Source organism: Camelus ferus, chromosome 14, assembly GCF_009834535.1.
Source record: "Camelus ferus isolate YT-003-E chromosome 14, BCGSAC_Cfer_1.0, whole genome shotgun sequence".
NCBI lineage: Eukaryota > Metazoa > Chordata > Mammalia > Artiodactyla > Camelidae > Camelus > Camelus ferus.
Window position 1 is genome coordinate 16,215,485 of NC_045709.1, and position 72,089 is coordinate 16,287,573.

At 36.9% G+C, this 72,089-nt stretch overlaps 1 protein-coding gene and 1 pseudogene across 2 annotated transcripts; one reads left to right on the plus strand and one right to left on the minus strand.

The window, feature by feature from the left end:
- Nucleotides 1–4,825: 4,825 nt before the first annotated feature.
- Nucleotides 4,826–34,501, minus strand: RFC3 (replication factor C subunit 3). Of its 2 annotated transcripts, XR_004325706.1 has the most exons (11): nt 34,306–34,501; nt 30,576–30,713; nt 27,785–27,852; nt 26,126–26,223; nt 24,512–24,693; nt 23,378–23,514; nt 23,190–23,288; nt 19,194–19,263; nt 17,753–18,017; nt 6,771–6,930; nt 4,826–4,908 (listed from the first exon to the last, which is right to left on the minus strand). XR_004325706.1 is itself a non-coding variant. In XM_006194613.2 (9 exons), the coding sequence occupies exons 1-9, from the start codon at nt 34,390–34,392 to the stop codon at nt 17,826–17,828; spliced, it is 1,071 nt and encodes a 356-aa protein (XP_006194675.1). In that variant the 5' UTR covers nt 34,393–34,501; the 3' UTR covers nt 17,729–17,825. The 2 variants fall into 2 exon arrangements, 1 of the variants encoding a protein (XP_006194675.1); XM_006194613.2 differs by lacking the exons at nt 4,826–4,908; nt 6,771–6,930 and having other exon boundaries at nt 17,729–18,017.
- LOC102524248 lies at nt 32,229–33,206 on the plus strand (annotated as a pseudogene).
- Nucleotides 34,502–72,089: the final 37,588 nt, after the last annotated feature.

Sequence of the window (72,089 nt, forward strand, 5' to 3'; positions counted from 1 at the left end):
CAGTAAAAGGGAGTTTGTGATTAGAAGGAGCATGGTTCTAGACACTCCTAGATACAAAATCAAAGCCAACTAACTGACAAAACAAACCGAAGTTCTCTGTGAGAGCTATCCTTAAGGACCTCCAGGGAGTCATTTTCACAGCCTTTCTTGAAAAATTCACGTAAGAATCTATTATAAATAATAGCATCTGACAGCTTTGGGAAGCAATTTGTAAATTCCATTCTATGATAAAATTGTGAAGCTGGAAACTTGAGGAATGAATAAGATGACCTTGGAGGTGATTTTAAAACAGCAAACCTCGTTTATTTTTGGACCCTGATTTTCCTACTCCCTATCTAATTTCAGGACATTTAAATTGCCCATTGTGAGAAGAGATCAGATCAAAATATTCAGAAACTTAAGATACTATAGAAGATACATATCAAAATATGTACATCAAGATATATATATCTAAATATAGAATGTTAAAAATATGCAACTATATAATTCATACTTATATACTGTATATTTATGGGCACATTTTTAACCTTTTTGTAGTGGTGTCTTATTTTTAAAATATCTTGATATGTGTGTATGAATCAGTGGGAGACACAATGATTTACCTAAAATCATTGACAAAAGTAGCTTATTGATGTAGAAAACCAGCAGAAAATATAGGAACATGTCTAATTATAAAGGATGGAAGTTATAAATAAAAAAATTTGCATAAAGATATTGAAGCTGAGTCAAGTCAAAGGAAGTCTCTAAGCTCTTTTTTTTGAAAATAATTGTTAAATATATTTCACTGCAATTATACTTCACAATATATTAATTCTCTGTCCCTGAGGGATTCCATTTTGCATAGAACCTAAATAAACTGCCTGAAAAAACTCTGAAGAGATTGAGATTGGATTTAATTACCAGACCTAATTCTTCAGTAATGGAAATCAGCCAAACAACTGGGGGTGGGGGCAGGAATGCTGACTGTATAGAGACCCGAATGACCTAGCTAACTGGAAGGGAACATTTTTGATTGACTGAAAGGACAAGAACTTCAACTTAAAATGTCCAAAGGTGAGATGTGTAGAACTAAGCAAACCTATAACATTGTTTGACAGCACCTTTCCAGTGACCCTGTGGAGTACCTTTTCATATTATAACATGTGAAATAGCAAGAAGCACATTTTTGCAGGCATCTTTCTACACCTAAAGTAAAAGTTAATGTTTTTTAGAGCCTCCAGAATAGGCATTTCGACTACTCATAAAAACAATTTCATACATTTTCAGGGTTACTTTTACTGTGAAGGTCACCAACTGTTAATAGGTTGCAGTACTTCTGTACGGCACAGTTGGAGTTGGCAAGAGACTGTTTAGTGGAAAATCATTTTTGGAGCTTCTAAGTGGAGCTGTATTTGTCCTTACAAGATGAACTGCCTCAAGAGAAATGAACTGCAATGACTCTACGTGCTATTTCAAACATGAAAATGTCATAATTTTTCCCTGTGCAAAACCATCCTGCAATCAGCAACAATTAGCATGCTTGTTAAAAAAGAGACCACTTTACTGATATTATTAATTCAATGCCACATTAAAATCAAGTTTATTTTGACGGTTCTAACAAATCTTGAAACTAACATGCAGACTTTAACTGCTGCATTTCACTTATATGACAATATGTTTTTAAATATTAAATGATTTACTCAAATATGTTTCTTAAATAATGAGAGAAAGAAGGGATTTGGCTACTTTAAGAAGTCACTGTAGGACTTGTTTACATTTTATGAAAATGAAACATTGCTAACCAGGAGGAAGTTATTTACAGGACCATAAAATGGTTGTTGCCAAAGTAACCTCCCCTTGATTTGAGGAAAATCGTTAACAGAGGAATCATGCCCTAGACAGAAACAACACGTCTCATTTTCCTTTCTTCTCTCCTTGCTTTAGCCTAGAGGGAAAGAACAAGGAGTTTCTCTATCCTCAGAGCTGTCTGCACCACATATGGAGTCAAGTGCCACTTTAAGAAGCTAAGAGATAAGGAGACACACACACAGAGACAAGCAACCAACAGGACAAGGCATTTGGAAACCAAGTCACCAGATGATTATTTGCAGCACCTGCGAATGTCTAGTTTGGAGAGGGGAACAATTAATGAGAAATACAATAACTAATTCAAATATTTGGAGCTCCATAATATAGGTGTCTTAAAATGTTTTTATGGTGGCAGACAGCAAAACGTACTTGGATCTGAGCAAGTGTCTGATGGTAGCCCCAACCCCAACTACAAGCCATGGACTTCTGTCCTCCTCCTCCACATTACTGTCCCCCTGATTTCCTGGTGAGGGATTTGGCCACTTTAGGTTTCTCCTCTGGCTCTTTTACCTCTTCCAAAAAATATTTGTACAGATAGATGTATAAAAATATATCCAAAGATAGATACAGTCTTATTCAGCCATCATATAAGCAATGTCACTTGCCTGGCCTGTCTACAGGAAATGGTATTATTTATGTCAAACTGTAAATATATGTGTGTGTGTGTGTGTGTGTGTGTGTGTGTGTGTGTGTGTACATTTGCATATACATACATCATATATGTAATGTTTTGATTATAAACATAATTTGTGTTCCTTAGAGGGAAAAATTAAAAAAATGGAGAAAATGGGAATTATCCATAGTCCTACTATCCAATCACTGCTAAAATTATGCTCCTTTTCCTCATGACTTTTCTTTCTATTTTTATAAAGTTGTGATCTTTGTACACAATCACTTTTATATACCATTCTCTTCACTCATTAAAGCAAAGATTTTTGTGTTATTAAAAATACTTCTAAACATTAAACAATTTTATACTTTTCCATTATAACATTATTTTACTATTCTTTCATTCTGGAGTATTTAGAATGACTATCAACTGTCCCTATTATAAATATACTGGGTTACTTTGTTATTAACCCATCTATTTTTTTTCCTCAAAATTCTTGTTTTGCTCCATGACTCTCTCTTTTAGGTGTGCAGGCTTTGTCTCAGTGAAAGGATGAGAGGGCAAGTGAAAAGGGTTCATGCTCAGCTTCCAAGTTTTAAAGCAGACTTTTGAAACATGCAGCAAAGACAAAGTAAAAAGTTATTTTTGAGTCTCAAAAGCCTGACTTTTGAGTATCAAATAAAATCATGATGTATTTGTGGAATTTCATTTATATCATAAACAACAAACTTGAAAGCATGTGAAATTAGCCAAAGTAGTTTAAAAGGGATAAAAATTTACAAGGAAGAGAGAGTGTGAGATATGAGGGGGAGCCATGGAGTCAGATGGTGTAGGTCTCTGAAAACAGATCCTGCCCTCTGACCATCATCACCAAGGCCAAAACAATTGGGACAGGGTGAGGAGCAAAGAATCCCAGATGGGTTTCAGAATCTGAGTATAGAGGAGACCAGTGCTCTACTTCCACTAGAGACTAGGCAAAAGGTAAGCCTTAAAGGGGTCCCTGGATCACTCTAGCACAGTGACAGTGGCTAGAGAGAGCAGCATGAGGATGTCTACATGGAGGCATCTGAGAAAGCTCCACAGAGCATAATTTTGCCTGTGCCTCCTTGAGAGGCAAAAGGTGTCATTAAAAGAGAGCTTGCACATTCACCACATACCCTGGGTTGGGACACCCCAGTGGCCAAAGGGTGTGCCAGTGGAGAACAGTAACTGGAGACAGACCAGTGGGAATCCCAATACTCAGCTGACACCAAACTGGGACAGTTACAGAGCCCAGGTAACCGGCAGAATGATGCATCTCGCCAGATGCAGGCCTGAGCAGACAACATCCCAAGTGCACTCTCTTATACATGCCTTGAGGTAATGAAACTTCCCCACAATTGAGATGCGGTCTCCGAAGGGGAATCCTGAATGCACGGTTGCGGGGAGGGGGACCTGAATTGACTGAGAAAACCATAACTTGACTAGGTCTACCATGAATTGGCTGAGATTAAATGTCTAAGTAGAATAAGGGGCCTATTACTGATATTAATTTCATTTGTCAAAAATGATTACATTTTGCACACCCAAATTTGCCAATTCTGCATAACCCATATCATACTTTATAGTTTCACAGCAATGATAATTTGAATCACTTTTCAGCTGTGTTCAGTCATTTACCTTTTTGTCCATTTATTCCTTCAACAAATTTGTTGAGCACCTATTATTTTCTAGGCACTTTTCTAGACATTAAGGTTAGAGAAGAGAACAAAACAGATGTAGCTGCTCCCTGTCTTCACTGACTTCCAACTAGGAAGACTGACAGTGAAGAAGTTATTACAACAAACTACTGTGACAAGGGAGAGGTTAACCTACTTTAGCAAGCAAAACAACAGTGGCAGAGAACCCCACAGAATTAGTAGACAAAAGGGAGGGAAAATACCCCAGAGAAAGAAAACAGCTTATCCAAAGTGCCAGGAGTCAGAGAGAAGGATGACATGGCCACACATGGCTGAGCATGCATTCAGCATCTGAGGATGTATAATAAATAGAGTTTCAAATTCAGATGCTGTGACGCTGTAGTTTCAAGAAGAAAGTGGACTAAGAGCTAGAATCAGAAAAATTAATTCTGAAATAACACTTTCTCCATGTTTGATAGCTTACCACTTGTATTTCTACTTACATATGTAAATGGATACCTCGTTCTTCCATGACTGGAACAGAGACAGCTAATTGTCTATCCCAGTTTTCATGTCCCACTTTTTCTGATTTAAAATTTTTAAAAAAGGATTTTACTCAGTGCAGTCATACACCCAGCTTTTCTCCAACCTCAGATGTGACCAACAGAAATAAATTCGAGCCACTGAGAAGTAAAAGTATAGGAGGTACCTCTAGGAAATCTTCTTTGAAGTTTCCTTCTTTCTGCTGTCATCCTAGAACATGACCATGATGTCCAGATCTCCAGGTGTCATCTTGAAACATAAGGACAAAGTTCATACTCTAGGGTTTGCAGAATAAAGAGTAGGAAGGATTCTGGTTACCCACAACTTTGTAAAGCTACCAGACTAGTCTGCCAAATTCCTTTTACATGAGAGAGATAAACTTCTGTCATGTTTAATCCACTGGTATTATTTATTATGGGTTTTCTGTTACATGCAGCAAAATCTAATCCTACCTAATCCTAGTACAGTGTGGTAAGGAGCTGATTTAAGATAGCTGAGAAGTAAGTGTTCTACATCTATAGTAAGGCCCAGGACATAAATCATCTACTGGTAAAGCTAAAAAAAAAAAAAAAAAAAAAATGTAGAAGTCATCTGGTCCAACTGCTTCATTGTGTAAACCTGATCATATCACTCTCTGGGTTAAGGCTGTTCAATGGCTCTTCCTCTTGATAAGATAATGTCAAAGTTTAGGCTTCCTGAAGTCATAATCCAGTTCCTTCTCCCTCCTCATCCTGACTTCCTAACACAGAAATCATGTTTAGAAATTATCAAATATTTTTAGTATCCTGATACATGTCCATCATAAACCCATGTGTTTATTATGTACTGTTCTGTCAAAAATATGCTTCCCTTGCTTAGCCATTTTCCTCAAAATCTTTCTCCATGAGAGCTTCCTAAACTCCAAACCACCAGGCCGACTGATCACTTTCTCCTTTGTGCTTTCTTTATAATATATATTTTCTTCTAATATTATACTTAAACATTTAAATAAGCAGTCACCATCTAACATGATACTGTTTATTTCTGTATTCCTAGTGCCCAGCACAGTAATATATAGTAGGTGCTGAATAACTATTTGTTGAACTGACTTACACTTCAGACTAGGAAATTAAGGACTCTGAAAAAGTAATCAACTCGATATTAACAGAGCAAAAAGAACCAAAGTTTACATCAGGAGTCAAAACAGAAGAGAAAAGATGAAGCCGAAACATCATGTTTATATCTGATAAAGATCAATTTGGGAGACTTGGCTTTTATCTTGGGACTAACAATGAAGTCCAGAATTGGGCAGACTTACCCTAGGCCTGGATGCACTGGACCAGGGTAGGACTCCCCATATGGAATAATGAAGGAACATGCATGTTCATTTCCAAGAGGGGAAAGAGAGGAGCTGAGCTGAGCATGCCCTGTTATTCCTCTGAAATGGGCTAAGAGTCTCCTTAGAAGCAGGGAGATTGATGGGACAAAGGGAAGCCCAGAGCCGTAACTAACTGAGCTCCTTTCACAAGAACAAAGAATCAGGAATAGGTAAGAGGCGCATTCCCCAGCTTTTGATTCTCTTAACTCACTGGGCTTAAGCATGAGCTGTGAACACAATCAATTAAAAATCTAAAATAAGAATAGAGCTTTATTCAAGCCCAACTGAGGAGGACTCAGCCTCCTAGTAGCTCTGGGGGCACTGATCTGAAGAGGTAGGAGAGGATCCAATTTATATATGGATTTTGGGGGCTGGGAAATATACAAGCATATATCTTAGTAAAAAATCACTGTTAATCACAAAAAACAGATATCTCAAGGTAGTGGTTTTAGTATCTTCCTCTGTATAGGACAATATAAGTATCTGTGGTCACTGAAATTCTTCCTTGATATATCCCAAGCACAGAATGCTTCATTCTGTTTTTCTCATCCTGAATTCCCCTCAGGACACACTGTTGGTGGGGCGATTGCCATGCATTGTGACTTAATCCTTTGCAACAAATGGACAATGAGCAATACTCTTTTCCTTAATGGTTACAGCAGACGTACAATGTTATGTTTGACAGGCCATAAAACAGGCTGTTTTAGTTAGTGTAAAGGTCAAGTCAAATTATGTATAAATCACTTCCCCATACCTCAGTATGTGTAAATTCCTTCCATCAGAGCCTATGATCAGCAAGAGTTGTGGCGGTCTGCTCGGGAGAATTTTCATGAGACCACACTACCAGTCTCTGCTCTTTTGAGTTTCCTCCTGGGTCTAGTGGCAGGTAGCCTAAAAGTCGTCCCCACAAGAATCTGCAATGGGTCAGATGCACACATTCAATATATCAACTTTGAATCCACTCCATACCAAAAGTTGAAAATGTATCCCCTATTCTATTTTCTGCCCAAAATTATGTCCATGCATGCTGTCCAATGTAGCATGACAGAGGTTCCTCAGAGATTGAATGCTATCTTAAAGATACTTCAATAATAAAATGCCTATAAAGAGATACTTCAGATTTGAACACGATTTCCCTTCTATTATTAAATTCCAAGAAGGAAATTAAAGTTCAAAGACTAAATTCTTTTACAAGTTGGAATTCAAAGACATTGAAATCTAAGGGAACTAAAGTCTGAAATCAAATTCCTGAATGTTAAAGTTCAAAGTGCAAAGTTCAATTACAAAACAAAATCATCCCCTGACTTGCTATTCTCAGGATTGGCTAGAGAGATTTTCTGCCTGAGTGGAGTGGGGTCCCATCAGCAACTGCAATAGTCTCTCTCGGGAATGGCTTTGGAGCTTCCAAAGGCCCAGAAGTCAAAGTAATTCAATGCCTAGTCCTTCATGAGCCGCACTTCTAAACAATTCAAAGAGTTAACAGAACAGAGAGAATTATCACAGGCTTTTCCCAGATCCACCTAACATAGAAAGCCATTCTCCTGCCCTTAGATCAATTAGTATAAGCCAAAATTACACTCTCAGAACCCGGGGCTACCAAGACCCAAGAGAAATCTGATGATACCAAAGAGAAAAGGAAAATATTCTTCTGTTCAATCTCAGCAAGAAGTCTGTCATTCAAGATCAACTGTCTAGATTTCATGATCTGCTCCCTTAAGCCAAACCAGGAAAATTCTCCCAACATGAAGTTATTTTGAGACTACACATTTAGCACTTTCAATTACATTTATATTTTTGTGAGAAAATAAAATCCATCTATGCTGCCTGCATCCTCACCCAGAGTGTCATGTGAGGCATTTTTGTCTCCTTGCAAATTTAGACAACTGTAATAGGGGCAACTCCAGTCATGGGGGCTCACATCAGGTGCTTTTCTTCACCATCCAGCATACCCAGGATCTCTTAATTCCATTCGCCCATTAGGCCTTGGGCCCCTCATGCTGCCCTGAGGACAGGCTCTATCTAGTGACACAACTGCACCATCTCTCAGAAAGAGGCATTTTTCGTCCTGTGCCACCCTGGCTGTCTCACTACCTCTGGTTCTGGGATTGCTTGGGCAGTGAAACTCATCCCCTAGGGAAGAGTTCCCCCTCATTCCCAAAATGTTTTGGCTGTAAACCCTATCTTCAACAGATTCCTGCACGAAGTGCTTTTGATGCTTCTGAAGCGTGTGCCCCTGGGGAAGCCAGTTTTAAATGCCCCAGGGTCTGAGTAGCTTTTTTGTTCAGCCACATCTTTTTCTGAAGTACTGGGACAGAGCACTGGTGTTGAATTTCCCTCTGCTATTTCCCTACTCCTTTCAGGAAGGCTATTCAAGCTTCTTAACAATTTAATTGACTTCTTAAAGTGGCCAGTTTCCTTCTCTAATTTGCATGGGAGCTAATGCCACTTACTGGATCTGAAAACCCCCCTTCCATTTACATCTATGCTTTCTGACCCAGACAGGTATTTTTATAACTACTCCAGATTTATAATACTAATAATAATGCCAACAACAACAGCAATAAAAAAGGAAATCAACAAGTTCTGGGTTCCTCATTCAAATTTCATCTACTTTACTCTGGATGAGAATGGATAATCCCCTGCAGAGATAATCTTCCATCAGACAATATTTAATCAAAGCCTGGACTTGTTCTCTGATTGTCACGTCTAGATTTCATCACATCTTTGCTTTCTTTTAGGATCCTCACTCATTTCATAAATGTATTGACTAAGGTCAGTAAGTTTCCTCAGGGCAAAGGCAATGCCTGTTTCTTCAAATGCAATGATTGGATCACATGGAAATTCACCTGAAAAATGCTTTGAATATTTTACAAGGATTTCCTCCCTCAATTCTGCCCCAGCTTTTTATAACCACTTGGTATAGCTGTCCCACTCTTTAAGGAATGGTTCTCCAACAACTCCAGGTAAGGACATGTATCTTTTGGAAGTCATCCTTCAGTGATGTGGCCTTTCTTGGAGGAATCACTCAAGTTTGCTCTGTTAGGTTTGTTTGGGTCCCAGTCACCATTTCTGATCTACTAGCAAAAATATCTTTCCTTTTTTCAGAGCAGTTGGAATCTGCATACTTCTTTTCCTCCTTTTACACTGGTCTAACCTCATCTTTAGAATGCCATTTCCCTCTTTACTCTTTATTAAAATAAATAAATTTTAAAAATATCTTCCTCCAGCTTAATTGGCCTGCATTTCTTTACTTTTTTTTAATCTTTCACTGCTTCTGAGTTTGACAGTAAAGCTGAAGTACCCTTTTCAAACCACTGTAGTTTCTTCTTGTTTTCCTAAGCAAATGGGTTTACTAGAGGCCAACAGTTTCAGGCACAGAGTACTTTTGTTTCCTTCTACCTTTGGGTTTGTAATAATGTCATTCAGTTCATTTTCTATCTTAAGAGGATGGCATTTTCTTTCTAATAAGGGCTCACATCTCTTACTTGTTCATTAAATCTAACACAAGAATAAGGGTGAAGCCCACAATTTGGGTCTCAGGTATCAAGTTGGGGTTACAACTTATGATATTAACAAAGGCAGAGCGAATTTGAGATTCTATGATAGGACATTGAAATCTTAAAAGTCACAGGACATGTCACATGAAATCCAGGCTAGTCAGTCCCTGCATAGCGCCCTCCTTGATCCTGATAGAAGAATAGAACCTAGAATTTCCTATCTAGGTTACCTAACCAGGCTTGGTACTAACTGTATAAAGCTAGCGCATCTCTAGTGTTCTGCTGACATACAGAATTCATCTGTCTTGTTTAAAAGCGGCAAATATTCTTCTAATCACCAATGTGTAAAGCAGTTGTAAAACTCTTCTGCACAATGGAATCTTCGTCTCAATTGAGGAAAAGCGAGGCCTGTGCAGTAAGCTAAAGCAGTCTACCTGAAGCACCCAACACAGCAGAGGGTTGTGTCTTATTTTCTCACATAAGTTGCATAAGGCATAAATTATAGTCACCTGCCAACCTCAAAATACGTCATGACAGCTAAAGTTTCTTTCTCAGGCTACAGAAGTTCGAAGCTAAGTACAAAAGTGTAAAAACACATTTGGCCTAAAATAAGCCTCTATAAACCAGTAAGGTTTCTTCCCCAAACTAAAGTCTAAGACCCACAGCGTGGGCCCCAGGTGCGCAAAAATCTTCTCTTCAAATTTTTCTTTTCTTTTTATTTCTTAGTGTTCCTGGTTAAAAAAAAAAAAATCTGGGGATCTCTGAGAGCCCCTCCCCAATGAACAGCCCCCTTAATCTATACTCAGCTTAAAACAAGTTGAGAAGTACAACAAACAAAAAAGTAGGAGGCCAAAACATCCCCCATTCCTGATAGAGGGCAGTCTGCAGAACACAGCCTGTGCTTGGGCTTGGGGTAGGGGCAACGCTCTCGTGGACAGACCTCCCTGAATGTAGGAAGCCTCATTAGTTAAGATTTACAGCTTAGGATACACAGGCTTATTCCAAACAGGAAGAAAGCTGGAGCTAAGTTGAGCAGGTTGATTTATCATTCCCAAAGTTGACAATCAAATAAGACACTTAATCTCTCCAGTAGCTGGATGAATAAAGGATGGAGAGAGACCCCGAATTACATTAATAGATCTCACTTCACAGGATGGAAACATCAGGAATGAGGAATAATTACTTCCAGTTAACAACACTTTCAAACAAGGTTAAATTCTTTGCTTACTTGTTTTTTATAGAAGAGCAACTGTTCTCAAGATATTTGTACCATTCTGATAGTATAATATTCTCATATTTAGTTTTTAGCACCATATTGCACTGCAATTTAATAAATCCCATTCATGGAATATCACTGTTTCACAATAGCAATGTTAATTCATTTTCATAAAATTTGATATCAGAAAGTCAATATTAGAGTTCAGTATTCAACTCCACAATCTGAGGACTATATTCATAGTTAGATCTGTTATTTAAATATCTGGAAATTGATTTCCCGTAAGATTGCAGGCCAGATTATTCCCTGCCAACTAATTTCCCAATGACCCAACTTCAGTAGGAGTAAGTGCTTGGAGCATATATGTAATGGCTTAAAAATAGCCTTACACAAAAATATGCACTGTTTATATGCTCTGTATTATCAACTAAAGAATCCAATTTTGAAAGCAGGAGGTAGGGGGTGGGAAAATTTTAAGAATAAATTTTTCCCTTAGATGACATGAACAAAGCTGACTACTTTAAACAATTCAAAAATCATTTTACCTAACCTTTGTGTAAAGACAGCAGATACCTATATTACACTCAGTTTATCCAAGATATATCATTCCATTTATACATCTTCTTTAATTTCTTTTAACAATGTTTATTTTCAACATACAGGTCTTGAACATCATTTATTAAACTTACGTTAGGATTTTTGATATATTTAAATTGAATTGATTATTTAAACTTTATTTTTCAATAATTGACTTCTACTATATAAAAATACAATTGATTTCTGTATATTAAATTTATATCTTGTGAGCTTGTTGAATTCACTTATTTGTTAAAGGAATTGTTTGGGGTTTTAAAAGTAAATAATTCCATATGAATTCCAAACATTCCAAAAAGAATTTTCCTCCACTCTTTTGTTTCCTTATGCCTGTTACGTATTTTTCTTGGCTTATTAAACTGGCTAATGATGTACATGCTAACAAGCTTGGGAGAAAATGTACTGATACCTGTAACTTACTTTGAAATGCAGCAAAAACCTAAGATGACTGAAGGATGGAGGGATAGATATGTGATAAAGCAAATGCAGTTAAATGTTCACTGTGAAATACTGGTATGATCTCTTCTGTACAGCACAGAGAACTATATTCAGTATCTTGTAATAACATTTAATGAAAAAGAATGAAAACAAATATATGGACATTATGCTGTACACCAGAAACTGACACATTGTAACTGACTATACTTCAATTAAAGAAAAATACTCGTATGAATGTTTGTCATTTTTTTTTTTTTAGTTTTTTCTATGTTAGAAACTTTAATAAGATACCAGGAAAATCAAAACCAGAGCAAGAATCCAGTTTTGAGAGAGGGACTAAAAAGACAAGAAAGGGACAAAGGACGTTGTAAAGTTTTTCAGAGACAGGCTTAAGCTGATGAAATCCAAGGCACAGGTTTAAAAACAGATGAGAAGATTCTCTGTTGTAGCAAGAGAAAGTACAAATGTACACAGAGTACACAGGATAGACACAAATGAACATATAGTAATACAGGATGCATTCATATTTGGTTTTGGTAGCTGGCTGATAAGGAGGTAATGTTACCTGCTCTAAATGAAGTCTTGAAAGAGGCATTGTGAAGATCTGATCAGAGAAACCTGAGTTTGCTGAGCAGTATTGAGGGCCTAATTCTTGGTTGGTGGCTACGAATGTATTAGAGGGGAGTCTGTGCTGAGCTGTCTGCATCCAGTTTCTTCATCTACAAATAGGATAATAATGCCTAACTCAGAGATTGTTAGAAGAATTAAATGAGAGAATGCCTGCAAAGAACCTAACACAGTGCCTCACATGAAGGTCCTTAATGTTATTCTGGAAAGGCTGTGAAGTTCTTTCCATGCCTACTGCTAGTGATTATTTTGCACAGCTGCACTTCATGAAGTTGCTAAAGTTTCTTATGCTGCTATTTAAGAGACGGTAACTTCAGTAAGCAATCAGCTCATCAAATGAGCTCCAACAGGCACAGAAAGTGTCAAGCCCCATAGGTACCATATCGTGTCTGTAACCAGCAATAGGCTGTAATTTAGACATGAGTTAAGGTTTGTAGGGACCATTTTCCTTCACTGAGAGAGAAGTAATTTACTGTTAAGTCTTACACACCATGATCAAACTGATAGAAAACATCTTATAGTATGTTCCAAATTTCCACTGGAATTATATATAAGAAACTAGGAGCAAATAGCTAGTAAAATTTAGTTCATCAATTTGAAAAATATGAAATGATTATGTTTTTCTTGAGACCTAACTACAAGGAAAATTGCCGCCAAGGGTTGATTTTTTTAATTTTTAAGGAATGTGTTTCATGATTTGCCGTGCTACAATTTGGAACATTTAAAATCCTATCACTCAGTTCTTCTATAACTCAAAAGTACAAAACGGCACTTTAGTAAAAACCACAGCAAGGTTTGTGTGTGTGTGTGTGTACATTGCACAACCATGTAAAATAGTGATTCACACCCAGGAGGCAAGGCCTTCAGTTAAAATCCTAACTTTAAAACTTTCACCACCAGTTATAAAAGAGTAACTGATACAAAACTTGCCCTCCCATTGTAAACAACTAGATGACTAGACAAAATAAAGCAACACAAACCGGAGAAAGCAGTGCAAGATTGTGATGCATCAGAGAAAAGAAACCAAGGGGCTAATCTCTAAAATTAGAGATTTTAGAGATTTTTCTGCCTAGAGGCACTTTCCAGACTGCAGGGTAGGAAGGGCAAATCTAAGCAGACAACTGTGATAACAATGAGTTGTGGAGAAGGAGCAGAATTCAAAGAGACTGAGGTGGCTGAATATGCATGACAGAGATCTGCAAAGAGGAGAGTTTATACAGAAAAAGTGCGAGAGAAATCTAATAAGGGTGGCCTTGCATCTTTGATTATTAAGCTGCATATACACTGAATATGACTCCACGAAGCCAGGCAAGGAAAAAAGAAATGACTAAACTATTGGGGAAAGATCTGGAAACTAAGCTGGACAATCACGAGAGCTCACACAGGGCTAGAAGACAATGAGTTCTGGTGACTCTGGATGTAGACACCTCAATGATCCCTGGGGCATTCAACAGACACCACAAAGATCACACCTCAGTTGTAAAGCTCAACTAGAGATAAAGACTACTCTAGGCCCACCCTAAAAAAAGGTGAAAAACAAGCATGAAAAGGATCAATCTGCTAATCAAATAACTACCTGTCAAAATAAAGTTCAACAGTTTTTAAAAAAAAGATTTCACTGAATGGTCTTAAAAGCAGGTTAGACTGTGCAAAAGATAAGTGAATTTGAAGGAAACAAACTTCTGAAACTAAAGGACAGTAATAAAAAGCCTAAGGGGGAGGGGGTGGAAAGGCAGAAACCCTTGACTTATGGGGCACTATCATGAAGTCAAACAGAGATATAACCAGAGTCTCAGAGAAGGAGGCAGAAAAATACTTGAAGAAAACGAATAATTTTTCCCAAATTTGATAAAATACATAAACTCACAAATCCAAGAATTGAAGCAAATGTAAAACAGTATAAAGCAGGATGAACACAAATAAAAATCACGCTAAGACACATTTTAAACTGCTGGAAATTGGTCATAAAGAGAAGCTGCAAATCTTAAATGTAGCCACAGGAAGTAAAATAAAACAAACAAAAAAACACATAGGAAAAAAAATTACAATCCAGATCTCTCTTCAGAAACAGTGCAAACCAAAACACAAAACAATAGTTTTAAGACACAGAAAGAACAAAATTGTCTAACTATAATTTTATATCCATTAAAAATGCTTTTCAAAAAAGAATGCAAAATAGACATTTTAAGCTAAAAAAAAAAAACACAAAAACACAAAACAAAAACAAAAACCTTGAGAGAATTCACCAGTAGATCTGCCCGAAAGAAAAGCTAAAAACTGATTTTCAAAGTAAGCGAAAATGATTATCAGATTGAAATTTGGATTTACAAAAAAAGCAACGAAAAACTGAGTTAGTGGAGGGCTACTTCTACCAATTGTAACAGGAGGAGATTGACTTCCCCCTGCAGAAAAGTATAAAAGTGGACAAAACTGTCAAAAACCAATCAATCAGGACACTGAAAATTGATCAAAATCAGACAACAAATTTGAAGTGTTTATTGTTGGAAAACTAATTAGCTTTGGATAAAAATGGCAGCAACTCTATGACTTTCTATACCTGGTACTATTATCATGCACCTACCACCTCGTCAGTAAAAACTGTAGCTTTATAAGTTGAAAGTTGGTTGCAGACAGAGTAGTGGACTGAATTAATAGTTGGGAACAAGGAAAATCCATAGCTTTGCTAAACCAAGGTTGCAAGTTCAGTTCATGGCCATTGAGAAACCAATCAGTTACTGAACTGAGAGAACCTGGAAGTAAAAGCCACAGAGTGGCTAAGATAAGCTTTTGACTGACACATGCCTGACTGACTGCTAAACTGGAAAAGTGAAAACCAAGGGATACTGAGGACTGGTTGCAATCTTGAAGGTATTCCTGAACCCAGATATAGCTCAGCAGACTTACAAAGTCTCAACTTTAAGATGTCTGAGCTCACTCTCTGGCCAAATTGTTCAAAAAAAGACAGAGTGGCGATACTAATACAAGATAAAGCAGATTTAGAGCAAGAAATATTACCAGGATATTACCAAATAAAGAGGTGCATTTCATGAAGGGGACAACTAATCAGGAAGATGTAACAATCCTAAAAATGTATGCATTTAATAACAAGCTTCCAAATGCATGAAGTAAAATCCAAACGAACTGAATTAGACAAATCCATAAAAAATAGTTAGAGATTTCAATACTCCTCTTAGTAAATGATAGAAAATTAACAAGGGTAGAGAAGATTTTAAAATATATCTGGAAATTTTCAATTACTTGGAAATTAACACATTTCCAAGTAATCTTTTGGTCAAAGAAAAAAAAATTTCAAGTGAAACTGAAAAAACAGTTTGAGCTAAATGGAAATGAAAACACAAGATATCAAAATTTTTAAGAGGAATTTAGATCAGGGTAAAATTTGTAATTTTAAATGATATTATAAAAGAATGGTCTAAAATCAATTATCTAAATTTCCATCTTAAGACTGGAAAAATAAGAGCAAACTAAATCAAAAGTAGAAGGATAGGATTAATAGAGATAAAAAAGGAAATCAATAAAATATAAAACAGATAATATAGAAAATTAGTTAAACCAAGTGTTTAGAAACAACTAGAACTCTAATATATTGCTGGTAGGAACATAAAATGCTATCATATATTGCTGGTAGGAACATAAAATGCTACAATCACTTTGGGAAATTAGCAACTTCTTAAAAGCTAAACTGACACCTATCTTATGTCTAGTCATTCCATGCCTATGTATTTACCTGAGAGAAATGAAAACATTCATCCATAAAAAGACTTAATCAGAAATACTCAGAGCAATTTTATTCAGAATAAATAAATCCTGGAAACCCAAAGGTTCATCAATAAATCAATGGGTTGTAAAAGTGTATATAAACATATACTAATCAATAAAAAACAAAGAAATTAGTTAACTATGCAACAATATGGATGAATCTCAATTATAATTCTGAGAGAATGAAGACTTAACCAAAGACTATACAGTATTTGACTCTATTTAAATTCTTGAATCGGCAAAACTAATCTATAATGACAGAAAGCAGAACAATGGTCACTTGGGTCAGAGTAGAAGTGGACTGACTGCAAAAAGATATGGAAGGAACTTTTCAGTGAAGGAATTCTGTGTCATGATTGGGATGATGGTTACATTCAATACATTTGTCAAATATCAAACTGCAGACATAAATTGGGTATGTTTTATTGTATAAATTACACTTTATTTCCATAAATCTCTAGCTTCTTATTTATAGATCTGAAACATTATGTACTTCAGAGTGGTTAAGGTCATAATGAAATAACGCATGTACCCAGTGCAACGCCTAGCATATAGTAAGCAGTTCATTCTTCATCAATTCTCCACCTGAACATTTGCTGTTTATAAGGACCACTCAAGCTTCTCACACCATTAAAAGATAGCTGCTGTTAGAAAGTTCTTCATAGGGAACTAAAATGTCTCTCTCTAACCTACTGACCCTAAGTCTACATTCTCTAGAGCATTGGCTCTCATGCAAGAGCAGGTCTCCCCATTATTCTTATACAGGAAATTTAAATTATTCAAACGTAAAACTTCTTTTTTTTTTTGCCTTATTGGTTTTAACTGTTTTTGAGTCCTGCTTCCACTGCCCAAAATTTCAAAAATTGCTCAGAACCTGTCACAGAATTTTGGTCAAACTCTTTGTTCCATGAGCCAAATTTCTGAATAAAAAATGTTCCAAAGGACAGGACCAATGACACAATAGTACACTTGTTCAAAGAGTAATTTCTATGGTAATATACCTTTGCTTCAGAACTACATAATGCACATTCCTCAGGCGTCTCAAGTGAAAACTTAACGAAAACGTACTTATTTCTTAGTAGCCAACCTAACAACAAATCTGAATCATTGAAATAAAAGTTGAATTTCTGAAGTTTCAATGGCAATGGTACCTGTAATTTTCTCTATACCCATGCTATTATGTTTCAAAATTAATTCCTTATATTTCCTGCAAAAATAAATTTTGGCTGAGGGAAAATATGATTAAAGGTAATGACCTACCAAGTAAAAATTTATGTACCTGTGGCCAACAATGGTCATCTGGAGGATAGAAAACAATTTTTGCATTTTTACGTATAAAGTTCCTCCAGCAGGTAAGAGAGTGGATAGAAACAAGAGGCTCAGTATTGCATATATGAGTAAGAAATTTTTAAAGTAACTTAAAATAGTGTTCCCAGACTGTAAAGTTTCTAGCTGTGTCCTTTCAACACACTTCAATAGTTCAGGTACAATTATTTAACTCAGAGAAAAATGATTAATAATTCGGAGGAATTATTACAAAAAAGCACAAACAAGACATAATCAAGTAGAGTTATTTTATTTTACCTGCAGCTCTTCCAATATAAACTGAATGTAAATGCTGATACTGAGAAATATTAGGAAGAATTACTGATAGATGTCAGAATATCATGCCTTCCAATCCATCCTCCATGAACTTCTTATAAAGTGCCATAAATTTGGCCACAAATGCTTCCAAGTGATAAATGGCTTTGCTACCCAGTTGTAGACGATGTTCATAGTAAGCTGCCATTTGGGCCACTTCCCCTTTCAGCTGTCCATCACAATTATGCAAAAGTTCTGAAAGAAGGCCCTAAAGAAAGATAACTAGTAATTAAAAAAGTAATCACTTATAAAACTTAGCTGAACAAGCTTTATTTCTCTCATTCAAAAAGGAAGTAAAACTTAAGTTAAATGTTTCTTTCTAATTTTTGAAATCTTTTAATTCTTTTATATGGACCAGTAGACTGCACCCAGTATATCCCTCTTTAAAATTTAAAAATGTGGTAGTTATCTATCAAATTCCAAACTCCAAGCATTTAATGTACAAGGGTGCAAAGATATAAGTACAAAGATGCTTACTGTAGCATAATTAATTATAATAATCTGTAAACAACATTAAGTTCAACCAATAGGCGTCATATTTTTCAAAAAGCTGATAAAGCCATACCATGAAATCTGTACTGTCATGAAACAAAACCCATGTCACATTGCTGTATTTAAAAAAACAGTCCAGGACACTGAAGTTCTGTGAAACTACACACACACACACACACACACACACACACACACACACACACACACACAAAGGGCTTATTTTTATATGACTAGAACAGAGGACTTGTAGAAATGGAAGGATGGACCTTCACTTTTTTCTTTGTATATTTGGTATCATTTGAATTTTTTTATTTAAGTATTAACATGCAAATTTAAGAAATATAAACAAGCAAAAAATCCTGTATTCCCTAACATCTAACAATCAATCTACCTGGCTAGGGAGCTGATTAGGTTTAGACCAGACCTTAAAGCTATGCCTTACAACATCACTCTAGGTGCACTGAGCCTTGCTGTCTGAAATACTTGTTCCCTGGCTACTTACACGGTTCCCTTCTTTAAATCCTTCAATTCTCAATTTAAACATAACTTCCTCACAGAAGCCATCACTGACCTTCCACAGCCCTTCCCTCCACTGTTACGATTTCACCAAGCTACTTTCTTTGTAGCACTTAGAACATTCCGAAATCCTCTTGCTTCTTGTTTCCCATTTCTCCCCACTAAAATATAACTTCTCTGAGGGCAGGCCCTCCCTCCCCATCTCCTTCAACACACCCCTAATGGTGCCTGACACACCAAAGAAGCTCAATAAATACTTTCTGAACTAAGCTGGACAGAAAAAGGTAAAATGTTTCCTAATACAGCAAAAGCCCTTAGACCACTCGAAGTCCAAATTTTATGGTAATGAACAGTTCAAGATTTGAAATCAGGTTACCTTCATTATTATTTCAGGAGGAATACAATGAGTTAGAAGCTCATAGAGTCTTCCACGAACTTCAAGGAGCCTATATAAGACAAAATAATACTTTGTGATGAAAATAAGAGATGATATTTTCCATGTACCTACTGTGCTATCTTACTTTATGAATTAAATAATCCAATACAGACATTTTCTTAAGTGACTTATCATACTTAAGATACACATACAGAAGCTTTTCCTAATTTCAGTTCATTTTTCTAAAAGAAAAATTTCAGAATTCTTTTAAAGTTAGACAATACTATATTTAGGATTATTAGTTACACCAAAATACCATGAAAATACCAGATAAAAATTAAGACTTCATGAATAGTGAGGGTTGAGCCTATTCACAGCACAAATTTTATTACTGTATTTTTTTATTCGTTTTTTTTGTGGGGAGGAGGTAATTAGGTTTACTTATTTTTTTTAAGAGGAGGTACTAGGGATTGAACCCAGGACCTTGTGCATGCTAAGCATGCGCTACACCACTTGAGCTATGCCCTCTGCCCCACACCACAAATATTAATATGCTTTAATGATACAGCAAGTAATGTTTATTTTGTTCTCCAGATAGATGATACCTAGGACATCTAGAAAATGGTCAAGAAAAGGATTAAACAATCACTAGTCAATTACACAAGTGAGAAAAGGGAATATAAGCATGATATATAATGTAATGTTATTGTCTCAGATGCAAAGTTAAAAAACAATTATGGCAGAGAAAAGCTCTCTTGTCGTAGAAGGGGCAGTACAGGCAGGCACAAACCAGGCTGGCCAAGTGAATATGAACATTGTTGGAGGGCTCTTTGAGTCCTTAATTCTAGCCTCTTCAGAAACACTTTCAGGCAGAAAGATGGTAAAGGAGGGAAATAGATATGTGACATTTTAAAATAGCAAGAAAAAAATGACAAGTTATAAATACACATAAAACAAGAACCTTTATCTTCCTGTATATACTTACCTACTCTAAAGGGAAAATACTGTTCTGAATCTTTACTAAAATATCACAGATGTTCTATATTTCAGATCAATCAAGGAAGTGATTCATTAATTTCTTAAAAGTAGAAGCTCAGACCCTCTTCCTGAGACCACAGGAGTATGAAGCTGAGCCACAACAAAACTAAATAAAGTGGGGGGAAAAAAAAAGACTAGCATTTTTTGAGCACCTGCTATGTGCAAGACACTTAATAATAATTTAACTCAGTCCTCACAACAGCTTTGAGGAGGCATTATCTCCTTTTTTCAGATGAAAAAATTAAGGCTCAGGTGGTTTAAGTAGCCTGATAAAGCTGACCATAGCAGAGCCATGATTTAAGCACAGATCTGTCTTACTTCAAAGTCCATACATTCCCAATGCCTGCCAAAGCATTTATTTAATCTTTTACCTGTATGCTGCTCACTGCAGTACACTATTTATTCCTCACAACACCACTCTCTTTTACTGAAAAGGGCCTGAAGTTCAGAGAGGTTAAGCTTCCAACACCACTCATGCAGTTGAAGCAACATTTTAATTAAGTCTAACTCCAAGGACCCTGATCCCTCTTGGACACGGTCGTCTATTCCTAAAAATAAAACCTGATTATTAAAGCATAAAAATAGACACAAATGACAGATGGTATGAAATTATTTTAATAATTATGCATATAGCTTATTTCTGAGAAGTTGATTCACAATATATTTACCTATAAAACTATGCTGTAACAACACTGTGCGTATTTCATGCATGTTCACATGCTTCTCAGCTTAGTCTGAGTTCATTTCTAATATGATTTAGTTTCCAAAAAATGAATATATTCTACATTTACTATGTCTGTGTCATTATTTCTTGGGGGTTGCAAATGACAAAGACTACAAAGTCTTCTGTCAGAGAAACATGGTATTTTAGAACTGTCTCTGCCTCTTACTAACTGAATGTCCCTGAAAAGGCAACAATATCCCAAAATATCAGCTTTCTAATCTACAAAATAAAGATGGTAATAATACTTTCCTCATAGTACTGTTATATGAATTGAATGAAATAACACAGTGTAAAAATCAACATAATTGCTCACTAAATATTAGCTGCTATTCAAATTAGAAAATCATGACTTCTAAGATATACCAAACAAGAATCAAGACTATAAATATTACAGCAAGACTAAGGAGTCAAAAATCAGAAGTAGTCATTTGGTACTATGTGGACCAATGTTCAGAATGACACCAGCCATCCCAGTATTTCTGCACAGCTCCAAGGCTTTCTGGAATTGAGAGAAATTTTTTTATATACAGTGTAACAAATCAACTCCTAAAACTGTTACTCTACATAGGGAACGGCAGCACCTCTTCTTCAACAAGCTCATTCAGAAGCTGTAAAAACCTGCTGGAAACTGGAGGAAAGGGCAGCAGTGACTAGAAGAATTAAGTAAAGCAATAATCAACTAAAGTCTTAAAAAATACACCTAGTAATAGTCAAGTATTGCAACATCTGTACCTATATTTCTGAAGAATAGGCAAGTGGACTGCTACCACAAACTTTTCTTCTTTAAAATCAGAACAGAAACAAGAAAGTCATCTTCAGTGAGTGTAGAAATACTTTATGAAAGTAAAAGGCTCCTAAAACATGCTTCGTTTGAATTTTATTTCTTTAAAGCCTGAGACTTCTTTACTTCTTGATAATGTATTACAAAATGGAACGCACACTTTTTCCTAGACTCAAGGTTTCTTTTCTAAAGAAACCACTTACATTTGGCACTTTTCGAAAACTATTAATTTCTTCAACTGACATAACTGAATTACAGGAATTCAACTCAAACCCTGATGAAATGTCAAGTACCATTATCTATGACTATTCACCTCCACTAATCTATATGGTATCCAAAGTAGACATGTTACAATTTCCTTTGAAGAATCTCTTAAAAATAAGAACTTATCATATGTATCACACAAGAGGAGAAACATTGTATATTTCTCCCACAATTATTTTCATGTAAACCAGAGAAGCTTACGTTTCAATGGTTGCACTCAGTCTAGTCTGTTTCCTAAAATAACCGACGACCTTCTGTAAAGTCCAAAGGTGGTTTCTCATTTCTGACAGGCAAAAAAGAGTAGAGACTGTCTCAGTGAGCCTAAGGGGCTTTCACCAGGATTCCCAAAGGCAGTGAGCTTTAAGACTGTCACTCTTGATTTTTGGAGAAGAGCTGATTGCCCTTCTCAGTCAAAGTTGTCATAAGAAATCAAATAAGCAGTGGTCAAAGTATTTTCAGTACAGTCCACTACTGAATAAGAGACCCAAGAAGTAAACAGAAACAACTGCACAGCAAGTATGCACAGAACACTTCCTTAACACTGACAGCATGTACACAACACTGTTCTCAACAGAGCCTATCATCACACATGAGCACAGGGTCTTCTAGCTCTCAAACCATCATCACACAATCTCTTCTGCTCTTATAATCAAGGTACAAGTATCCTTGGCAGGGTAATAACAGTATCTGCAACATACAAATGAAAAAGCTGAAGCTCTAAGATGAAGTTACCAGCTCAAGGATACTTGCTAATTTACAGCAGGAGAAGAACGAGAAGCCTGATTCACAGCCTAGTGTCTTTCTCGCAATGACATATCAATCACAAAGTTACACACTGTTACTTTCAATATTAGAAAGCTAGATATACATCATGTTACGTATTAATATTAAATCTTCCAAGATTCTGGGTAAAAAAATTAAAACTTCCAAAATTTGTTTTAATTTATTTAAAAGTTCCACATTTACATGACAATAGCTTAATAAAAGCTGTGATATCACACACCAACTATTCTGAACTACTAAATGTCTAAAATTAAATCCTACCTTTTCTTTAAAAGTATAGTACTTAAATTTAGATTAAATTATAATTCTAAATGGAATGGTGTTAGTATAAAACAGCTAATCTAAAGCTTAGTATCTGTACCATCTCAATGATCAAACTTCTATGGTGATCTTTCACCGTGGTTACCTTTGTGGAGTCTGCTGACTGACAATAGCATTGGCAGTCTCCCTCAGATACACCTCCCAATCTGTTTCAGGGATTTCTTGATCTTCAGTAAAAGGATATCTACATAACAAAGAGAACACAATAAAGTAAATGAAAAGTAGGCTTACATCCCAAAACATTTCCTGGGGTAACTGCCCCTTCTTACTCACTGTTGCACTCTGCAGGCTTCACACATAAGCAGGGCTTTTCTGAGATTTCTGCAGGACTTCTCTGCAAGTCTACGAGCCAGCTGTGAAGGAAGATTCAGACCTTCCTTCTTACACACAGTAGATAACACATGGCAAATCTACAAATAGAACAATTAACAAATATGGGCAATCTGTCAAACAGCATACTGAGACAATTTCTGTTGGTATCTTCCTAGACCCCTCTCCACTTTTTTTTTTCATCACTACTCTACCTAACCACTGCTCCTTCAGCAGGAAACCAGGGGTCCAGTCTAGCTGTCAAGAAGAGGCAGGAGCTAGATGTACAACTGGAGGAAGATCTGGTTCCAACTCCAAGCCTGCCAGCCCTCTCAAGGCAGCAGCAAGTTGGAAACAAAGGGTCCCAGGTTGGTGGCAAAGACACTAGGGCTGCCAAGTACAGCCCACAAGCTGAACTGTACACAACTCATGCACTAAGATGTGAATGATGCCCATGGGAGTGGTATAGCCTGGTGGTCTTGCTACTTTATAAACACTTTAACTGTATCACTCCCCAAATTTTTACAAGTGAAACTTATAATGAAGTCACTTTACCACTTTGCAACTAACAAAATGTTACACGTTATCCCTACTTTGCATAAAATTGCCCCAAATGTATTAACAGCAGAAAAATTGCTTATTGTGAGAAATGTGAATTTTTATAGATAGCTATTAAGAATGATAAAGGAAAAAAATCTTGTTTAAGAATAACTTTGGTCACCTAACTAGGAACTAGATATTCCCAAGTCATCTTCTTGCAAAATCTATTTCCTGAATACTCAAGTCTCCTCCAAAGCCAATTAAGGTAGAAGCCACAAAATAACTAGCCCTTAGCTAGTTAAGTAAAATCCCTAATACCTACTTGTTTAAAGTCAAAGATGATTTAAAGAGAAGAACACTTTCTATATACTGGTATCCGGTATTCACTATGATATATATTTGTTTGTACATTTACTAATGGTTAGCATCCAGGCCTTAGCTGTTCCTGAATTACTGATACAGTTCACTATGTTTTCACAAAAACAAACATGACAGGGATGTACATACAGTACTCATGGAACCTGAACTAAATTGTTTCTGAAAAGTTTAACAACTTACATCTTCAATGCTGGGAGCAGGCACACGAACTGCCAGGCACCTACTACGAATAGGTGGTATCACTTTGGATGTAGAATTGCAGCACAAGATCAATCTGCAGGTGGACATATACTTTTCCATGGTTCTGCGCAAGGCATGTTGGGCATCTTTAGTGAGTTTGTCAACCTCCGTCAGTAACACCACTGAGTCAAGGAGGAAAAAAACAAACTTTAACCTGATAATCTATCTCTTTCTCTTCCTCCTCATTATTCAGATTGAAAGCCTAAATAATAAGCCCAATATGCTACTTTTCCCTTTGGAAAAGGGACAGCCTTTAGGACATGAGAACCCCAAAACACCCACAAGAGCACCCTGGCAGTATCACTAGCCAATTTGAGAATGGCACTCACAGGACTTAATTCATGGACGAGAGCTAAGGAACCTTGTTGCAACAAGGTCTGACAGAACAGTAGACTGAAAAAAACAAAATGAAGCTCCCTTCCAAGATAACGCTGCACAATAAGAAGAAGTTCTGGAAATAGAACCCAAATTGAACAAAATAGGAAAAATAAAGACAAGGAGATTAATCCCAAAATCTGACAAGGATAAGCACCAAACAAAATGATACAAAAATAATCATTGGTATACAGAAAATAGCAGCATTATTTTAAAAATTAGTACATAACAACCAAATGAGGTTTACTCCGAAAATGTAAAAGCAGTTTCATTAGAAGATTCAGTAATATAATACTAAGAACCAGGAAGAAAAATCATAAAACCACATTCATGGATGTAAAAGAGTATTTGAAAAAAAAAATTTCTTTTTAATTTACTTTGACATATTAGACTGAGGAAAGTTAATAAATAGGCCAGAATATGCACAGATAATTCACAAAACAGTAAAATGAACAATGAGCAAAAGATAAAATTATCACATTCACTAAAGAAAAGGCACAATTTACTTTCTCCACTCAAACCTACAAGGATTAAAAATAATTATCCACTATTGATAAATGTTAGGGAAAAACCGGCACTCCTCAACACTGCTGGTGGTAGCACAAGTCTGAATCCTCTTTCCAAAGAATAATTTGACAAAATATATCAAAAGCATTATATATTGGCATATTTATCAAAAAATCTCTTGTAAAAATGTATGTATATATATGCACATAAATAATACTGGAAATGTTAACAGTAACTGTGTCTGGATGGTGGGATTATAGCTGATTTTAATAATCTTTTGTTTAGCTAAATATTTAATAATGAACATACTACTCTGGTTCTAAGAACCGTTATTTTTAAATCATTCAATTTCTTATTTTAAATTAAGTGTTTTTTCATCACTCATCTAGTTCTAAAATAACAAATGGGTGGCACAAATAGTTTTTTCTACTAAAATTCAATTCTGTTAGACTATAAACTCCCACAAGCACAGAGATCATGTCTCTCTTGTCCACTTTCATATCGAAAAAATATACATATATATAGCATAGTGCACAGCACAGAACAAGAGGTTAATAAATTTGCTAAATGGATGGAATTTACACTACCCACTACGTTTTTCTCTTATACCCGCTGCTTACAATTTAAGTGTCAGTCTCATAAAAATTTTTTAAAAATCTTTTTATCACATACCTTTAAAATCTTTTTGAGAGTTTGTTTCGAGTTGCTGTGATTGTGCCACTGTTTTCAACATCTCCTGAATTACCACCCGGTCACTATTTCCAGCATCACTATACAAAACAAAGATAATGGTAAATATATATGTAAATACTTAGAGAGTATTAGGCCCTTATTATTAATCTGTTATTGCAAGAAAAATGTTGAAAATCTTAAGTGGTTAAAATTTTAATCAAACTTAGTAATGCCTATTACAGTCACAAAACTTTAAAAGTGAAGTGTTGTAGGGTCATTAAAACTACTAACAATATTTCAATACTGAACTACAATTTGATTAATATAACTGAAAACACCAAACATGTTCTTATATTAAGTTTACTGTTACTTAAAAAAAGCAATAGCTAACAATGAACAATTTATCAAATACTCTGACACCTCTGTACCCAAGACAGTAAGATGTTGACTTGTAGGCATTATCTGTCATTTATACCAGTATCATTGCTTTAGCACTTAAGTCATGCACCTCACAAGCCAAAATAAGTCACCTAGTTAATTTAGGCTGAATGTCACTTTTAAACACCTGAAAAACAAACAGCTTAATCTCTAACTGACTATTCTTACTACAGAGGAACTCACAATGAGAAAAAGTGGGCAAAGCAATCAGCTTTAGTTTATTTTCTCAAATAGCCATCAAGTCTTTTTTCAATTCACTATTATTAGATCAATATACCTACAGTGTTTCTTTTATGATTTCCTAGTCAAGAATCCAAAACATTCCGCTTTTGTCTAAGGATTTACCACTCTCTACTTTTATGATTAGACCCTTTCCCACCAATCTCATTTCTTAAGTTTTCTTTGGCATACCTAGGAAAAACAACAGTATCAGTCTGATAGGGTTGTTTTGAGGACTAAATAAACCATGTAAAGCTTCTCACACAGTGCCTCCTACTGAATACACGTTAGCTTATAACACTATTCCTCTTCTCCATTCAGTCTTGAAATGGATGTTCAATCACGTCGCTGTACCACTGCCCATAAAGCTACCTGTTCCTGAAGATGTCCTTGATTCTGTTCTCCTTCAAGAACATATCAGACCCCAGAGAACCCTGAAGGTTTAGCCCACTTGCTCCCAATACAATTATTTCCACATCATTTACTTAAGCAGAACTGCTGTGGCATGAGTTTTCAATGTGCCGCCTACCAAGATCCTAATCTTATTATCTCGTGATAGATAATACAGACAGTGGCTGGTGGATTATTATACCCTCTAATCAAAAAACTGAAATGAAAAAAAGAAGACCCAGTATTGCAAATTCACTTTCTGAAATATTCATTCTAGAAATTTACAAACCTTTTAGACACACTGCTAACCAGTTCTAAATGAGTCAATATAAATCAACAAAAACTTACTGACAAAGTACTCTGTGTAAAACACTGAGCTCTGTAGAGCAAGAAAATTTAATTATTAAAATTATTTCACGGGGGTCTCAGAAAGAAGGGAAAATGGGAAGGCTCGAGGCTCTGTTTCACACAGGGCAGCTTCACGTTTATCTGTTTTATATATTGTGCTTCCATACATGATTTTTTTTCAAAAAAGCATTATACTCTTAAAAAATAAAAAAGCCTGACCAACACTATTCTAAAGATGCTTATTTCTGTGTAGTAGTAACTTACCTGGGATTAACTTCAAGATGGTAATTGCTTGCAATAGTGCTAATTTCAATTTTCTTTTTAGATGGAGTCTGTGGATGAAGAATATAGATTTTTTTAATGTTCATTAGGTATTTCTCCTCTTATTTTTTTATTTTTTCATTATATAAACACTTTTTGCTTACTAAAAAAATAAAACTTTAGATAACTACCACTAGTGTTTCCATTTCATTAGCCCCATTCTTAATGTGCAAATAAACATGTTTTTATATAAATTGGGTCGTATCACACATCCTGTTTTTAGTGTGATCACTTTTTTCCTTTACTTCCCAGAAATTTCTAAACCATTCCCAGTTATCAGCAGATCATCACGGTAAATAATCTGCATGTGTCCTTTCACAGTCTTTTCCATGTTAACACACAAAAACAAACATAGACTAATATGTAATTATATAGAGTGTGTCAGCATTACTTGTTGAAAATTTTCTTAAGAGGCAATTATATATACTTCTCTGTGTTGTGCTTTTCCTGCTTAACAACATCTAGGCAATCCCTCTCAGACAACTGGTATAGAGTGTTACAGTTGCCTACCAACCTATAACATAGATGTCCCAAAGCCAGTCACAGATGGGCATTCGTTTTTTGCTTTTTACCATCTCAATTCCAAAATTAACATCCTTGTATGTACATCTCATGTACTGCTTTCATTTCTATGTAGCAGATTCTCAATAAAAGATTCACTGAATTGAAAACAATATTTTTCTATAGGTGTGTATATGTTTACGTGTAACCAGCCACTTTCCAAAAAAACCTCACAATTTACTTTTCAACTGGCAACAAATACTCTTTCCCAACATTCCTCATCTGCAGGAGGTTTTATCATGCCTTCAATTTTTGCCAATATGATAACTATATAATAGACTCACGGTTTTTCCTCGACTATCACAAAAGTCAAACATCTTTATATATTTTTTATTGGCTATTTATCTTTCTTTCCTGTGACCATTTTTTATTCAGTTTTCTACCAGATTGTCTTTCCATTGTCATTTTGTAAAATCCTTTATCTGACACATTCCTTTAAAATATTTTACAATCTTTCATTTTTCTATAGATTTTATGTACATTATCTTATAGAAACTTTTAAAATTCATATATATACTTTTTTCTTCTATAGTTCCATGTTTTTTATTAAAAGGTGTTCCTGACTGTTCATATAGTTTCAGAAATTTTTTCTAAGAAATTTAGTGTTTCATTTTACCATTTCAGTCTTTAACTGATCTGGAGTTTATAAATTATGAGTCTCAGGGATTCAACATCTTTTTTCTTCTGGGTTGGTAACTAGTTATGCTAGCACACTTCACTAACTAATCCTTTTCCTACTTATTTGTAATAGATCTTCTGTCATATTTCTGGGCTCTCTATTCAGTTCCACTGATCTACCTCTCTATCCCCATACCATTACAATATTGTTTTGATTATAGTAGCCTTACAATATGGTTTAATATCTGGTAACACAAGTCCCCTTCACAAACCTTCTTTTTCATAATTATTTTAGCTAGCCTCAGAAATGTATCCTTCCATATGTATTTTAAGATCAATTCATACAATTTTTAAAAAGTTAGATTTTAATTGGAATTTCACTAAAATTTATACTGTAACATGAGAAGAACAGATACTTTAAAGTACTACTGAGAACACAATGTATCTTTTTCATTTGATTGGCTCTTGTTTTGTCCTTTTAGAAGATAATAGTTTTCTTACTATCTTTCTTACTAAATTTGTCCCTGCATATTTTATAAGAATTTCCAAGATATACCACCAGCACCTCAAACTCAATGTGTCTAAACACAAGCTAATCCACATGAGCCTACAAACCATTTATCTTTCTAAAGATTCTATTAATAGCATTACATTCTGTCCAGTCACTCAGCATACATTTTTTTCAGTGCCTAGTATATACAAGACAGTATGCCAGGGGCTATGAAGGATACGAAAATGATAGCAACTGTATTTATTGTGGTGACTATTCCATAATGCATAAAAATATCAAATCACTATGCAATATACCTGAAACTATTAATATAATATTGCATATCAAGTAAAACTTTAAAATTTACCCTGTATAACTTCAAAACAAATACAATGTTGTCAAAGTAAAAGATGTATAAATAACTATAACCAAGGGAAAACAAAGTAAATGTTCTCAAATGTACAAACTATGGGTTGTAAAAGGAAAAATTAATTATAATGGGGCTGGGAAGCACTTCCAAGAGGATACACTTCAGCTGGGTCTTAAATATTGTCTATAAGGAAGAAGTATGAATATGCACTTGCATGGCATAAGGCTGGGAAGCTCAGCCAGGCCAAGATCATGGGAACTCTGAACATCCCAGAGCCTCATGCCTCCTTTCCCAATCAGTCAGCTGCCCAACCTTGACCAAGTTGACTGATTCCATGTTTAAAATTTTTCTCAAACTCATTCCCTTTCTTCCAATACCCACTATTGCTCACAGAAAAATGAACTTCAGAAACTTGAATTCTAGTTCCAGCTGAAATGCTGATTTGAATCTAAAATGAATCTCACTATCTATATTTTACCTAAAATCTCTTGTTCATCATATTTCCTCTCTAAAATAACTGACTTTGGTCTGATTATAATAGTTATGTCTATAAATCAGCAGCTCTCAATCCTATACACCAGGATTACCTGTGAAACTTTACTTAAATCACACACTGGGCAGCAATGAGGCCTATATGATGAGGATCAAAAATCCCTGCAATCAATATTTGGAGGGCCTCAAAGTGAAATGCTTACTGTGATGGTCTGATGCTCAATTCTCAACTTTTCCACGCCAACACCATAAAGTTCACGTAGAATACACATAATTCTTGTCTTTTTTCCAGCACCTGATGGTCCATACACTAGCAGATGAGGAAAGTCACCACATTGCACCTGGGAAAAAAAGAACGAGGCATATTCCTTAGCCAAACTACTGCTCCAGGCAGAAGTAAACTACTTTTTAAGTATCAAGTATTTTTGTGTCTCTACCTATGAAACTTCAAATATATATATGTGTATATGTGTGTGTGCGTGTTTGTATGTTTATGAATATACAGAGACAGATTTTTTTAATTAACTCTGAAATGTTGACTATTCCCCTGGAACTAATGTTACATAACTTATATACCTAGCACAGTACATGCAAGATAAAACACTATATGCTAGAAAGCAAGAAATCTCAAAATCGGCTGACTGTTAGAATCTTTTAGAGAACTTTTTAAAATAAAAGACTGATCACTGGACCCCACCCACAAAATTATGATTCAGTAACTGAGACTGATGCCTGTCTTAGTTTGGGCTTCTACAAACTTTGATAAGAAATGAGTGCATTTGGTTTTATTTGGGAGGTAAAGGAAAATTTTGCAGGGGAGCAGGAAAGTAAAAAGGGGGAAAAAGGTAGCCAACAAGAGTATTATCAACTTAAATACCACTCTGGCATCTGGGGCTTGATCTTGTTGGGGTACTTTTGAAGCCAGTCTAAGAATACACCACAGTATTAACCCACCCAAGCAGTGGGGAAGCTAGCGTATGACACTGTCTCTCATCAGTCTTTTGTCTGCTTGGGAAAGTGAATAGCAGGAAGGGGAGGGCATTAGTTCCCAGGCATTTCAAGTCTGCTTAGAGGTGTAAGAGAAAGCCTTCAGGAACCAATGCAAGAGGTGGGAGTCAGTCTGTGTACACTTACAAGTTTAGAGCAAGGGGATGGAGTAGGATACTGACAGTGCTGCGTTACAGAACAAAGACTGTATTTTCAAAAAGATTCCCAGATGATCCTGATAGTCAGTCAGGTCTGGGGATCAATACTATGAAGGCTATAAAGATGAAAAGAACACAGACCTTAGCCTCAGGTGCACAAAATCTTGTGGGGCAAAAGTTTAATAAATAACAATTAGAGAAAAAATGAAGATAAGTATCTTAATGGAAGTACGTATTACAGTGAATTTTAATATTTTGTAAACACATCTATCTCTGGTACTGAAAAAAAATTCTCATGGAAAGGACTATTCACCTAATACAGTGCATGGAAAAGAGTAGATGTTCCACAAATCCATCCTTCATTTTTTAAAGATTTAATCTCATCAAAAATAAAGGTTATGTTGCAAATGTTTCACAATTTTATTAAGTTGTACATTCAACAGTAAACATGTGAACATCTTTGAAAAGCAAATCTAGTAACACAAGACTAATATGTTACATTTCTGTCCAGATATTTATTCCAAATTCTATATAATAAAAAGCTGGCATAGAAAATAAAATATATCCTATAGTTAGAAAATCAAAGTCAAAGCTACTGTAAGAAAATTTAATTTGTCTACAAATTAAGTATACAGCCTATAGTAGATTTATTTAAAATTAGTACAGACAGACATAGAAAACAAACTTATGGAGTAGAGCAGAGGCAGCAGGGGAAGATGGCGGAGGCAGTTCCACAGCAGGCCTGGACCACGGAGCAGCTGCGCAGCGAGCAGCTACCCAAGAAAGATATTCTCAAGTTTCTGCAGGATCAAGATTCAGATTCGTTTCTTGCAGAACATAAATTACTAGGAAACATTAAAAATGTAGCCAAGACAGCTAACAAGGACCATTTGGTTACAGCCTATAACGAACTTTTTGAAAGTAAGCGTTTCAAGGGTACTGAAAGTATAAAAAGTGTCCGAGCAGGTGAAAAATGTGAAGCTTAATGAAGATAAACCCAAAGAAACCAAGTCTGAAGAGACTCTGGATGAGGGTCCACCAAAATATACAAAATCTATTTTTAAAAAAGGAGATAAAACCAACTTTCCTAAAAAGGGAGATGTTGTTCACTGCTGGTATACAGGAACACTACAAGATGGGACTGTTCTTGATACTAATATTCAAACCAGTTCAAAGAAGAAAAAAAATGCCAAGCCTTTAAGTTTTAAGGTTGGAACAGGCAAAGTTATCAGCAGATGGGATGAAGCACTCTTGACTATGAGTAAAGGAGAAAAGGCTCGACTGGAGATTGAGCCAGAATGGGCTTATGGAAATAAAGGACACCCTGATGCCAAAATTCCACCAAATGCAAACTTATTTTTGAAGTGGAATTAGTGGATATTTACTGAAATAGTAATGCTTCAGATCTAAAGACACCAGCAACAATAAAACATAGCCTTGAAGGAAATGTATGTATCTAATTAGAGCTGGTTACTATTAAAGGGAAGAGTCAACTGGAAAATTCAGTAAGTTAGAACTTGTTTACCTGATCCCCAACTTTTAAGAAATGTAATCTGTTAATAAATCCTTCAGTTTAAAATATTTTACTACAGCTGTGCAAAATATTGGCTAAAGAGAACTGATTTTCCTTTTACCTCATGTTGTAAACTAAAAGGCTCAATAAAAATGTATCCAATGTCAAAAAAAAAAGACAAAGAAAAAGAAAAAGGAGACAAACTTATGGTTACCAAAGGGGAAATGGGAAAGGATAAAATAAAGTATAGATGGAATACCAATAATTAAAGAACAGAACTTTAAAAAAAAACTTTCACTCTCATATCCCTACAAACTTTTCTACTGTCTTTCATATATAAGGATGGAGTTCCTTTATTTATTATTTCTTATTTTAAAAAAATACTTTACAAATAGTACATGTAATTCTGAAAAAGATGGGGATGGGAAGACCAGAGTGCTGAGCAAAAACACGTTCATCAGCACATGGAACTTTAGGCCCTTAAATGGAGTAGATAAAAGGTTTCTGCAGACGCTAGACTTTTCTACTCAAGACTCCTCTTCAGCCTCCGTTCTCTACAAAATTCAGTTTGCTTTTCACTAAGCACTGCCATTAGACACATTTATCAACTACAACATAAAAACAGGCGTCAGGGCAGGGAAAATAAAAATCTATTAAGGAATTAAACTCAAGGACAACCTAATACCACCGAATTTTATAATTATAAATGACTTTAGGCATTAACAGACACAATACCTTCTTTTTTTGTAAATGAAGACAATGACATTCAGGAATTTTAAGTAAGCCTATTAGAATGTAAATCGGGTGATGTCACTTCTCTGCTCAAAACCTCCAATGGCCTTCCACCTCTGTAAAAATTTACTGTATCTGCACCTCCCCCCTGTACACTCCCCCATTTCCTACTACTCTTCTCGCCGGCCAACAATTACCCAGCGGCACTGGCCTTCCTGAGTAACAGGCTGTGCATACTCCTGCCTCAGGGATTTTGCACTTGCTGTTCCCTCTCCCTGCTCCACTCTTCCCCCAGAGTTCTGTATTGAGGGCTTTCCCACTTCCTGCAAGCCTTGGATGAGATGACGACCCTCGGGGAGAATTTTTTTGTTTACAAGCATAGCCCCCGCCCCGACACTTTTCCCCCCGTCCCTGTTTTACTTTTCTCCACAGCATTCATCGCCTTCTGAAGCGAGGGCGACGCTCCACTCCTGAGGGGCGCGAAATCCCCGAGCCGCCGGCCTCTCCCCCGCCGGCTTTCCCCGCCGCGTCCCGCCAACTCACCAGGTTGCGCAGCTGAGCCGCCTGCTCCTTGTGATAATCAAGCTGTCCCAAGGAGCAGGGCCGATATTTGTCCACCCAGAGGCTCATGCCAGCCCTGTTCACAAGGTCCGACACTTGAACGACCCGCGAGCGCGCGCGCGTCCTCCGGCCCGATGCAAAGACCAGTTTTCCCGCGGCCTGCAAATCTCGCGATGTCTCGGCGAGATCGCGTAAGCGTTTTAGGGACGGAAAGGCTACGGAAACCCAATGCGGACAGAATTAGCCGCGGCACCGGTAGTACCTGTTCAATAATGTTTATTGTTTTATTTACTCATTTTTCTCTTTGTTCTCACCCTCCATCATAGTCCAGGAATTATTAGGCAAAACTGAAAATTTGGCTCTGATACTCTAGGCGTCAAATCTGGGTACTTAAAAGAAGTCACCCTCCTGAATTCATTTCGTTCTTTCCTTCATTAATTCATCCGTTCGTTCGTTCTACAGAAGCCTACAAAATATTTACTATATGGAGATCCGCTCTTGCACTAGAATATATCTAGCTTGGGGATTTTTTTCACTTGATAGGCACCCAAAGAAGCTTTATTGAGTAAATTGCTGAAGTTAAGACCTAATCTTCACTCTTTCCTTTCCTCCATTCCACAAGATTCTTACTGAATTGAAAGTAAAAGGAAGCTAAAGATCGTGAAAAACTATAGAGATGGGGCCCCTCAAACTGCACCTCTCAAATTCACTTTTCTAGGTGTACATAACACTATTTCCTTATTTAACTTGTGCTTTTATTTGACATATTGTTCAGAACACTAAATATTGTTACAGGACTGGAATTTATTTCCAAATATATTTAATAACCTTCCCTGAAGGTGCCCACTCATTCACTTATTACACAAGAATTTATTATACTCCCATGAATCATCATATTTACTGGATTATTCCTGTGGGCAAGAAATTACTGGGCACAGTTAGTAATACCACCGAGTATAAGATACAACCCCTGTTCTAAAGAAACTTTCTGAAATGGTCTGGGAGACTTTCACCTCAAGGCCTTTGCACTTACTATTTCCTCTTCCTGAACCACTATTGTCCAAGTGTCAACAGAGCTGGGTCCCTCACTTCCTTCAAGGTGTTTGCTCAGAGTCATCTCCTCAGCTGAGGCTTCCCTGACCATCCTGTTTAATACTGCAACACTCTCCACAATCGCTATGCTCCTCCCCTGCTGAATTAGGATGTTTGAAATTAGAAGGTAAAGGAAATCATAAACAAGATTATTGAAGTGTCATCTATGTGGATATGAGAATCATGAAAAATAACAATGGAAATTATTACTGAGAGGAGTAATTACAGGTGCTAAAACAATCAGTGATTTTACGTGAGTGACAGTAAGCATGGCAGACAACTTCAGCAAGGAGGGGTAGTAGAAAGTGGAGTCTGAAGACTTGTGTTTCAAAGTTGCCAGGTTCCAAAGAAGGAGAAATGGTGTGAAGGGGACAGCAGTGCACAGGAAAGACACTTATCTCAAGCTTACAGATTTCACAAATGAAAATACAGGAGGCCCAGTTAAATTTGAATTTCAGGTAACTTTTTAGTGTAACTATGCCCATGCAATATTTGCAGTAATATTGCATGGGCATACTTATACAAAAATATTCACTGTTTACCTGAAATTAAAATCTAATTGGTGTTCTGTATTTTATCCGGCAATCCCACTCCAGACCCTTGAATATATAGGATGTTAGAGATGGCTGCAGAGGAAGTAAGATCCTCAGAGGAGAGCCAGAATATAAAGAAGTATTCAGAGAAGAAGGTATGAATATATAACAGTGGCCAGCAAACCACAGCTCCAATCATTTAATGACTCAGGTTCCCCACTTCAAAACAGGGTTAATGAAACCTGATTCGCATGGCTTATTTGGGGATTAAAGGAGATAATGTAAACACCTAACATATAGAAGGCACGCAATAAATAGTGGTTACATTTTGTTGAGAAAAGACATTCACAGTGATGCAGGATGAGGGGCATAATACAGAAATAGTAAGAACACATGAAGGTTAAATCTGCACTGAAGTCATCTGAACAAAAATGATGTATCTTCCATCTTGTACCTGTAACCGAGGACTAGGAAGAACCAACCAAACTGTCCAAAAGTCCTCAAGATGAAGAATTGCTACCTGGGCTCTTCTGCTCCAACCCTTGGCAGTTCATCCCAATGCACCCCTCTGAGGCAAACTTATAATCAGTTCTTGCTAGAATCAGGAGTAAGGTCCTTCTCAAGACTGGATCTAATTTGGGTTCTTTAAAGAGAAGTACTGAGGCAGAGATTTCATGATCTCAAAAGGCTAAGAGATTACTTAAGGATATATGTGTAGTTTTACTTCTTTATTCTCTATTCAAAACAATACTAAAAAAAATTATAACTTTGGCTTCACCCCCATGCTTGTGCATTTTTTTTTTTTCATATGCCTGAGCAGACCTGGACCTTCCTTTTCAGAGGGCATGCCCAGAAAAATTTGCTGGTACCCTAGCCTCTACTTAAAACTGAGGAAGTGTTCTGGCCCTTTTTCTTATCATTTGTTCTCTAATTGGCAGTGATCAATTATAATTGGTAGTCATAACTCTAATATAGCATTCCTTATCATCCCTCATTTGAAGCAGAATCAATAGGCAGATCCTTCTCTGTGCTTTATAAAAAAAATTAAGTGGCAAGCTGGAGAAAATTTTGAACAGTGATTTTTCCCAGGCTCCCATCCCTGCTGGTTGAGGGTTTCTCCCTGGAGGATGGTAATTCCCAATGCACATACACACAATTCTGTACTGGGCCTGTGTACTAAGAAGGGTGCTGCCAGTGCCCATGCTGTCAAAGCACAAGAATCCTACCATTGTTTCCTATCTATTATCTACTTCCTTATCCATTACCCATTTCCTTATCCATTTATTATCTTATTCTCCAGGAAAATAGGTAACAGTTGGTTTGTACTTTCCATATTAAATTTGCACACACTGCTAAAATTATCCTAGGATATTAAATTGAATTTTTATAAAGATAATTATAATAGAAATAATAGCCATGATATATCAGAGAGATTGACTCAAAAAAGGCAAAGTGGCACCTCCTTAAACGTGCCTGGAGTTTTCAAGCTGTGTGGGGAGGCAGACGGTTCGTTGGCTGGTGCCCCTTGGCCCCAGTAGTGTTGACACTGTGCATTGCTTCAAAAAAGAAATCCAAGAATTCAAGCACTGTGCGTCCACTCTATGGTGCGGGACGCTGCAGCCAATTGTCACCAGTCAAGAGTATGTGCTAACTGAATGACCTCCATCACTAGAGTAAATTTTGTTCTGATTTTATTTTATTTTTAATATGAAAATTGTTTTCCTTCTAAATCCGTATTTCTTTTCTTATGGTAAATCTATTGATTATATGAAAACAGGAGTGTCTCTGAAATAATGTATTTTGAAAAAGAAGGCAAAGTACAGCTGTGGTGCACTACAACGCAGGAGGGGGTTTTGTTATGTGCGGCACTTTTGCTCATGACCTAAATATCCTAGATAGGTTTCTGAGTGTGTTGGGTGTGAACTGGCATGGCTGCTGGCTCTGGCTCTGATGAGTGTCTCAGGATGGCAGCTGTTGATAGTGGACAATGGAAAAGTGGACGCTGTGAATCAGAGAACGTGACAGCACGAAGGGTCTTCCTCCACTGCTCTCTGAGCCATAGGTCCAAGCAACACCACCCATCCAAACAGGAGCCAGAGCGCAAGATTCAGATCTGCGCCTGGGAGACAGGGACGGAAGGTAGGAGCAGCAGACACAATGGGTGTGTTCAAATTCAGTCTGACAAGCGTTGTCATTTATGTTGTTATACTTGTATACATCCGGGAACCACAATCCAGATCAAGATACAGAATAATTTCACCACTCTAGAAGGCTCTCTCATGCTCCTTCCCATTCAATACATCCCCTGGAGTAGCCACTATTCTAAATTCTACCATTGTATATTATCTTCCCTGTTCTTAATCTGCATGTAAATAAAATCATATAGCGTATTCTCTTTTGTATAAGACTTCTTTTACTCACAATATATCTGTGAAATTCATCCATTTGTTACATGTAGCATTCATGGGAATGTCACCAGTGCAGTGCCACATAGCCTTTGGCTTGGTGTAATGGTGAAATTCTTAATAATTTCTTAACAAGGAACCTGCATTTTCATTTTGTCCTGGGCCCTGTCAATTATGTAGCCAGCCCTGATCAATGTATCTTAATTTATTTATCCATTGTTTTGTTGTTGGACACTTGGGCTGTTTCCATGTCTTGGTTTGGAAAAATAATACTGCTGAACATTCTTGTACATATATGGGATACGTACTAATTTCCATTGGATACGTGCATCTAAGAATGAAATTCCTGAGTGATAAGGGTAGGCTGGCTTATATTCAGTTGCAGTAGATACTAAACAAGAGTTTTCAAAAATATTTGTACCAATTTACAAACTCGTCAGCAAAGAATAAAAGTTACAAATTTCATATCTTTCACAACAAACTTCTTTTGTATTGTGGTAAAATATATTTAACATAAAATTTACCATTTGACCCATTTTAAAGTGTACAGTTCAGTAGCATTAAGAACATTTGTTCACATTGTTGTGCAACCATCAACACCATCCATCTCCAGAACCTTTCATCATCCCAAACTGGAACTCTGCACCTATTAAAAGTAACTCCCAGTGCTTCTACTTTCTGTTCTCTATAAATTTGACAAATTTAGGTGCCTTTTATAAGTGGAACCATATAATATTTATCTTTTTGTGTCTGGTTAATTCATTTACTACAATGTCTTTAAAGTTCATCAATGTTGTAACACATATCAGAACTTTGGGGAGTGGGTATAGCTCAGTGGTAGCATACATGCCTAGCATGCATGAGGTCCTGGGTTCAATCCCGAGTACCTCCATGAAAAACACACTTCATTCCCTTTAAGGCTGAATAATATTCCACTGTAGGTATATACCATAGTTTGTTTATCCACTAGCCATCAATAGACATTTGGGTTGTTTTCATCTTTTGGCTTCTGTTAATAATGCTGCTGTAAACATTAGTGTGTAAATATCTATTCAAGCTTCTGATTCCAATTCTTTGGGGTATCCACCCAGAGGTGGAATTGCTGTCGTATACGGTAATTCTATGTTCAATCTTCTGCATAAGCACCATCGTGTTTTTCATGACAGTGGCACCATTTTACATTCCCACCAGCAATGCACAAAAGTTACAATACCTCCACGTCCTCATCAACCAGCAAGCCTTTTTAATTTTAGCCATTCTGGTAGGTTAATGCTTTTAATTATCCTGATGGTTAGTGGTGTTGAGCATTTTATCATGTGGCTATTGGAGATCAGAATATTCTTTTGTAAAGGGCTATTCAAGGAGTTTTTTGCTAATTTTCTTTCTTTTTTTTTTTTTTTACTAGATTGGCTCCTCTTATTGACATTTCTTTTCAAACACGTGTATTGTAAATATCCATTTTCTGTGTGTGACTTGGCTTTGAACTCCCTTAATGATTTCTTTTGATGAATATTCTTAATTTTACCTTAGTTTACTGCATAGTGTTTTAAAAAGAACTTTGCCTACTCCAAAGTCATGAAGATGTTCTCCTGTGGGTTTTTTTTTTTTTAAACTTTGTTTTATTCTCACATTTAGATTTTAAATCCACTGGAATTGATTTTTTGTATTGTACATGACATGAGTCAAGATCTTTTTTTCCATTTGAATATTTAGTTAGCACTATTTATTGAAAAGGCCTTTCTCCACTGTGCTCCAGGATAACCCTGTAATAAACCAGGTGACCAGAGACATGGGATTTGTTTCTGAATCCCCTATTCTTTTCCATTGGTCTATGTGTCTATCCAGGCACAGATACCACACTGTCCCGATTATTGCAGCTTTATAAGACTTCTTGATTTCCGGCAGTTTGCCTTTTTTTCCCTTCTTATTCAACGTTGCATTTGCCAGTCTTTGCCCTCTGCATTTTCATATAAATCTTAGAATCAGATTGTCAATTTTGAAAAAATCTTGGCTAAGATTCTGTTTGGGATTGCTAGTTACAAGTACTTAAGCCCATATTTGAATTCTGTGGATTTCATCTTATTGGTCTTGGAAATCATAAAATATAACTTTTTCCACTTGAGCACATTACAAATCTATCACTCATTTTACTCAATGCTTTATATATGCAGCTGTAATTTCAAAAGCAAAAAAGCACTTTTTTCTGCATGATTTAACTGTGTTATATATTTAACACATCTTCAGTTGCCCTTGCTAACTTCTTGAAAAGTAATATATTAAGACTAAAAATAGTCACTCAAAGATGTTAAAAGGAAGAATTTATTTTACACAAAATGGCATAAAAAAAACCAATTATAACTTTAAAAACACAAAATGTGATTAAATGGGAAAAAAAGAAGACAGTGCCTTTATTTCTTTGAGGCTCTGTGGCTCTTGTCACTGATAATACTTCATCTTGATGTTTTAAATAATGATTAATCTGTGGCCTCTGAAAGAGAGACCTAGAAACAGGAGATCCCACAGTAAAAGAGAGCAAGAGGGCATTCTAGGCAATGGTGCAGGACAGTCCCGGGTAACAGTGACAGAGCAAGCTTGAAAAATGTCCTGTTCAGGATGGAGCAGGAGGAGGACCATCTCCAGAAGAAGAAATTAGTATCTGATGTGTTCACACATACTGAGATGAGATTTACAGACATGCAAGAGAGTTTGGGGATAAATGAGCAGTAGGTACGTTAAAAACTAACCTAAGAGAAAACAAGATAATTACTAAGTGCAGCAAACATAAAAATTATGTAAAAGGAATGTATAGAACATAAGACAGAAAATGTTATAACGTTATATCATGTGACTCAACTGCACATAATAATTACATATTCAAAATAATATAAACACCATATATTTACCTAACCAGAAATTACTACATAAATGCACTGAGAAGATGACAAGAGGAAAAGTGTGTTTACATGTGAGAGGTCAGTGATGTAAGAGAAATATGACTTCATTTTCCCAGAGTAGACAATCAATAGTCAAAGTTTCAATATCAAGAAAAATAAGTATTAGTATTTTATTAACAAATATGGAGTTAATACCAACACACACACACACACACACACACACACACACAAATAGTTGAAAGTGTTTTCTCCAGGAAGGAGAAATGAAATGGTAGGGCAGAGACTCGGGAAAAGTCTGCTATTTTTCATAACAAGCTCTGTGGAACCTTTGACATTTTTCAGGATGTAATTTGATAAAAGTAAATATAAAGTAAACAACACAGTGATTAATACAAAGTGAACCCAAAGAACATACTGGCCTCTACTGCCACACAAATTGAAGTTAATTATTTTGCTAATAGCTTTAAATGGGATTTCTAGGGAGACCCACCAAATCAGCAAGGTAGAGACAGGTTTCTTTGAAAGAGTAACCCTCAGAATAAAGCTGGAGCAGTGGAATCGGCCAGAGAAGGAGAGTGTAATTTAGGATAAAGGACCAAAATTTGCATGCGCCCTGAATAGGGATGCTTCTGAGCTAATACTGAAAGCTGTGTTGTCCTGAGAGGAGTAAACAGGGAGGAGAAAGGCAGGAGAGGAGGCCGACCAGGCCATTGAAGAGACTGCGCTAGGTGGTCCTCCAGGGTTTTCGGAAGGATTTTTTGGTCTGTCTCCTGAATTTCCTCTAGTTACCTCACAGGTAATATTACAGGATTAAGCTGGTTCTTCTCAACTCCAACGTCCTATGATTCAATTCCAGCTCTAAATGTTTGACATAATATTTCACTTATTCATTCTTGGTGGAAGTTGAATAACTATATTCCTATCTTTGGGTTTAAAAGAAAAATCTATTTCCAGATGGTCTAAAGTTTTATATTCCTTGAGACTTGCACATTGCTCTCTGTGAGCTGATATCAGTGTGCTCTGTGTAATTAACAAAAACAGGGAGATAGGAAGAGGAGAGTTTAAATGGTTCAAAAAGTATAAAATGTAAACCTAAATGCAGCTATTTTGACTTCAAGAATTACAGAGAGTTTAGAGAGATCATTCATCCATTGACTTATTTATTCTGTACTTAAGATTTCTACCTTTTAATCAGAATGTAGAGCATCATCATTAAAATGTCAAAGACACTAAAGATGAAGATACACTTTTTTCATTTTGTACATTATTGACTAAATAAGACAGAAAAACCCTGACATAGTACATGTAGAAAGATAAACACATTTATGGTAAATTAACAATTATTTCTTTGTTTCAATATTTCTTATCCAACTTCATAAAAGAAAACCCAACAAAGATGAGGTACAGAAAGGAATCTCAGCAAACCAAAAAGCTTTTTTCCCTGTCTTGTAGTTTAGTTGCTGTACATGAAATCCATTAAAATAAATGTATTTGTTTTGAAGTGGCATTAGTACTAACAATTCTCATTTTTCCTCTTGAATGAAGATCTAAGTGATAGAGTTAGAAATTTTTTTCTTCTTTTTTTTTTTTTATCACTATGACTTCCCTCCCAACACCCATTCGTCTTCACAGGAGCTACAAACCAAAATGCCAGCAGGAGCCGTGTAGGCAAGTGCAGGATCTAAGCTTTGGGAGAATAAAACAGAAAGAGAATGCAGGAACTTTCTTCCCACCAAAAGGGGGTGGCAGCCCTCCGCTTCACTTGATCACCCTCAAGTGGGATCCTGGACCACCTGTGATAGAACTTCATGTGTTTTGAGAGAAGTCCCAGTCCAGATTATTTCCTTCCTTCCTTCCTTCCTTTTTCTTTCTTCCTTCCTTCCTTCCTTTCTTCCTTCCTTTCCTTCCTTCCTCACTCCCTACTTCCTTCCTTCCTTTCTTTCTTCCTTCCCTCCTTCCTTCCTTTCTTTCTTCCTTTTCTTTCTTTCTTTTTTTTTTTGTCTTTGTAAAATCTGCTGAGAAAAACAAGGACATTGTATGGGCCAACAGAACTAATCTGCAGGCCACATTCAGCCTGCTTCCTTGGCTTGCAAACTCTGCTTAGCTTGTAATGTTCAGAAAGAGAAGAAACAAACTCAAAACTCAAATCATGCAGTATCTGATTTATTTCCCCTTTCTTAATACTGGAGTGAAAACTCTGGTGCAAACAGAAACTGAAACAACTGACTAAAAGAAGTGAGTAGTCCATCTGATGGTCATTGATGCAAATATTCCCTGCCTCCTAATATTAGGGATTCCCAGCAGCTGATTGCTGTTATCTGAAAGGCTCACTCTGGTTTAACAGGTTAATGGAGTTTTGCTTGTTTGGTTTACAAAAACGTGTAATTTAAGGAAACACATTTATCTATATTTTCCACACTTGAAGACCAATCACATTTTCTATAAATAACAGCCTGTCCGCAACTGATACTCAGAGATGTAAAGCAAAGCACATCTGAGTCTTTAGTAATTTATCTCCTCAATAATCTGTTATATGGAATTCAACTCTCTGTTCCATTTCTGGAATGAAAATGTTCAGAAATCCCTTCCATTTCATTTATTTTAAGAGTTGGACAATATATGTCACAGCCAATAATTATAAAAGGCTTTTATTATAAACAATGTGATTATACAGGTAAAATAATAAAAAATTATATTATTTATACTGTTTTTATGTCTCTGATACTTTTATTCAAATATTCTACTAAATTCCTCATCCTTTCTTCCCACTACTTGGAGGAATGATTACATTTTTAGGAACTACTTACCCATAGAGGTGATTTTGAATTATCATGTCCTGTCCCATGGTGCTTTTAAATATTAGTCATTTGAAACACAGTTTCAAAAAACAGTTCTGTTTATTCATGGGTTATGGGTTTGAAAACATCTCTATTTTAGATATTTCCCTAGGAACCATTAGTATCTCAAATTTACTCATAATTTTGCTATTACTGAAAAAAAAGTTGGACCTGCAATTTCTATGTTGCATTTCACTGGTAAAACTAGATACAATCTAAGTAAAGTGGGTTTTTAAAAATTCTAAATAAAAAAAGCAACGATTCAAATCAGAACATGTTTATAATGGTATGCAATAAGCCTGATGCATCCACCTTTGAACTTGGGTATATAAATAAAATGAAAACTAATTTAACTCAGGTCCCTGGTTCCTTGCTGACTGTCAGCTGGGGATGGAAGTTGCAAAATGCATCCTGGAGGTGGTACTACTTGCGTTGTGCCCTACATGATAAATAGGAATCTTCTAGGCCATGAGAGGGATGTACTAACACAGAGGCTTGATAGCAAAGATTTATTCAAGAAAAGATGAATGGTATATTGTCGATGGCTGTGTCTGCTAGGATTGCATTTGGTCACATGTAAAAATGACCTGACTTGGTGGCATAAACAAATAGGGACTGATTTTTCTCACACACACAAAAAGGCAGCCCAGGACTGGTGCAGCAGCCATTCTGTGTGCCATCCATACCTGGGTTCCTTACATCTCTCTGCACCACCATCTGTAGCAGGTAGCTATGATCTTGTTTGTCTCATGGTGAAAAACGGCTACTTTACCTCTTGGCTTCAGTCCACTGAGCCAGGCAGAAAGAAAAAGAAAAAGGAACTAGTGAAGAGAAAACGGGGACACTATTTCAAGAAACCAAACTCTTCCCAGAACCTCAGAGTGGGCAATTAACTGCCCACATCTCACTGGCCAGAACTGTATCAGATGATGATTCCTGGATAAAATGAGGCTGAGAAATATACTTTCTTCTTAAACTGAGCATACTGATGCTCCAAAATAAATTGGAGTTCTAAGAATAAGAAAAAAGGAGAAATTAGATGTTCAGTAGGTAACTACCAGCATCTGCCAAATCCTGCACAGAGTGAAGCTGGAGGAAGTGGTGAGAAATGATGGAGAACTAAATCAGTGCCAGGTAAGAAAAAGGTATTTTGTCCTATGCTGAGGAATGTGTATTCACATTTACAAGACACTGGTGACTTGTTTTAGAAAAAAATATAATCCTGGAAATAGTGTGGACAGTGAGTTGGAACAAATAGACAATGAAGCTGGGAGACCAGTTAGAAACATACTGTGAATGTCTAGCCATGGGATTACACAAGCCTTCTCTAAGACAGTGCAACTATTATTTACAATTTCCAAGACATGGAAGCAACCTAAATGTCCATCCACAGACAAGTGGATAAAGGTATAAAGGTATAGTACACACACATACTATATATGCACAATGGACTATTACTCAGCCATAAAGAAGAGTGAAATAATGCCATTTGCAACAACATGAATGGACCTAGAGATTATCATACTAAGTGAAGTAAATCAGACAAAGACAAACACCATATGATATCACTTATATGTGGAGTCTAAAGTATGCTAAAAATGAACTTATTTACAAAATAAACAGACTCACAGACACAGAAAACAAACTTTTGGTTACCAGTGGGAAAAGAGTGTGGGGGAGAGATAAATTAGGAGTTTGGGATCAGCAGATATAAACCACTATATATAAAATGGATAAACAGCAAGATCCTACTGTACAGCACAGGGAACTACAGCCAATATCCTGTAGTAAACCATAATGGAAAAGAATATGAAAAAGTTATTTATATGTGTATGTATAACTGAATCACTTTGCTGTATGCCAGAAACTAACATAACATTGTAAATCAATTATACTTTAATAAATATTTTTTAAAAAGACACTGTAACTAAGGACAGATATCTAGAAGATACTTAGATGGGAATCTGGGGGTAGAGAGAAGTAGTTGTCAAGAATGTTTCTAAAATTTCTTGTTTAAATGACTTTAAATAATGGTAAAGTTTAAATAATAATAATGTTATTTACTGAGCTTTGAAAGGTCAAATGCATTTTAAATAGCATCGCTCCTAAATTTTTATCTTATCTATCATAAATTTCGTATTATAGCTCAAGCCCTTTGTGAATGGTGTAAACACTGAAGAACAGAGACTTTCATTCTCACCTTCTCTCTACTTTTACTTATCTTATTAGTAACTTGAAGTACAATTTTCATATAACACATTAAAATCAAAATATTACAGAACCACTGAATAAAGAACAGCTGTGACAAGCAATGATTTCAAAGAAAATTTGCTTTTACTTCCCAGGGAAGTAGTTACTAAATGGTTTTTTCCCCTAAGAATGTTAAGTGTTACTAAATGGGAAAGTAGAGTTTTCAAGTAGCCCCCAGGTGGCTGAGATTCTTTTCCTGAGTCTTAAAGTTGTCACCAATATTCCCCAAAGGAAACCCTCTAATGCAGCCGAGCCTACGGAAGCTTTCATGAAAGACCATTCAAAGGCTACTTCCCAGAGATACAGATTATAGTGCCCCATAGTGGTCTGCAAAGTAACAAGACGCTTTGTTCTGCAAACTTTCAGACACAACAAAAGAAAGTTTATTTAAAACATAACAGACATACTTTGGAAATCTTGCAGGTTTGGCTCTACCGCAATAAAATGAATATAGCAATAAAGCAAGTCACGAATTTGGGGGTTTCCTAGTGAATATAAAAGTTATGCTTACACTATATACTGCAGTCTATTAAGTGTGCAATGGCATTATGGCTAAAAAAAATCAAGTTACATACCTTAATTTAAAAGTACTTTATTGCTAAAAAATGCTAACCATCATCTGAGCCTTCAGCGAGTCATAATCTTTTTGCTAGTGGAGGATTTGAAACTTTGGGAGGATTACCAAAATATGACACAGAGACATGAAGTGAGCAAATGCTGGAAAAATGGCGTGGACAGACTTGCCCTGCAAAGTGCAATAAAATAAGGCATGCTATATGCAACTGTGTTTATTTCCTGGGGCTGCCATAACAAATTACCACAAACTTGGTGGCATAAAACTAACAGAAATGTTTGCTTTCACAGTTCTGCAGGCCAGAAGTCTGAAATCAAGTTGTCAGCAGGGCTTGTTCTTTCTGGAGGCTCAGAGGGAGAATTTACTACATGCCTCTCTCCTAGCTTCTCTTCCTCTAGCTGCTGGCAATCCTTAGCATTCCCTGGTTTTAGATGCATCATTACAATCTCTACCCCTGTTGTTCCCTCTGGTTTTTCTCCTCTGCCTGTATGCCTAAAATCTCCCTCTCCTTTTTCTCATAAGAACACTAATCATTGGATTTAGGGCTCATCCAAAATCCAGGAATTATCTCATCTGGAGATCTTTAACTTAATTTAATGTATAAAGACTCTATTTCCTTTGCCATTTGCAGCAACATAGATGGACTTAGAGGGTATTACGCTAAGTGAAATAAATCAGAGAAAGACTAATACTGTATGATATCACTTGTATGTGGAATCTAAAAAATGCAGCAAACTAGTGAATAAAACAACAAAGAAGCGGACTCACAGACATAGAACTAGTGGTTACCAGTGGGGACAGGGAAGGGGAGAGGAGCAGCATACAGGTGGGGCAATAAAGGGTTAGTAGAGGACTATATAAATCTTGTATGAAGCTTTTGAAAACTGTGAAGCACTATAGAATTTAAAGAATATTTCATTCAATAAATAAATAAGTAAATAAAGACCCTATTTCCAAATAAGGTCACATGCACAGGTACTGGGGGTTAGGACATAGACATAATTTGGGGGAGACACAATTCAATCCATTATAATAACCAACCCAAGTAGAAAAACAATTTTTGTGGTGTCAAGGGGGCCAAAGACAGTGAGATCCAAACTTGAGTTGATTGATTAAACCCATGGAACTAAGAGGAAAAACAAACCTCTACTCAAAATAAATGCTCTCAGGGTATTCTCTATTCAGACTTCTTTTTAAAGCTGATGGAGATTCCTGTTTTTATATTTTTCTACTATAAAATTTTTTTCACTAAATACTTTAAAATTAATAAAGGTTTTTGGAAGTGTTGAATCACTTTTTTCTTCCCCTTCAGCAATAAATCAAAGACAGAACGTTGCCTACTTTGCTTGCACACCTTTTCCTCTCTTCATTGCAATTTTATTCACTAGGTGACTTTACCCTGACATTTCCATATTTTCAGTTAACTTGTATTTACAGTTTTGAAATAGGAACCTCTGAACCATGAAAAGGGCAAGAAAATCAACTGAACTTCTTTGATGCCTACATAAAGCAAATGTGCCTATCTGCTTAATAGCTAAATAATGTTAAATACATCCACAGAGATGAAACTTTAAGAATTTTAAAAAAATTTTAAGGGAATTAAAGTCTAAAAAAAAGCAGTTTGTATTTTGGCAACTTTTGTTTAGAGATTGCTCATCAGTAGGTGACAAATAACATGGAACATAATTTTATATTTTAAATGATCTTTACTGATAAGAAGTATGAATAGAGATGTTTGAAAGAATTCAGGTGTAGATTCTATGTAACTGGCTTTTAAAATTTTCTTCCTATATTATATAGTTGAATTCATTCCAAAATATTCATCATGTGCCTGCTCTGATCTGAACACTGTTTTCAGGATACCAAGAACAGGCAGACTTGATCCCTTTTTTCACAGGATATCATTCTAGCAGGAAGAGATGGACTAATAAATAAGCACCAGGGAAATTTCAGATATTGATGAGTGCAATGAAGACAAACATGTAGGGCAATGTCACTGAGTGTGACACAAGGCTGTGGGTGAGAGATGTCTGCTGTAGCTAAAGTAATCAGGGAAGCCCTCTCTATGGAGATGAGTTAGAACTGACACTGAAGGATGGAAAGGTAGGTTTAATACTGCTGAAATGGCTAACGTTGTTCTTAGTGAGGACAAATTCATTCACTCTCACACCAAGCACAGTCTAAAGGAAAAGGAAATAATGCCAAATGCTTCAGGACAAGATTTGAAAGCAGAAAATGTATTTCCAAGCTGATGATTCATCATAGATCTGGTGTGTGTGGCCAGAAAACACCTTATACGTATGGCCAGAAACCAGCTGGGAGTATTCCAGACCAGGCCTGTGGTCCTCTGCCCGGATGCATTTTTATTCTGTAGATTCTCAGTATGTCAGGCAGGATCTCAGCAGCAAATAGTGGTAACGGCTTGAACTGAAATTCTGGGGAACCCTTTCTCTAGACGGCCATTGTTTCCTCCTTCTGATTCACAGTCAGCACATGACCAAATCTCTGTGGTCTAAAAAAGCTTAAAGGAAAGGAGGAGGAGGATTTAAAACAAAGGCTAATTTTTGGTAGAGAAGCAAAGAAAGGCTTTCCAGTTTATTAACTCAGTCTCTCAGTGCTGCACCTGGATAGGGCAACCCAGCAGAACACCTCTCTTGAAGTTATGCTCAGATTTGTAATCTGCACTGGAAGTCAAACTTTGGAGTCTATTCAAGATCAAACCAATGGTCATTGCTACCCTTATTTCTTGGTTCCCATTCTTCTTTTAAAAAAAATCACTTATACTGAGGTATAATTTACATACCATAAAATATTTACAGGTTAATCAGCATTGACAAATGTAAACATCTGGGTAAACTCCACACAATGAAGATATAAAGTACTGCCATCACTCCAAGGGTTGTCTTGTGATCCGTCCAATTCCACTGCTGTCCCTCACCATCAGTCCCAAGAACACTGGTCTACTTTCAGTCACTATAACATTGTCTTCCCTAGAGGTTCATATGAATGGAATCAGAGAGCACTTGGTCTTCTGTGTCTGGATTTTTCCATGTAGCATAAAACTTGGAGACTTGTGTGTTGCTCCGTATGTCAGCAGTCAGTTACTTTTAAAGCTGAGAAGTATTCCATTGTATAGATTATACCACAGTTTAGTCATTCACCACTTAATGTACACTTGGGCTTCCAACTTTTTGCTAGTATGAATAAAGATGTAACATTCGGGTACAGGCCTTTTGTGGACATATGTTTTCATTTTTTCTAGAATAAATATCTGAGCGTAATTGCTGCATTATGTGGTTAAGAATATATTCAACTTTACACGAGATTGCCAGATAGTTTTCCAAGGTGGTTGTACCGTTTTACATTTCCACTAGTAAAGTATGAGTGCGCCTATCCTTGCCAACATCTGGTATCTTACTTATTTTGTTTGTTTCTAGTCGTTTGAGGATATATTTGAATGAGTGGTATTGCATTATGTTTTTAATTTTCATTTGCCTGAAGACTAATCATATTAAACATTTTTTCATGTGCTTGTTGACCATTCATATATTTTCACTTGTGTCTGTTCAAATCTTTGCCCATTTTTAATTGGGTTGATTCATTTTATTGAATTGTTAGCAGACTTTATATAGCGTGGGTACAGTCTTTTGTTAGATACATGTATTGTGCATATTGTCTCCCAATATATGACTTGTTTTCTCATTTTATTTATGGTAATTTTCAAAAAGCAAAATTGTTTTCTTTCCTTTTCCTATTATGTTGCTGATTCTTTGCTGATTTTTCCTTCTTGTCACAGCCCTAATTTATGAATGTTGAGAAACTAAGATTATAATTTGGAATAATATATATTGCTAAGTATTAAATAGGTGAAAAATTGTACTTTGGCATTGAAACAATATTCTATAATTATAACTGCCTGTATTCATTTCCTATATCTGATGTAACAAATTACCAGGTTCAGGTTGTTGGCAGAATCCAGTTCATTGCAGTTGTAGGACTCAGGTCCCTGGTTCTTTGCTGACTATTATCTGGGGATTGTTCTCGAGGCTGCACACCTTCCCTGGCACATGACCCCCTTCAAAGCCAGCAATGGCAGTTGAGTTCTTGTCAAAGTCTCCGTATCCTTCTGGCTCATATCTCCTGCCTTCCATTTCTGCTATATCTCTTTGACTAACTCTTGTGCCTACCTCTTCTATACATAAAGGGTTACCATGATTAGATGGAGACCACTGAGACAATCCAGAATAATTTGCTGTTGGTTTGCAACCTTGCAAGTTTCCTGGGTAAAATCTGAAACACACAAGCTAGAGCCTGAAGAAAGAGGCAGAACACTGAAGACTGGTAGGTAGCAGGTTTAATATGCAAGGGAACTTAAACGCACAGCTTGCCTTGGACAGCTGCAAGATGAGTAGATCTCCACACACGCCCACCAGAATCTTAAAAGTTTGTATAGATATCTTAACTGGGTTTAGTCACAGATACTGTCCAGATAGTCTGAAAAGCACCTTACTTTCTCAAGGCTATGTCCTTGGAACAGCTCCCACTGTGGGAACAGTGAGCAAAAAGTACGTTCCTAGAACAGGTGAGGAGCCTCTGATTGCACAGGTCCAGCTCATGGTCAACTGGTGGTCATGGCCTCTCAGTTACCTCCTCCACATCTCCCTATTTTAGCTCAGCTGATTATTAAGCTCAATTATATCTACAGAAGTTCCTATACAGAAGTACTAGAACGTTTTCCACTTTCTTTTTATTTGCATTTCCATGACTAGACATTGGCTTTCCTTTAGGGTCTCTTTTTTCACATAGGAAGAGAGGTTTGTCATTTCACAAAAGTGAAGAACTAAAACCAGAGATGTGGATGTGAGTTCAACAGCAAGGTGCACTGGGGAGACAAGTGACCCATTCCCATAAACCAGCCTCAGCTGTGTGATATACATGTATGCAAATTTCTACATGTCATCAACCTTTGAAGTTAAAACTATAATGGTACATGGTAAATCCACAAATGCCTGGTGGGTCCTGTAATTAAAATTAAGCCCTGCATACAAGTAAACATGGATGGTGGGACTCTGTTCACATCGTATCAAGAAAACGATACAATGGAAATTTGTGAGATAGTTTTCTAAATTATTTCCATTAAATCCTGCTGTGTTCCTACGGGATCCCACCCTGAACAGTACATGAAAGATACCAACACTAAATATGCATTAATACTAATTTCAAATTTAAAAAAATGAAACTAGGGAAAGTAAGCGTATTATAAAAGAATATATTTAATACTTAGGAGGGTTTTGAATTTATAGAACAATCAGAAAACATAATACTTAAAAGTACATTGGAACATAAAAGCAATCACTTCTGCCCTAGTCAGATCTCTCCAAGAAAAGCATTCTTTCAGTGTGTGTTCTTTATTAAGAACATTCATCTTCATGCCAATCAGTGCTACCAGTTGGTTTTAAACTCCATGGTAACAACATTAACTAGTAGAAATACCAAGAGCAGCAATAAAAATAATAATTTTAATAAAGGCCTACTTGGGGGAAAATTTTCAGCTCTTTAGGAATTTGATTTCTCCTTTGTCTCATAGAGGCAAATTATAATAATTGTTTTGTCAGTTGGTACTGGAGATTTTTTAACTTCATATCACATCAGTTCAGAGATCCCAAGTCTAACTGCCACTCAGATAATGTTAAATAACTGGGACCCTGCAGGAAGCTACTGCTTTCTAATTTGTTCCACTGAGTCTGAGTAGAATTCAAATTCCCCTGGTACAGCACTCCTCCAATCCCACAATGCTTTGGGGTTATTTTTAATTAGATACATGGAAAAGATTAATTTTTTTTTACAACAACAATGCACTGAGAAACTGCATATATGAATTTAAGAGCCTGGAGAAGTCTACATATTGGGATTTCCTATTTAACAATAACTGACGGTTCTTATGCAATTGAGAATTAAACCTTTGTCAGTTAATGGAATTCATAGGAAATAATGGGTGAGTTATTGTAGTGATTAAAAAAAAAACCTATTCAACTTACTTTTTAAGTCAATGAATAGCTGTATAGAAGCAAGAATAAATACTACAGGTCAGATTGGGAAAAAAAAGAAATTTCTAAAAATTATCCTCTCATTGGGAGTTCTATAAAATCAGGAGCCATGTTTTCCATGTCCATCACTACTGCACCACCAGCACAGTGCTTGAAATGCAGTCAGCACCCAATAAATAACTACTGAATGGCTGAAGAAAGGCATAATGGCTATCATAAAAGGTTTTTGATAGTCATTTTGACACAATCTTGTCTTGATGTTTTTATCTCCATCTGTACATTTTTATTATAGTCCAAAAGGAAAATATACATTTAAAAAAGGACAAGTATAAGTATTTTCTCCATTAATTATACATGGTGTTTTGGAACAACACTGTGCTAGGGGTTAGATGACTTCTGGTGGGATGACCCTATCCCTGTCATGGCGTGACCTTGAACTAGTTAAAATCTGAATTACAGAGAATAATGTCTAGCAAGAGTTTGCTACAGATGAAGGAATTTTGACAACAATATAAATAAGGAAATACACACACTGCAAGTCCACAGTACAGTACTCTAGCATTTACAAAATCCTCCCCTTTTTTTATCACTCCCATTGCTGATCACAGTAACAGTACAAGACAAAGCTCAACCATCAAATAAAAATGTGTTAGCCTCAAGTTACCTAAAATAAAACATGGACTTTTCTAATATTTTAGGGATAATTTGCATACCATATAATTCACCCATTTTAAGTATAATACAATGTTTTTTTTAGTAAATGTACTGTTAAGGAACCACTACCAACTGATTTTTAGAACATTTTCATCACCTCAGAAGGATTCCCTCTGCCCATTTACCATCCCACCTTGTTCCTACTTCCAGTCCCCAAAACAGAAAGACAATAAATGTTTAAGTAGGTCCCACCTATTGCATGAGACAAACTCGTACCAAAACATTTTTCACTGTTTATCTGAAATTTATTTTTAACCACAGATTCTGTAATTTACCTGGTCTCCCTACCAAAACATGGACTTTTAAAACCATTTTTCTTTTTAGAATTGTTGATAGATTTACACAGGCTGATCGTCTCTTAGTTGGTAACCTAAAATATGTTTCATAAGATGGTTGACCAAGGGCTTCTGTTTCACAATTCTTCCCTTGTAAATCACCATTAGCACAACCAAAGAGCTCTAAAATCAAATATTTCTAAGGAAATTAATCCTCAGAACCTTTTCAGATATGAGTGCAGCTACCAGAGGACTTCAAGGCTGGAGGCCAGGTTTGGCAGTGCTCTGGGATGTTGAAATGTTTATGATTCTATCTGATGCATCCTGAGGCAGTACACTCCCCCTTTGGCATTCTTCAAGGCACTTGTGCATTTTAAAATTAACTACAATACACTATATACTTGCCACATCCACTGTGGGTCTGAAGCCGTTCAGGGACTAGTAAGTGTCAAGCCATGTGGAAACCACAAAGAAGAGTACTCTGCTCTAGTCATAGCGCATTGTACTGGAGACCCGAGCCTTCAGCCTGGAGCTGCTTAGTAGCCAGATACCTGTCTTTATTAAACGGAAGCTTTGGCTGAAATATGAATGTTATATTTCTGGGAAGTTGAGGCCAGACAAATGTTAGGTAGAAGATATTCTATTATGTGATCTCTTTCAATCTCTATAGTTTGGTTCCTATTGCTTCCCTCATTCTATAACCTCAGTTTAGCCATTCAATCTTTCAACGGATACTTCGGTGGGTATTGATTTGAGAACTAGATGGTGTGATAAAGACACAGAAGCACAGAAGTTCAAGGACTGTGTTTGTTTGGTTGTTGTCTGTCTTTTCGGGCCCAGTGCCTACCTCAGTGCCTCAAATTCATGTGCCAAATACAGTAACACATTCAGTGGAGAAAAAGATATAAATAGCTCTTGCCCTCAACAAGTTTACAGTCTGTTTTATTGGCCCTAACCGGAAAAGTTTTGAAGCTCAGCAGAGAAAATAATGCCACAGAAATCTCTGCAGTTTTTAACTTTACTTTAGCCTTTTGCTTTCCTCTTAAATGCTAAATTTTTTTAATTTCCCATTTTTAGATCCCTGACCAAAAACTCTAAATGCTTCTTCCTAAGCTTAGAAGTAGAAGATACTATTTCAGGCTGGAATGGTTAGGGAAGTTTTCTCTGAAGAGAGAAGAAACCTGCAATTTGGGGAGATGGTACTGAAAATCGGAGCAGATTATATGAATATAAATCCACAGGCAAAGAGGCTGAAATCAGTAATGATAGGATTTTGTGACAATATGAAGCTTTTATTTATTTGAGTGCTTTTGATAATCAGTTGGGCATATTGTGTGAGTTCACTTCTGGGTTGTGTTTTGTTCCTTTGATCTATGTGTTTCTCCCCCTGCCACTGTCTTGATACTAGAGCTGTGTAGCAAGACTTAAAAGCAGGCAGTGATTTTACTTCCAACTTTATTCTTCTTTTTCAAACCTGTTTTATCTGTTCTAGATTTTGTGCCTTTCCATATAAATTTTAGAATAAGCATGTCTCTGTCTATAAAAAATCTTGCTATATTAAATCTACAGATTAGTTTGGAGTTAAAGTCTTTTATGCATATGAAATCATTCTGTCTTCTGGAAGCCCATGGTAAAGTTCCCACACTGACAACACACACACACACACACACACACACACACACACACACACACACACACGTAAATTCCAATGAGATTTGGGCAAGTTTATCTACCAGGTGAGCAGTGAAGACTATAGAACCCCTTTTTTTTGCAACAAGAGTGACCCAGAACACTGGTTCAAACAGGAAATAGAGTAAGAAGTAAAGTGATATATCAGGATGCATTGCCACGTCCCAGGTAGGATGTCAAGATAACAATGGCTGAAAGGTAGCACTGCTCACTTCACGGGGCATTATCAACCTCAACCCTAGAAGCTCATATCGAATTTGCCTCAGACTGAGGGAAACATCTAGAAATGGCAATTTTCATTCTTTCCTTTGGCTTACATAATTCTCTTTGGCTTACAAAGAAATATCATTTAGATCAGCTTATGATATAATCATGTCAGTGCCCTGACACTCCAAATCCACGAATAAAAACAAAACAAAACTTAGGCAGTGGCAAAACAGCATACTACTAAATTTATTGTTTCACCTAATGCAAAGTACTGAAAGTTCAGTTATGACAGTCTAATAATCTTGTTTTATTTGTATTTTATTATTATTTAATAATTACTAACATCGTTCAATATTTAGTTAATGTAATCTATAATAAAAAGGACAACAGCTTTGAAGGAATGTAAAATGCTGCTGCCTCTATGGAAAATGGCATGGAGGTTCCTCCAAAAATTAAAAACAGAACTACCATATGGTCCGACAATCCCACTTCTAGATATATAGCCAAAGGAATTGAAAGCAAGATCTTGAAGACACATTTGCACACCCATGTTCAGTGCAGCATTATTCACAATAGCCAAGAGATAGAAGCAACCGAAGTGTCCAAAGACAGATGAACTGACAAAGAGAATGGCATATACATACACAGAGTATCATTCAGCCTTAAAAAAGAAAGAAATACTGTCTTGTGCTACAAATTGTTTCATAAATCTTGAAGATATTATACTAAGTGAAATAATTCAGTCACAAAAAGAGATATTGCAGGAGTTCACATATATGGGGCATCAAAAGTAGTCGAACTCACAGAAACAGAAAGTGGGATGGTTGTTGTCAGGGCTAGAGGGAGGAGGAGACGGAGTTGTTATTCAGTGGACAGAGAATTTCAGTTTTTAAAAATGTAGAAGTTCTAGAAATCTGTTTCACAACAATGTGATTAAGGTTAACACTAATGAGCTGTACATTTAAAAGTGGTTAGGAGAGTAAACTGTATGTTTTGGTTTTTTTAACTACAATTTAAAAATAAAAAAGGACAATGCTAGTTATATTGAGATCCAATATTTTCTTAGTTATAAGAAGGAAGGTTATAGGTTTAGCTTTTAAAACTTGTTATCTCTTTATAAAATAAGTCTTATTATAGACTGGACAGGGATTATTTCCAAATTTGCATTGAAGATTGATGCTAAACATGCATCACCATGTGCGGAGCCTAAAAGGGAGAGTTATTTAAAATAGATTAAATGATGTGGAATAAAACTTCCAAAAGCTGTAATTGAAAGTGTCAGAAACACTAGCTTTGAAACAAGTAACATTTAATCACATAGATCATACAAAAGCATAAATTTTTGTACGTTGTTTTCTTCAATCAAATTTACATTTTAATCTGCCAAGACTGTTCATCACTTTTGGCTGTCTGGTACCAAGCAGCTTGTCAGAACTTATAAATGCAAACCGCCTACATCAGAAACAGGACTTTTCCTTTAAGTACAAAGCTGATGCAAGTTTAATTAGAGTTTTCAAGATCGCAAGTGTCTTCAAGACACTTCAAGACGGCAAGTGTCTGAGAGTGGCAAAATTAAAATAAAGGGCATTTTCATTTGCAGCAACATGGATGGACCTGGAGATCATCATTCTAAGTGAAGTAAGTCAGAAAGAGAAAGAAAAATGCTATATGATATCTCTTATAGGTGGAACCTGAAAAAAAAACAAACAAACTTATTTACAAAACAGAAACAGACTCACATACATAGAAAACAAATTTATGGTTACCAGGGGGAAGGGGGTGGGAAAGGATAAACTGGGAGTTCAAGGTTTGCAGATACTAACTAATATATATAAAATAGATAAACAACAATTTTATACTATATAGCACAGGGAACTATATTCTATATCTTGTAATAAATTACAGTGAAAAGAAAATGAAAATGAATAAATGTATGTTCATGTATGACTGAAACATTATGCTGTGCACCAGAAATTGACACACCTATTGTAAACTGGCTATACTTCAATAAAAATATATATATACAAAAAATAAATTGTTCTAAAGCCCAACAGGAAGGCTTGGGAGGGGAAAGGGGGAAGGAAATGGAAGGGAAGAGGAGGGAACAGAAAAGGAAAGCAATGAGCAGTATAATTTTGACCTGAGTGAAAGTACTCAGAGCCTCTGTGGTGTGAGATTACAGGGAAGGACGGGTGCTCAAAGGGGCGTCTAACACCTTGGTTTGGGAATGTGAGGCCTGGTGGGATTTTCCAACCTCAAGATTGTCAAAACAACTTGTCCCAGCAGGCCCCGTAGAAGAAAGACACAGACCTCTCTGGAAAGAGTTAATAATGTTGCTTGATTGAGAGTGTTTCTAGGGATTGGTATCTCAGATGACAATGAGATTAGCTTGTTTTCAGCACTCCCACAAGTGTTAAGTACAGAAGCAGCCCTCCGTAGATGGGCAGGCTCCTCGGAAGACATCAGCGGGAATACTCCCATGGGGCTATCACAATGTCAATGTTCCTTTGTCCTTTTTTCCTCTTCTATCATTTTTCTATGTTTTAAACAATAAATTTTTATTGAGTGTTTGTCATTCCAGGTAGCTGTCCTAGAGCTGAAAATACAGAGATAAATAAAGCACATCCTCTGTCCTCCAGATGCTCAAAGCACAATAATGCCAGCGTAGTTGTACCTGTCAAGAAAAATGCCATGTGACAGTCAAGACTGCCCAAGCAGAAACTCATTTTTCTTTGAGTAATAATCAAGAGATATATTATCCCAAAATTACATCTGTGGACAGAGGTTCCAAGAGGTGATGGTAATTGCCCAATGTCACTGAGAAAGGTAAAGTGCCCAAACTCTACCCAAATTTGCTGGTTAAGTTAGCTGTTTTTTTCTCTGTATTTGTAAATTCAGACTAGTTTTTTGTGACTCCTCTTTTCTCCTAGGAGAAAGAGTTGCAAGGAAAAGGGCAAAGAAAGAAAGATTACAGGTGAATATTTCTCAGTTATCTTCAAATTTAGAAATATCTAGCCCTTGAATTAAAGGATCAAATTCTGTGAACTTTCTCTTTAAGACAGTCTACAGATGAGACAGGCAGAAGTGTACAAACATCAGAGGGCTCTGAGCGGATTCTGCCAAGATGTTATTCTTCCTAAACCACCTATTTCCTGGTTTGTAGTACAGTGTTAACATGATTGATGAACAAATAAGTTTATAGTGGTTGAGGGAAATAACGCTCACCCAGCTGAACCATCTATACAAACCATACATCATTTTGTAACATTAAATCCTTTGCCTGTTGCAAAAAAAATAAGTAAATAAAATAAATAAAATACAAGAAGCCACGCACCCGCAATTCTTAATGACAACACAGAAGGAAATGGGTAGTTTTTGCATCAATCAAATGCTACTGCTTTTCTTAGGAAAAATTCCCAAAGCCCTCTGTAAGGGTGAGCTGTGGGCTAGATGTCTCATTCCTCCTTTCCAGGCTACTTCCAGAAACACCTGTAGTACTACACACACATCTTTCATCCTTAATACACTTACAACTAAAGATGAAAAAAGCATAACGCACTGCTTTCACGATACTAACCTCATTCATCTTAAAATGTTATTGAAGTAGCTCATGGCTTTAGTATAGAAGAGTTTTCAAGTCAGTTCAAGCAGATTTATTAAGAACCCATATTTGCAGGTTGTGCAGCAGAGATACTGAGATGAATAAAACTTAACACAGTCCCTGTTTATTTTATTTTACAGTTGGGAAGATGTGAAAGATAAACAAGGAAGAAATGACAACACAGTGTGATAAATGCAGTCACAATTGTATGTACAAGAAGTAAAGAAGGGCCCTTCAGGGGGGTTCTCATCTATTTGGGGTGGTCAGAGGAGACTGCCCGAGCAATGGTGTGGGAGCTGGACTTTGAAGAATCAGTAGCAATCCTCATGGGAAAGAACTTGGGTGCTGCACTCTGGGAAGCGGGAGTGACACGTGCAGAGCCACAGAGCTATGAGCAGAAGCAACTGGAGGCTGCTGAAATATAAAGGAAGATGTCATGAAGTGGGAGGTGACACAGGAGGGAGCATTTATGGCATGAGGACTCAGAGACCTTGGTTTAGTCAGATCTTCAAAAGTAGCCAGACTCTTCCCCTCTCCTTTGGAAAATTCCTTGATATTTATCCATTTGCCCTGCACCTACCAGATAGAAAAGGCTACCAAATATTAAAGGCAGAATTATTTTTTCCAAATAAGTACATTTCTTTCCCTCAAAGACAGCTTTCTACCAAACTCAAGGTCAGTGTAGCCTAGAGGTTAGTGCATTGATTTTGGAGTCAGACAGGTTTAAGTACAAATTCTGCCAATACCATGTATATCCTGGCAAGTTACTTAAACCTGTAAGTTTCTGTTTTCCTACCTGTATTACGGTTGCTCTGAGAATTAAATAACATGAACCTACCACAGTGTCTGGAGTGTAGTGAGTGTCAGAACACAATAATCACCACCATTATTATTATTTTTTATTGACAGTCCCCTAAGCATAATGTTGTCTTACTGTCAATTGGATAAATAAACTGTCTCATTATAAATCCTGCCAACAAAGCTCAATGGCAAGCAGACTGGATATTGAGGAGTAAGTAGCACCCCTGGAAGCCTTGAGATGTACTCAGGAGAGAAACCACAACGGTCCTGAAGATAGGACCCTACTCCCAACATATCCTGTCACCTACCTTCATTAGGAAACTCTCTTAGGCCCTTCGAATGATTAAGCAAAATTGTCCAGAAGGTGAGACAGATGTTCTCATAAAATCCTGATTGTGCGTTTATGGAAATTGCAGCCTCCCGCATCCCAGCGGCACGCTTGCACTGGGAGCCTGGGGCCAGAGTTGTTAGGCTGCTCCCGCGTACTGCCCTATGCAGGTGCGTTTGGTAAAGCCTTAAGTGTTAAATCCACAGAGTACGATGAAAATAGCTTTATTAGCAAGATCTGAGAATGTTTATTCCCTCCAGAAATATTTTCTTAAACAACCCAAGATATTTATTCAATCTTGCATCTTAGAAGAAAATTAGATGTTGAGGCAAAAGTACCCTAATGGGAATATCAGAGCTGATCTCCGAAGAATGAAGAATTCCTTTAGTGTGCAGAAATGAAATGCCTCAGGCCCATGTTCTGACAGAATCGTATGTTCATTTGTGGATGAGACTCTGTAATATATGAGATTACTCTGGAATTTCTACTGTGATAAGTTCCATAATTTCTACTCTGAGAAACATGCCAGTCTTATTAACTAGAGGGTACCTGGATACCTGTCACAGAAATGAAAATGACTTGTCATTTCTCCAATATATTCTGAAATACCAGATACATCTCTTGTGCCATCCCTGCAAGCTTTTCTTCCCCACATCCCGGGCCATGGTTTTCATACTATCCTCACACGCTCGGCTGGGAGCATGAGGCGGCTGGTCAAAGCTGAGCTCCAACCCTAGACTTCACTAACCTCAATTTGTGAATTAAACTTCATTGCTTAGCCACCAGCTCTCTACCTCTCCAGTCCTAAACAACCAACAAGTATTCTGGGGGTGTCTAGTTTTATACACAAAACTGTGCTAAGCACCGTGCAGGGTGCTGAAGGGTAAACTATGCTCTTTCAGATGAAGAATTTTGTCATGCTAAGGGAGGAAGAGGGTGGCAGGAACTAACAGGTAAAGCCAAGAGCAAAGAACAGAATGAAAGCAATCTAACGTTACTGAAACAGCCTGGAACTAATTAATTACTTTATTTATTTACTTATTTATATCTTATTTATTATTGAAATACAATTCACTTACAATATTATATTAGTTTCAGTGTACACAGTGGTTAGGTATTTTTATACATATGAAATGATCACCACAATAAGTCTAGTTACCATCTGTCATCATACAAAGTTATTAAAATATTGACTATATTCCCTACATTACGCATAACTAAAAGTTTGCACCTCTTTATCCTCCTCACTTAGTTCATTCATCTCCCTACCCCATTTCCCTCTAGAAACTACCTATTTGTTCTCTCTGAGTTTGTTTCTGTTTTATGTTCATTCACTCATTGGTTTTGTCTTTTAGATTCCACGTGTAAGTGAAATCATATGATATTTGTGTTTCTCTGTTTGACTTAATTCACTTAGCAGAGTACCCTCTAGGTTCAAGACTTCACTCTTTTTTATGGCTGAGTAATCTTCCATTGTATATATACACCGTATCTTCTTTATCCATTTGTCTATTGATGGACACTTAGGTTGCGTCCATATCTTGGCTATTGCGAATAAAGCTGCAATGAACATAGGGATGTGTATATCATTTCAAGTTAGTGTTTTTGTTTTCTTTGGGAAAATACACAGAAATGGAATTGCTGGATTATTCCATTTTTAAGTTTTTGAGGACTCTCTATACTGTTTTTCCATAGTGTCTGCATCAATTTACAATCCCACCAACAGTGCTCAAAGGATCCCTTTTCTCCACATCCTTACCAACACTTGTTATTTGTTGTCTTTTTGATAATAGCCTCTCTGACAGATGTGAGGTGATATCTCACTGTGGTTTTGAATTGTATTTCCCTGATGATCAGTGACGTTGAGCATCTTTTTTGCATCTGTTGGCCATCCATATGTCCTCTTTGGAAAAATCTATTCAAGCTCTGTGTCCATTTTTTAATCAGATTGTTATTTGGATGTCAAGATGTATGAGTTCTTTGTATTTTGGGATTTTAACCCCTTTATAGGGTATACAGTTTGCAAATATTTTCTCTCATTCAGAAGGCTGTCTTTCTGTTTTCTTGATAGAGTCCTTCTTTGTGCAAAAACTTTTTAGTTTGAAGTAGTCCCATTTGTTTACTTTTGCTTTTGTTTCCCTTGCCTGAGGGCAAAAAAATATTACTAAGACTAATGTCAAACAGCATACTGCCAATGTCTTCTTCTAGGAGTTTTATGGTTTCAAGTTTCACATTTAAGTCTTTAATCCACTTTGAGTTTAGTTTTGTATATGCTGTGAGAAAGTGGTCTTGTTTTGTTCTTTTGCATGTAGTTGTCCAGTTTGCTCACCACCATTTATTGAAGAGGCTGTCTTTTCCCCATTGTATATTCTTGCCTCCTATGTTATAGATTAATTGACCATACGTGTGTGGGTTTATTTCTGGGCTATTTTGTACCATTGAGCTATGTGTCTGTTTTTGTGCCAGTACCATACTGTTTTGATCACTGTAGCTTTGTAGTATAATCTGAAATTAGGATGTGTAATGCTTCCAGCTTTATTCTTCTTTCTCAAGATTGGTTTTCCTATTTGAGGTCTTTTGTGTTTCCATACAAATTTTAGAATTATTTTTATTTCTTTGTCTTGTCTTATTGCTGTGACTAGAACTCCCAGAATTATGTTAAATAAAAGTGGTGGGAGTGGGCATCCTTGTCTTATTCCTGACCTTAGAGGAAATCCTTTCAGTTTTTCACCATTGAGTATGATGTTGGACATAGCCCAGAATTTAAAATAGAGTATTCTAAGTTTAAAATCTTGCTATTTTTATTAGTACTTGTGAAATCGTGGCATGAAATTTATTTTGTTAGCCTCAATTTTCTTAATTCTAAAATGGGAGTTAGGCCTAAGGGAGTGTTGTAGGATCAAGCAAGATAATACATGTGGAAAGGTGTTCTGTAAGTTTCAAAGCCCCATACAACAGTTAGATATTATTAAAACTACTGAATTAGATATTAGATATTATTAAGTTATTAAATACTGAATTAGACATTATTAAAACTACTGAGGGCAATCACATTAAAAACATGATCTTGCCTATATGGATTTTACTTTTTGTTTCAGGAACTATTTTTGAAAACTAGGGTCTTGATTTTTCAAGTATAGAGAAATGAAGGATCATGACCAAGTTTCAAATAAGGCCCTAATACTACCTCATGCAGATTTGCACCTGCATGCATTTATATGCAAACGATTGCATTTGCATGCACAAATTGAGCAATTAGGCAGCTAACACAGATCAGCAAGATCAGCAAAGTAAATGCTTATTAGCCCATCAGCAAATTGGTGCTCATAAAAAATTTCCAATCATAGCTTATGGTCCAATTTCTTTTCCCCTTTCAAAAATTGGCAATATTCTTATATGTTCTGTAAATTTCCAAGGTTTTGGGGCTTCTTTTCCCCCTAAAAACTCACTCCTGGATTTGTAAATCCTCCATAAACTTTTCAGTTACAAACAGAACTGAAAGATACCCTATTATTAGCAAAAATGATAAATTTTTCACAAAATCCAATGTCATATATACATGTATATATATGCATATAGGCATGTGTGTGTATATGTGTACACATGTATATACACACATATGTAAGTACATACACATATACATACACTCTATATATGTGTATTTTTAAAATTGAATTTTATTACTGAAGTAAGTTTTACTGCTTGCTCATTACTTGTTTTTCAGGCTAGAAAAAATTAAGAGCTAGAATAAGCAAACATCTCTAGTTAGTTGTACAGCTGGGAATTTGATTCTAGGTCTCCTAATTTATTCTATCATATCAGTTTATTCCCTCAGTGTCCTCTTACAAAAGATAAAATATTCAAAATAAGACAGAAAGTTAAAATCAACATATGCAAATAATTCTTTGATTTAATTCAAATGAACTTTTCTTTCTTATCTTTTAACAAGATAAACAAGTTGAAAATCTGACATAATTTGACAGTTGGAACAGAGTTTAGAAGTCAGGGAAACTGAAGTTCCAGACTATATGGAAGTCTAAGCCTACAAAATTTCAAATAATTTGTTTCCAGGCTTTATTTTGCCAAGTAAGGATATTTTTAAATGACTGTAATTCACTAACACCATAATTCATAAAAGGAAGGAGATTCTAGTACCAAAAAAAAGAAACCAAAACCTAAAGTATATAATCTCAGAATAAAGCACTGTTCTATAAATCAAATGAATTTCATTTTATATAAAACTATGTAAACAAAGTTTACTTAAATACATTTTTCTGTCTGTTGTGGGCAAGTTAGGAAGTTCTTCCATACGTGGAGCCAAGATTGACATCCCTAGAACCGTGCCGAGTACTGCTTCCAGGACACACACACAAACAGGCCCAGTGTTAGATCCCTGGAAACTGTGGCAAGCACAGCATCGGCACAGAGACAACCAGTGTTTGTAAAAGGAACCCATGACTTGGAGGACAAAAAGCAGACAAAAAGATCCCAAAGGAGTTACTTAGGATTTCAGAAAACTTCTGACAAAATGTCATACCAAGGATCGTTTAAATCATTGTGTCACTATCATTTTTACAGCAATGAGTACTCAAGCAATGACTGCAAAGATCTACTTAAGGACTGGGTCACTTAATTTTACATATTATTTCATATGCAATTATGTACTTATATCAGTATAATAGTTACATATATTATTATATTATTTGATAGCTCTTCTATCTTTCAAGTCACATCAGAACTTTTTTCTAATAAGAGATTACAGGATACAACAGGCAGAATTAAGTAAGCATATCTTGGCACAAAGCAAAGGTCATGAGATTCCTCAGTAAGCATAGATTTTAACCGGTGTAATCTGCTTTCCTTTTTGCCTAAAGCGATCTTTATCTATTTACAAACTTATGAAAGGTTTATTTCTCTGATTTCCACCCTATCAGGTCTAATTAATTGCTTTTCGATACTCATCTCATTTGTACTTTATTCATGAAAACATAATTGCATCTATGATTGAGTTTTGTTTGTATCTGTTTCCCTGGAATAACAGAAGACCCTCAAGGGCAAGAACTGAATCTTACTGTTTTGTATATATTTTATCACAGCTCAGGTTATATGTCATTTTCTTCAGAAACTCTTCCTGTAGGATAGGGTAAGTGCTGGCACACGGCAGGGTGTCACTTCAGCACTAACAGCATGCTCATTATAGCCCTTGTCAAACTACTTAACTGTCTCACCTCCTGTCCATCCCATCCATTAAGGAACAACATTCCCCACACCGTATGGCTCATTAAATATTCGTGACTAGCAAAGTGACTTACACAGTATGTACTCCATGAAGTTTTTACATGATTGTTAATAGAAGCTCTATATTTTATGGATTCCCTAGAATTATTTCTGGAGGGGCAGCTAAATATGGACATTTCAATTGTCACCTTAAGTCCAACACTGTGAACTTCAAAATGCATCATCACCTTCCAAAACAATTTCCATTCAATTCTCTTTATCTGTCAAGATAGTGATCCTTTTTCAGACATTCTCAAATTTATTCTCACTGTTCTTACTGAATTTAGCTATTTATCGCGGTATATGCTTACTATTGCGTTGTTAACCCTCTCTTACAAAAACAATTGTCTCTATTTGAAGCCCAAGATTCATAAATTTAGGAACAAATACACCCCTCCTACCAAGACTCCAACCATGAACCAAGTCAACATCCTGGTGATGCAGCCCTTGGACGCCGCTGGGGTCTCCTTCCACTCCCACCCTTAAAGCTGCCGGGATATCGGGGCCCCATAACCCCAGATAGACTGGCAATATTGGCAGGGACAGAGTGACAGCCCTGTTCAGCAGGAAGTAGCTCCAGAAGATGAGACCTCTGCCCATATCCCAAAGATTTGACAGTGCTGGTCTGTCAGGGGGAACTGTGGAGTCCACAGACATCTGGCAGATTCCTGCCCCAGGGCTCCTCAGGCGCCCGGCTGCTGCCCTTTAAAGATAACAAAGAACATTCCTTTCCTAAGACACACCTGCCTTAGCTGAGATAGTGAGCATCCACACAACACCCGGAAGCCTAACCAGTCACAGCCCCCTACCAGGGTCAGGTAGCCCTGCCCTTTCACAACAGTAAGGCTACAGTCTAGATTTGAAGTCCCCAGAACAAAACCAGTGAGACATATTTGTGGTAAAAGTTAAGCCAAATCAGGAGACATGTTAGTCATACACGTAACACACACACACACACAGATATACACCCAGACACACACATACACATATCCAGACGTATACATACACACAATGACAAAGCTGAGAGTCACCGGACTGGACACTGAGAGTGAAGCCACATCCATCTTGGTGAGTCCGCTAATCCTCTCAGAACAAAATCAAAGGCAGAAACCAGGGCAGCTCATACAGAAGTCAGGAGCTGGACTCAGAGAACGGGACAACCGGTGGCTATTTGACTTGCTCTACCTGCTCTTGTCCATCTGGTTTACTTGTTTTTAAGTGACTTTTATAATTTAAATTGTATTATATGTGTATGTAGAAAATTTTGAAAAAATAAACAAGAAAATAAACAATGCACTATACATATGTACATATACATGTATATAGAACATTCCTATATTATTAAAAATTCATCTGAGGCATCAACTTTACACTGTATAATATTCCATCAAGTGTATTTAAGTAGTCCTCAATTCATTCACATTTAATGAATATCTTTGTGCATAATCTGGTCATTTCCCAAAGGTGATTCTTAGAAGTAGTGCTATGTGTTGTGGATATGAACAACTTTAAGATTGTTGATGCATATTGTTAAATTCCCCCCAGGAAGTCCATATTAATGTGTGAGAACTCTGCCTCACTGCTCTTCCCAACACGGAGTATTATCAGCCACTGCTGTATCAACCATCCTGACTTTCACTCACAAATAAGGTCAGGCAAAAAAAGAATCAGCAGATATATCAGCAAAAAGATATCAGCAGAGAGAGTAAATTTGCCCAAATGAAAAGCACCAAGATGAAGAAGTAAAACAACTAACTTCAGACAAAACTTATCATTCAGGGATGGGAGAGAGTTTTAAAATGTTTTGTTCATCTCCTCAGAGAAATATGAGAAGATATTGGAACCATAAAACAAAGCATAGGCTGCCATGAAAAGGGGGCAACCGTAGAAAAAGATATTTCTTGATAATTAAAAAATATGATTTCCAAAATGAAAACTCAGTAGAAGTGCTGACAGATGCCCCTGCAGAAATCTCCCAAAATAACAGAGAAAGAGCAAAAAGGTAGAAAACCTGAGAAACTAGCTGTCTGGTCTGGTCTGTCTTAAGACAGAAAATAACAAGAAGGCTTTAAGAAACTGGGGTGGGAGAGAAATATTGAGAAGGTGTGGGTACGTACAAGGATCCAAAACATCCACATCTTAAATCAGTGAGTAAGTAAAGTTGTCCAATCAAGGAAGAGAGGTTTACATGTGTTACTTACAAAGGTAACCACCAAAAGAATCAAAACTTTGGTAACCATCAAAACCTAGGCAAGCAGAGAAGATGGGGTAGTGAAATTAATTCTTTCTTCTTTCCCATCAGTGAGACCAGAGATGCTGCTGATAATTTTTAAACAAGAATTAAAGGTGTTTGCATATATTTGGTATTTTAGAGATAATTGCCAGATATGCTACAAACTAAAATTGTTAACTTTAATTTAAAATATTACTTGTCATGTATTTTTCCATGTTATAATCCTCTGTGAAGTTGAAATTTTTCACTAGGTACATAAAATTATTTTTAAAAAATTAAAATTACATTTTGCCAGGACAAGATGACTCACCAAGCTTTTTCAAATATGCAAATGTACACTGACACTGTAGGGAAGCAATGAACTGAGTGTAGTTTAAGAGGCAGTGAGTGGAAAGAAAGTTGGTGGTTAGCCTTGAGCATGAAGATTTTCCACGGTATATTCCAGGGGTGTAAACAGGGAGGACTTGCAGTTAAGAAGCATATGTTTGGAGAAGGGAACCAAGAATCCATTTGCATTCGCAGAAGTTAATCGGAAGGGGCAAATGGGAGGAAGAGCAGATAACAGAGCAGCCAGTGAGGCCAGAACTGGCTGGTGAAGGATCTTGAAGATGGCAAGAAAGTAAACATTTTAGACACAGGCTCATTTGTCAAATATTCTTAAAGAGAACTAGAAGCCAAATTTAACAGACAAGATACTTTTTAAAAACAGTTTCTGGCTTTTTCTAACATTTTTTATTTGTCAAAGCCTTCTGATTATGATCAAAAAAATCATTCTTTTTTCTAAGGTTTGGTATGGTCCATAAAAGTACTCAATGCCTGCAATATTCAGATACACACATATACCCTGTGAATTGCCCTTCTGTAGAAAGAAAAACATTTGCCTGCAAAAAAATAGCCCACACAAAGCTATTCCACCAGTAGTTTGATTTACAGGGATCACACACATAGGAACACTTTTTGTTACGTATTTCTTATGGTTATCCATATTAGAAGTGATGGCCCAGAGTCTCAATGTCCAAAGTAACTGAGGAGGAAACTACATTGTGGCTGCCATTCAATTCAAAATCACATGTACATCATATGGACTTTGGAAGAGTATTATCTTGCCCTTGAGTGGAACTCCCTTCTTGGATGTGACCATCTTATTGATTAAGTGATATAAATAAGGTTAAAAAAATCTGCCCTATGCCAAAAAGAAAGAAACACAGGGCCCATCCTAGTAGAAGAGAGAAGCATAAGTAGAATTATCAAGTCCTTTGCTATTTCTAGTGGGTTTTCAGAGGCAATTGGCACTATTATTAGTGAAGGGAAAGTGTTTTCTTTCATCTCATAATTTCCAGTACCTCACTCCAGCACTGCAGCTGCTAAGATATACAAATTCTTTTAAATGAAGCATCCCTTCTAAGTTTATTCTTATGCTGGATCAAAAATAATGAACTAGATTTACGGAATTGTTGCAATGAAACCCTGTCACACATAAGGAAATCCAAGAAGTAACAAATTCTAATGAACTTGAATCTTTACTAAACCATTCTTCTTTGGTTCAGAGACAGTTAACAGAGTGACACTGTAAAGAAATGGTGAGAAGTTTTGTGTCATTCCTCCCCTTTATCATCTAGTTGACTAGATATGCTGGTCGTCATTCTTACCTGGCAGGCAGCGAGAGCTAATTTGTTATATAATCTGAATGACTCTAAATATCTTGGATTAGATACTGGTAGAGACTAGCTTTTAAAGTGATTTCTTGGACTTTAGTTGCTTATTTTACAGTCATCTGGAACATAGTGCTGACTGCAGCCAGGAATTATGAAGAATCAAATTTCCAGAAAAAAACTTAATTGAATAAAGAGTGTCTGAGAAGAATAAAATTTGGAATATGAGTATGAGTATTTCTATTAAAATTGATGTATACTGGGTCAAAATGAGTGAATTTCTATTATTGCCTTACGATCCCCTCCCAATCCTTTCTTCAAGATCTTAAACAACAAAGTATTCTTTTACCACTGTATTTTAGAGAAAACTTGTCTTACCATAAATGCATTGTCCTGTAAGTGCTCCCATGACTGAGCAAAAGGTCAGCAAACTTCCTTGCATCAGTAGACTCAAAACACAAAAATTAACATAAAACCCCAAAATCCATGGGCTGTGTGGCTTCATGATTATTCAATTATGATGAATAATTTTTAAAAATACCAGCCAAGAATGTGTTATAAGAGCATCTGACGTCTGTAAGGGGTTATCAAGATGGCAGGAGTACCTCTTCACTGTCCATTTCTGGGAAATTTGACTTGGGCTATGAACGTGCACAGAACAGAGGGCATAGACTTCTTATCAATTTCAGGTTTGAAATGAAAGGGAGATCAGTACTGTCATCTTTCATGGAGGAGATGCTTTCAAATGCTATTCTGTTAAAGAATGGAGAGTTTTACTTTAAAAATCTGGGGAAATGGACTTGAATCCTCAAATGTTATGTAAGGTTAATTTTTAGGATAAGAGCATTCTTTTGATTTTTTTTTTTCTCCTTTCACTACCGTCACAAAAATAACTTGAGATTCACAGGTTATTCACACTCTAAGAGTACCTAATGCCCAGGCAGGACAGAAAAAATAATGTGTCTATTTAACCTTTTTCTTTTCCAGCCAAAAGGGGGGAAGGAGTGTTAAAGAGTACAAAACTAATTCTGAAGTTTGACTGACCTAGTTCAGATCCTAAATCCTCAGCTTCCAAGCTGTGTGACATTGAGCATGAAACCTAATACCTTTTCCCCTCAGTTTCCTCATCTTCAAACTGAGAATTATATGAACACCTGCAGTGTAGGGCAACTGGGAGCTAAACTATATGTTATCTAAAAAATACTTAGCTAGGGAGAGACGGAGAAGATGGCGGAGTAGAAGGACGCTCGCAGGTCACCCTCTCCCACAAATACACCAAGACCCACATCTACAGACCCACTCAGCCAACCAGAGCACCTGCGGAACTCCGACAGAACATCGCCCTCTTCAAAAGATAAAGACGCCAAAAATCTGGTAGGAGAAAAGGAAAAAAGAAAGAACAAAAGGCAAAGCAGCGCGGGACGGGTCCCGCGGGGAGGGAGCGGCAAAGGAGGACTGGCGCTCGCTCGCTGGGTCTCCCTCCTCTGACTGAGAGGCCAGCGGGACGGAGGAGGAGCCTCCGAGGCTCGGATCTGTACAGAGCAGCCCTTGACTGACAGAACTAAGTTAAACGGGCACAGAGCGTCCCCCCGACACCCAGCCTGAGACGCGGGCCGGCAGCGGTGGGCAGGGCCAGGCTGCACAAGCCGGGCGGGGTCGGGGGCGGCTGCACGAAGGCAGCCCCGGGGGAACGCAAGGGGCTGCGCGCCGTGGCTGTGGGTGCACAGGGCAGAACAACCTGGGCCCTCCGTAAAACAGCAAGGTTGATGTGCTCTCGGGGGAAGGGTGCACACCCCCATCTCTGAAAACCCGCGGAAAGTTTTCGGGGAAGAGAGGCGGGGCTCAGGCACAGCCGCCATATCCTCCGCGCTGAGCACCCGGGCGGGGGCGGGGGCGAAACCTGCATCCGCACGGAAGGGCTTAGCAGCCTCAAAGGCCAGACTGAGACTGGCCTGCAGCCCCGGGCAGATAGGATCCTTCCATCCTGGTCCCTCAGAGAACTTGCCCCACAAAGACAAACAAGGAGCTGGGTTTTGGCTCGGAGCAGGGACAGGGCTGTCCCTCGGTCTTCCCCGAGCCCACCCGCGGAGCGCCGACCAGGGCGGAGCACGCAGCCGCACAGAGCATCGGAGCTACCAGCAGCGCAGGTAGAGCGAGAGCGGCCCCCCCGCCTTTCGGGCAGGAACACAGCCCCTGACCGAGGTGCTGGGAGGGGGCACGACCCGCCCTCCTACCCGGCCAGTCTGCAACATCTGACTGCGGCATCCGGAGAGGCAGCGACCCGCCCGCCCACAGCAGAGGAGAGCTGCACCTGACCCAGTGTTAGGAGGAGGCGCGATCCGCTTGCCGACAGGTGC

Excerpts from the sequence above, each read along its gene's own strand:
- RFC3 (XM_006194613.2), bottom strand. The coding sequence starts at position 34,392 with ATGAGCCTCTGGGTGGACAAATATCGGCCCTGCTCCTTGGGACAGCTT. Across the intron at positions 23,515-24,511 it reads CTGCTCCCAGCATTGAAGAT|ATTTGCCATGTGTTATCTAC; the intron begins GTAAGTTGTTAA and ends TTCTATTTGTAG. Across the intron at positions 18,018-19,193 it reads CTCCTGAAATAATAATGAAG|GGCCTTCTTTCAGAACTTTT; the intron begins GTAACCTGATTT and ends ATCTTTCTTTAG.